The 72,089-nt window shown below is 42.0% G+C and overlaps 1 protein-coding gene across 1 annotated transcript; it reads left to right on the top strand.

Moving 5' to 3' along the window:
• The first annotated feature begins 50,441 nt into the window (after window positions 1-50,441).
• Window positions 50,442-70,999, top strand: Lap3 (leucine aminopeptidase 3). The gene is made up of 13 exons (XM_004656079.2): window positions 50,442-50,576; window positions 53,105-53,220; window positions 54,773-54,827; window positions 55,355-55,460; window positions 56,501-56,660; window positions 57,175-57,339; window positions 60,423-60,581; window positions 61,700-61,824; window positions 63,575-63,663; window positions 64,707-64,809; window positions 67,338-67,417; window positions 69,496-69,605; window positions 70,477-70,999. Exons 1-13 carry the CDS (start codon window positions 50,475-50,477, stop codon window positions 70,664-70,666), a joined length of 1,560 nt encoding a protein of 519 aa, XP_004656136.2. The 5' UTR covers window positions 50,442-50,474; the 3' UTR covers window positions 70,667-70,999.
• Window positions 71,000-72,089: the final 1,090 nt, after the last annotated feature.

The following is a 72,089-nucleotide window of genomic DNA, read 5'->3' as shown; positions in this document are numbered from 1 at the left end:
GTTCCATGCCAAGGCAGGACACAGGTCGCATGGGAGAGAGGTTCTGGGGGGTTCTCTACAAGGACAGTTATGAGTTCCCAGAAGCAGGGGCCATGGTGGTACACATTTGTAATCCCAGCACTTAGGAGGCAGAGGCAGAAACATCACAAGTTCCAAACTAGTCTGAGAAAGGGAAAGAACCACTAGAGAGTGCAAGTCTCCATCAGCCACTAAAGGCCCAAGAGGCACAAAAGAGGGCGCTGGGCATTGCCATCTTCCACGGCTCAGGAGATGCACAGATCTGAGTTCCACATCCAGGTTCTCCAAGAAAAGAATCTGCTGAATTAACACATTCACAGTTGAGACTAATCAAGTACACAAAGGAGATCCTTATCACACCCAGCAGCCTCCAAACAACCCCGTTAGGGACTATCAAAAACAGGAATGACAGCCATTCCCAGGATGGGTCTTCAAAGGCCTCTGCTCCACCTCCAGCCCAGTGACTGCATAATCTCAGAAAAGCTTCTAAGGCAGGAGGAATGGCAACAAAAATGATCTTTTAAAAGTAAGGCCTCCTCACAACGTGTTCCTTCATCAGCAGTTGCAACAACAGCAGCACCACCAGTTTGGCAAAAACTGCAGAAAATTTGATAGAAATGGAGTCTTAGCCCACCCCAGTCCTACCTAATCAGAAAGTGCAGGTTTAGGAGACCTGTGGGCCTTTCCACACACCTAAGGCTAGATGTTCTCCATATGGGTCCGAAGGACAGTCCTAGTGTTGAGGGCAGTGGTCAGTAAATAACACCAAAGATGACTAAGGCAGGCTTTTTAGTTCATGAGCTTAGGAGGCTCCTCTGCCTGTATGTTCCCATATAGGTGCAGAACTTGCTGATAATCTATAGACCTCTCCAGCCAGATCAGCCAAGCAAGTACATAGATCCTAGCATGCTGGACAGAGAATGTGGAGTTCTACCTTCTTCTGCACAGGGAGAATTAATCAAGGTGGAATATATTGATTTTCTGAGTCACTCCCTTCTTGGCAACAAGTCCATATGCGCCCTTTGCCAGAACTGCCCCTTCAGAGGTACATGGTGTACAGGATGCTCCTCTGTGTGCTCCACATGTGCCCCCTTTCAGACTCAACTGGCCTTTTCTATCACCATTGTTTTCTTTTCAGTTTGCTGGGCACTGATTCTTGTGACTAGACAGAGATTCTAAAGATTCCAGGAACACAAACACAGCTCTCCAGCATTAGCCTGGTGTGTACAATGTTCTCAAGAAGAATACTTCCAGCTTATTATTTCCAGAGGTGCAGTAGAATGGGCTAGGGTGAGGCATGGAAAACAGTAACTTTAGTAACCCACACTGATTTTATTCATGAAACCACATCAGACTTGGAGAAACATGTTTCTGTCCATTAATGATCACTCCATACACAAACCTGGAGCCACTTCCCAAGGAGTAAAGACAGATTAATTAACAGCCCCAGAGACCTGTTGGCACTGTAAGCAGCTTTGTTGTAAAGCATTGTCAAGGAAACCTGACTGAGCTAGAGCAGAATGTGGAGGAAATTGCCTATTGGACTGTGGCCAAGAAAATGCTTCCCTTGTGTGGGCTCCTTGAACTTGACTCTCTGCCAGTGACAGTGCAGACAGTGACTCACAGGACCACCAGTATGGAAAGCGAAACTGTTCCAAAGGCAAAGAAACAGCTACTAACACAAACTCCAAACCTAACTAATGAACTGTATTAGTGAACTGTATGTCCTCCCACCATCCTCTCTTCTCCTCCCCTCACTCTTCCTAATTGAGCTGGAACCTACAGCCTCATGCTTGTTGGCTAGCTCTCTATCACTGAGCTACATACATCTCCTACATATTGGCTTTAGGGTTTACCTTACTCTATAGGATTTACATCAGCTTACTTAATGAAATCAGCTCTCCTCTTCGACACTATTTTCAGGTGAGTCAAGTTCCAGCTTGTCTCTAGCTGAGACTACAGTCTGACTTTTTCTCCCTACTCTTCTCACTTTTTTTTTTTTTTTCCGAGTGTCACTCTAGCTCAGGCTGACCTGGAATTCACTGTGTAGTCTTAGGGTGGCCTTGAAGTCATGATGATCCTTCTACCTCTGCCTCCCAAGTGCTGGGATTAAAGGCATATGCCACCACACCTTGCTCTCACTTTTTTTTGAAGGCAGAACCTACCCAAATACTCAAATCAATTTTCATCTCATCAATGGGCACACAATACTTACTGTATTATAGGGGGAGATCAGGTTGAGGATTTTACACTGGAGAAGAGTTGGTCCAATATTGGCCACTACATAAGATCAGTTATTTGGTTGGCTTTCTATTTATTTATTTTGGGGGTTCTGGGGATGCTAGATAAGCCCTGTAATGAGCTACATTCACAATACCAAGAGACTATTTTCTTTTCATTGTCTACCCACCTTTTGTTTTGTTTTGTTTTGCGGTAGGGTCTCACTTTTGTCCAGGCTGACCTGGAATTCACTATGTAGTCTCAGGGTGGCCTCAAACTCACAGCAGTCCTCCTACCTATGCCTCTGGAGTACTGGAATAAAAGGCATGTGCCACCACTCCTAGCACTGTCTACATGCTTTCTACATAGATTAGAATAATTCTGGTTGGAGTTTTATCATGTCCACAAATGACTCAAAACTATTCCACTGATAATGTAAAGTAATATAAATTAGGATTTTCAAGAATCTGAAGTAATCGTCTAGAGAGCTTATTAAGCAATTTTCTTTTCACTTCTGCTGGATTTTAGTTATACAAGAAGAAAAATTCAACATATATATATATATATATATATATATATATATATATATATATATATACATGTATATGTATATTTTAAACAGAATATGGGGACCACTAAGAGGGAAGAAAGGGGAAAGAGAATGAAGGGGTTGAATTATCAACAAAGTATAATAAAGTTTATGTCTGAAAGTGAAACACTATGTTTACTAAAAAATAAATTTAGGGCTAGGCAGATGACTTAGCAGTTAAGTTGCTTTCCTGCAAAGCTTAAGGACCCAGGTTGTTCGATTCCCCAGTACTACATAAGCCAGATGCACAAGCTGGTGGCTAAAGGTGTTGGCACACCTGTTTTCTCTCTCCCTCTCTCTCTCTCTCTCTCTCTCTCTCTCTCTCTCTCTCTCAAATAAACAAATATACTTAAAAATAAATTAATAAATTTAGGACTGGAGATTGCTTAGTGGTTAAGGTGCTTTCCTGCAATGCCAAAAGTCCAGGCTGTTCCCCAGTATCCATGTAATGCCAGATGGAGAAGGTGGTGCATGCATTTGAAGCTTGCTTGCAGTGGCTGGAGGCCCTGGTGTGCCTATTCTCTCTGTCTGTCCTTACTCCCTCTCTCTCTCTCTCTCTCTCTGTCAAATAAATATAAATAATAAATTTAAAAGCTAAGAAATTTAAAAATCTTACCTTGGGAAATTAAGTGAAAATTGTATATAAAACAATTATAGCAAAATGCAATATCATAACTTTTCCATCTTAACCATCCTGAGTGTACAATGTGGCAGCATTCACTACATTCACATTGCTTTGCTCTGCCCTGACCTCCACCTCCAATACTCTTTTCTCCTTACATAACTAAGACTCTATAAATATACTAAATTCTGATTCACCTTAGCCTGGCCCTGGCAATCAACATTTGTAGCAGTTAGCTTCTCATTGCTGAAACAAAACACCTGACCACAAGCAGCAGGATGAAAGGATTTATTTAAGGCTTACTGTTTCCTGGGGATGCTTCATCATGTACCAGCTCACAACTTTACACATCTGCACCTTCAGAGAACAGCAAGAGTGAACAGAATATCCAGCAGGGCTAGACTGCCCCAATGACCCACATCCTCCAGCAAGACTGCACCTATCAAATGTTCTACCAGTCTGGGAGTAAGTAGGCAGTTTGATCAAAAATACCAGAGACCATAGGGGACATTTATATTCAAATCACCACAATGTGTACTTCCTGTTTTTTAATATAATTTTGACTATTTAGGTACCACCTAACATAATATCTGTCTCTTGTGACTGGCTTATTGCACTTAGCATAATGCCTCACAATTTATCTGTGTGGTAGCATGTGTCAGAATTTTTATCCTTTTAAAGAGTAGATACTATTCCATTGTGTGTATAGTTCATATTTTGCTTATCTATTCATTGGTCAGTGGACCCTTGAGCTGCTTCTGTGTTTTACCTACTATAAATGCTGCTGCTGTGAACATGAAAGTACAAATATCTCTCTCTGACCCTGCTTCTAAATCTTCTGGATATAGACCCACAAATAGGATTACTGGTTCATACAGTAGTTGTATTTGTAACTTATTTTTAAAAATTTGGTGGGGGGTTGAGGTAGGGTCTCGCTCTAGCCTAGGCTGACCTGGAATTCAGTCTGTAGTCTCAGGCTGACTTCAACTCACAGTGATCCTCCTACCTCTGCCTCCTGAGTGCTGAGATTAAAGGTATGCACTGCCACACCCAGCAAATATTTTTATTTACTTATTTGCAAGCAGAGAGAGATAGAAGAGAGACAGACAGGGCTGGAGAGATGGCATAGGGATTAAGGCGCTTGCCTGCAAAGCTAAAGGATCCATGTTTGACTTTCCAGGTCCCATATAAGCCAGATACACAAAGGTAAGGCAAGTACAAGGTCACACATGTCCACTAGGTGCCTCAAGAATCTGGAGTTCAATTGCAGTGGGTGAGGCCCTGGCAGGCCCATTCTCTCTGTCTCTCTGTCCCTCTCCCTCTCTCTCTCTCAGTCTCTCTCTCTCTCTCTCTCTCTCTCTCTCTCTCTCTCCTCTTTCTCTTTCTCTCTAAAATAAAAAATAAATAAAAGTTTTAAAAAAGAGAGAGACACAGAGAGAATGGGCATACCAGGCCTCTAGCTGCTACAAAGAAACTCCAGATGCATGCATCATTTTGGGCACATGGCTTTATGTGGGTACTAGGGAATTGAACTAAGGTCTTTAGGTTCTGCAAGTGCCTTAACCACTGAGCAATCACTCTACCCAACCCCTTAACTTTTTTAAATAGCTACTGTAGTGTTTTCCATAAGGGTAATATCATTTACTCTCTACTAAGAATTCACCAGGGTTCTAATTTCTCCACATCCTTATTATTATGACTCTTATTATTATATAACAATTCTTCTTATTATTATTTTTAGTTTAGTTTAAAAATTCATCCAACTAGCTGTGAAGTGGTATTTCACTGCAATTTTTTTTACGTTTCCTTACTTATTGGCAATAGTGACCCTCTTATGTGCTTCTTGACCATTTGTATATCTTCTTTGGATAAATATTTATGTAGATCCTTTGCCCATTTATAAATTATGCTGGTTTTTTGGTTACTTTTGAGATATACAAATTCTCTTGACAGATGTGGTGGTATTCACATGTAATTCCAATACTTAGGGGTTAGAAGCAGGAAGAGCAGGAATTCAAGGTCATCTTCAGTTACATGAGTTCAAGGCCACCTGGGCACATCACAGACCTTGTCTCAAATCAAAATATAATAGCCAACCTCCTTAGCCATCAGGGACATGCAAGTTGCAACTATTGCTATAATTTGAATGTGAAATTGCTCCCTGCTACACACTGCTTATGCCCTTAAATACTTATTTGATGTTCAGTTGCTGGGATGTTCACAGGGATTATGAAGAACTTTAGGAAGTAGATACATGCTGAGAAAATGGGTCACTGGGAGCCACTTTAAGTTTTGTAAGACAACTCCATTTGCTGTTTCTCTCTCTGATTCCTCCTTGCCAATGTGAGGATGTGATGAGCTCCTGCCATGCCTTCACCACCATGATAGACTCTGCTCATAGGAACTGTAAGCCAAAGTAAACTCTTTCCTTCCTCAAGCTGCTTTGGGTCTGGTATTTTGTCCTAACAATGAAAAAGACTGACGGAAAGTTGGCATTGAGAAATGGGGCCATTGTTGCCATAAACCTGACTGTGTGGTTAGTTTTTAGGCTTTTGAAATGCATTTGCAGGAGGAATAGGGAAGAATTTGGAACTTTGGACTACAGAAGCCTTAAATATTATAAGCACAGCTTAATGGGCCATTCTGGTGGGAGTTCAGAAGACCTGAAGGCCAAGAGAAATGTCGACTGGTCAGCTCATGAGGCTTCAGAAAAAAGCAAGGACTCTATCAGGAACTGTGCTACAGGCAGTTCATGTGACATTCTGGCAAAGAAACTGGCTGCATTCTGCCTGAGTCATGAGAACTTCAGTAAAGGTAATGACTAATGTGCTGGATGAAGGAAATTTCAAGGCAAAACAAAATTGAGTCAGTGGTTCACTTTTTCTCCTCTTTCTAAAGACATGAAGACAGAAACCAATCCCTTTTAGTGGCCTTACAAAAGGTAATAACATTCATTTGATACATGTAACTCTCTCCTTTCCCAAGAAGAACCTGGGAGTTTAGCATTTTCACCCACTCATTCCACATGATGGCAGATGTGACCTTGGTAAGTTACTACATGCTAACCTAAGCTTCTCTTGTTCTCAGTAGCCTGAAATATTATGTGCCAGTGCTTTGATCAAGGCAACACAAAACCTAGTCTTTTGAGAGGCCCCAGAAATGTCTGGGAACTGTGTCTTGTCTTCCCCTCTCCAAAGTTCCTACTCAGTCATTTTGCACTGAGCTGAAGATAGGGATTTTGGCAGGGAAGGGTTACATATACTCCTACAGGCATCAGTGAGGCTGGTTTTCTATTCAATTGCAAGGCAGGGTCCCTCTAACTGGTTTCTCAAACTTTCACAAGGGAATTGATCAATACATTGAATTAGCATGTCTGAGGGAGAAAGGAAGGTCTCAGAATTCCCATTGCCTTCTTCTTGCTGTTACTATTTTCCCAAGAATATTCTATCTTTACTTAACTTCTCATGTATGTTAACTTTTAAAATATATTTTATTTTTATTTATTTGAGAGAGAGAAAGACACAAGGGAAGAGAGAGAGAAAATGGCCTCCAGCCACTGCAAACTAACTCCAAATGCATGTGTCACCTTAGGCATCTGGTTTACGTGGATCCTGGGGAATGGAACCTAGATCCTTTGGCTTTGCAGGCAAGTGCCTTAACCACTAAGCCACCTCTCCAGCCTGAGATATGTTAACTTTATGAGAGTGCTAAAGAGACTTTCTGAAAGTTACTCAGCCTAAAATGTAGAGCATATACTAACCTGAACCTTTGATTCCCAAGCTATTTTTCAAGCCATCCTCACTTACCACCACCATACATATGAATGTATTAGAGAAACTGTTATGATTATAGGTGATTAAGAAAATAAAAATTCAAATCCCATAAGATGTCTCTAATTCTCTCCATGGCTTATTGACTTTTGCCTATATTTACCAGTTACCAACTTACTGGCTCATCTTTGAAGCACCTACCTGGGAACTATAACATCAAGAAAAATGACTTTAATGTTAAATATGAGGCCAAAGTTATCTCAAACATGCTGTTACTCCACATTCTTATGAAAGTTTGTTTCTTTGAAAATTACACCTAGAAAACACAAACAAAAACATGGCCAGCATATGTTATTGCAAAAAAAAAAAAAGAAGAAGAAAAGAAAGAAAGAAAAGATAGAACCGCATGTCTTTTTTTTCTCTGAAGAGTATGCCTGACAGGAAGCTCTATTGTCTGTGTACCGCAACTTGGATCCACCTTTTGGAGACTGCCTGATGAGCCATTAGGAACATAAGAAAAACCTGGTACTTTCTGAGACAGATCATTAGATGAAGACTGGTCTCTATTGTTTTATTTTTTAAAACCTTTTATTGACAGTTTCTGTAAGTGTAGACAATAAACCATGACAATTCCCTTCTTCCACTCCCATTCTCACCCTTCACAGATCCACCCTCCATTGAATTTCCTCCCCCTTCCAATTAGTCTCTATTTTATTTTGCTGTCATCATCTTTTCCTCCTATTAAAAAGGTCTTGTGTAAGTAGTGTCAGGCACTGCGAGGTCATATCTATCAAGGTCATTTTGTGTCTAGGAGATTGCATTATAAGCAGTCCTACCCTTCCTTTGTCTCTCACATTCTTTCTGCCACCTCCTTGGCAATGGACCCTGAGCCTTGAAAGATGTGATAGAGATATCTCAGTGCTGAACACACCTCTGTCATTACTTGTCAGCACTATGGTTATTTTTGAGTCACCCCAATGGTCACCATCATCTGAAAAGAGCAGCATCTCTAACCAAAAAAATGAAAGTAGCATTAATATGTAGATATAAACATTTAAAAAGTGCTTACAGGGCAGTTTGTGGGCATAATATATGCATTTAGCCAATCAACAGCAGGTGTTACTCTCCTAGGACTCATGAACTCCCCAACCATAGGCTTTTGACTAGTTTTCAGTATCAGACATATATTCCCTCCCATGGAGCCAGCATCCAAGCCAATTTGAGAGTAATTGGTTTCCCCAACAACGGACATTCCACTATTGTAAAACTGGCACATTTGGTGTGGCTGGTCAGTATTAGAGCTTGCAGGGTCCACTGCTGCTTAACATTATTGATGACTTCTCTCTCCCAAAAGGCTACATGCAGCATAGCTTTATTGAGCTTTCTGTCAGCTGATCCACAGAGAAGAGATTTTTAGCTCAGCTCCAGCTGGATTTCTCAGTGACCCTCATCCCAAACATGTGGAGTCTTCAGCAATAGGGTCTTAGCATCTAGTTCTGGTGGGAAACAAAGAGCCTTGACAATGGCCAATAATGTTTTGGTTACATCAGGGGCCACTGGAAGGTATCCCATCTCTGGCACTGAAATTTTTCTAGTAACAAGCTGTGGCTTCTGGGTGAACCATTATCCAAAGAAATAGGTTTTCATATGGGTTATTCGTAACAGCTTAAAGTTTGATTAGCCCTCCTCCCACCCCTCCTTTACTCAATCCCTTCCTCTGACCTCACTTAGACCATTCCACCCTCAGTAATATGTCCATATATACAATAGCATCTCCTTAAGTCCTCCCCTCTCCCACATCCCTTATAGCTAGCCCATTTGTAGCTTACTGGACTCTACTACTGGCATTTAGTCCAACTCACATACAAATCTAAACATTTGTACTTAGGATCTACATATGAGAGAGAACATGTGGCATTTGGCTTTCTGGGCCTGGATTACTTCACTTAGTATAATCTTTTCCAAATCTATCCATTTCCCTGCAAATTTCATATTTTCATTTTTCTTGACTGCTGAATAAAACTCTGTGGAACAAATATACCATATCTTCATATCTATTTATCAGTTGAGGGACATCCAGAATGGTTCCATTTCCTAGCTATTGTGAATACAGCAGCAATAAACATGAATGAGCAAGTATCTCTAAGGTAGTTAGAAGAGTTTTTAGGATATATGCCAACAAGTTGGATATCTGGGTCATATGTGAAATCCATTTTTACTCTCTCAGGAACCTCTCCACTGATTTCCACTTTGGCCATACCAGTTTACATGCCCACTAACAATGTAGAAGGATTCCTCTTTTCCACATCCTCATCAGCATTTATTGTCATTTTCTTGATGATAACTATTCTTACAGGAGTGAGATGAAATTTTAAAGTAGTTTTAATTTGTATTTCCCTTATGGCTAAAAATGTAAGACATGTTTTAGATGTTTATAGGCCATCTGTAGTTTTTTCTTTTCAGAATTTTCTGTTCACAGCCCATCTTTGGATTGGATTGTTTGAGTTCTTATTATTAAGTTTTTTGAATTCTTTGTATCTAGGATATTAATCTCCTGACAGATTAATAGCTGGGAAAGATTTTATCCCATCCTGTAGCTTACCTCTTTACTCTATTATTGACTGTCCTTTACTGTACAACAGCTTTTAATTTCATAAGGTCCCAATGGTTCATTGGTGGTTTTACTTCCTGAGCAACTGGAGTTATATTCAGAAAGTTGTTGCCTATGCCAATATGGTGAAGGGGTTCCCTTATTTTTCCTCTAGCACTTTTAGAGTATAGATCTGATACCAAAGTTTTTGATCCATTTGAACTTAATTCTTGGGCATGAAGAGAGATAAGGATATATTTCCATCCTTCTACATACAGATATTCAATTTTCCCAGCCACATTTTATTAAAGGAGGCTGTCTTTTCTACAATGAATATTTTTGGCATTTTTTGTAAAAAAAGAAAAATCAGATGTCTATAGCCGCCTAGGCTTACATATGGGTCCTTTGTCCTGTTCCATTGATCTGTCTATTTTCATAGGAGTGTCATGCTGTTTTTGTAACTGTGGCTCTGCAATATATCTTAAAATCATGTATGGTGCTACCATAAGCTTTATTTTTTTAAATAATTTTAAAATATTTTATTTATTTCTTTATTTGAGACACAGAGATAGGAAGAGGCAGATAGAGAGAATGCATGCACCAGGGCCTCCAGCCATTGCAAATGAATTCCAGATGCATGAGCCACCTTTGTCATCTGGCTTATTTGGGTACTGGGGAATCAATTGTGGGTCCTTATGCTTCATAGGTAAGCACCTTAACTGCTGAGCCATTTCTCCAGCCCTACCAGCCTTATTTTTGTTGCTCAGCATTGATTTAGCTAATCAAGGTTTTTTTGTGTTTCCAAATGAATTTCAGGATTGTTGTTTCTATTTCAATGAAGAATGCTGCTTGAATTTTGATGGGGATTACATTAAATGTATAGATTACTTTTGGTAAAATTGATGCTTTCACAATATTGATTCTTCCAATCCAAGAACATGGGATATCTTTCCATTTCCTAGTGTCTTCTATAATTTCTCTCTCAAATGCTTTAAAGTTTTCATTATAGAGATTCTTCACTTCCTTGGAAAGGTTTTTGTTTTGTTTTGTTTTGTTTTTTGAAACAATTGTGGGTGGGAATTTTTCTCCAATTTCATCCTTGGCATGTTTGTTGTTGGTATACAGGAAAGGTGCTGATCTTCTGTGTGTTAATTTTGTATCCTGCTATGTTACTAAAAGTGTTTATCAGTTCTTCTAGTTTGCTGGTAGAGTCTTTAGGGTCCCTTATGTACAGAATCACATCAATAATGATAATTTGACTTCTTCCTTTCCAATTTGTATTCATTTTATTTTTGTCTCTTCTTTTATTGCTATAGCTAAGACTTCCAGTACTATGTTAAATAATAGTGGGGATAGTGGGCACCCTTGTCTTGCCCCTAATTTTAGTGTAAATGTTGCAAGATTTCCCCCAATTAGAATAATATTGTTGTATACTTGTCACAGATAGTCCTTTTTTAATATTTTATTTTTATTTATTTATTTATTTGACAGAGAAAGAGGGAGATAGAGAAGGGTCACTCCGGGGCCTCCAGCTGCTGCAAACAAACTCCAGATGTGAGTGCCCCCTTCTGCATCTTGCTAATGTGGGTCCTGGGGAATTGAACCTGGGTCCTTTGGCTTTGCAGGCAAACACCTTAACCACTAAGCCATCCCTCCAGCCCCACAGATAGTCTTTATTATGTTCAGAGATGTTCCTTCTATTCTGTTCTTTAGGACTTTTATCATGTGGGGATGATGAATTTTGTCAAATGCCTATTCTGCATCTATGAGACGATCATGTGATTTTGTGTGTGTGTGTGTATGTTTTGGTCCATTTATTTATGTTGAACCATCCCTGCATCTCTGGAATAAAACCTACCTGGTCAGGGTGAATGATCTTTTTGATATATTCTTGTATTCTGTTTGCTCATATTTTGTTGAGACTTTTTGCATCTATGTTCATGAGGAGGATTGGGCTGTAAGTTTTTTGTTATTATTGTGTCTTTGTCTGGTTTTGGTGTCAGGGTAATGCTGACTTCATAAAAGGAGTTTGGCAGTATTCTTTCCTTTTCTATTTCATGGAAAATTTTGAGAAGCATTAATGTTAGTTCTTTCATGATGTTCTGGTAGAATTCACCAGAAAATCTATCTGGTCCAGGACTTTTTTAGTTGGGAGATTTTGTTTTGAGGCTGATCCCTTTTAGTTATTATTATTATTAGATATAAACTATTTTTATTATATATATATTTTTTTCTATTGACAACTTCTATGCTTACAGACAACAATCCAAGGTATTTCCCTCCCCTCCCCCAGGGAAATTTTTTATAATTGCTTTGATGTCAGTGCATGTTATAAATCTGTTTCAGTGGCTTATCTTATTTTAATTTTGGTTAAGCCCTATATATTTAGAAAATCATCCATGTCTTTCAGGTTTTCAAACTTAGTGGTATATATTTTCTTAAGGTATATCCTTTTTCATCTTTAATTTGTGTCTCTTTTGGTCAGTTTTGCTAAGGGTTTATCAATCTTTTTTATCCTTTCAAAGAACACACTTCATTTCATTTATTCTTTGTAATGGTTTTTGAGGTTTCTTTTCCACTAATTCATGCCCTGATCTTTATTATTTCTTTCTGTCTACTGGTTTTTGGTTTGCTTTGTTCTTCTTTTTCCAAGGACTAAGGTGAGGCATTAAATTGCTTACTTGCATCCTCTCTAATTTCTTAATATAGGCACTTTAAAATCTATCAATTTCCTTCTTAGGACTACTTTCATTTCACCCCATAGATTTTGATATGCTGTGCTTTCATTCATTATCATTTGATTCTATGAATTTATTATTATGTTCTTTATTTCTTCAATGACCCATTCAGCCTTCAGTGGTGTGCTGTTTAGTTTCCATGAGTATGTTCTGTAGTCTTTTTATTTATTTATTTATTTATTTATTTATTTACTTACTTACTTACTTACTTGGTTTTTTTGGGGGAGGATTGACAAGGTAGGGTCTCACTAGCTGCCCAGGCTGATGTAGAATTCACTATGTAGTCTCAGGCTGGCCTCAAACTCACAGCAATCCCAATCCTCATACCTCAGCATCCCAAGTACTAACTCATGTTGGCTTGAAGTCTAACCTGCAAGACATTAGAATAGCAACACTTAGTTTTTCAGCCTTTCACCTTAGGTAGTGCCTGTCTTTTATGGAAAGGCAAGCTTCTTGGAGGCAACAACAGAAGGTTCTTGCCTTTTAATCCAGTCTGCAAATCTGTGTCTTTTAACTGGGACATTGGGGCCATTGATGTTAAGAATTATTGTTGAAAGGTACATATTTATTCTTGCTTTTATAGTGCTTCCTGTTTTTTTCCTTTACTCTCTGGCATTAACTATTATTTGAATATGGTTTAGTTTTTCATATTTTCTCATGCATCTGCTTTTCTTTCTCTTCAGCATCAAGGATGCCTGCAAGTATTTTCTGCAGATATTCCTTTAGCCTGTTTTGTTGTGGAAAGTCCTTATTTCTACTTCAATTATAATGGGTAGCTTTGCTTCATGTAGTAATCTTGGTTGACAGTTGTTATCATTAAGAATGTGAAATGCACATGTTGCAGTCCGGTTCACATTGCTGGTAGAAATCACCCAACCAAGAGCAGCTTCTGGGAAAAAGAGTTCTATTTTGGCTTACAGGCTCGAGGGGAAGCTCCAGGATGGCAGGGGAAATCGATGGCATGAGCAGAGGGTGGACATCACCCCCTGGCCAACATAAGGTGGACTACAGCAACAGGAGGGTGTGTCAAACACTGGCATGGGGAAACTGGCTATAAAGCCCATAAGCCCGCCCCCAAAAATACACTCCCTCCAGGAGGCATTAATTCCCAAATATCCATCAGCTGGGAACCTAGCATTCAGAACACCTAAGTTTATGGGGGACACCTGAATCAAACCACAACATTCCGCCCCTGGCCCCCATAAACTGATATCCATGCATGATGTAAAATGCAATGCATTCATCTCATTTTAAAAGTGCCCATAGTTTTTATCAATCCCAATGAGGTTCATACATCCCCATAGTCCAAGATCTTTTAACTGAGCCATAATACCAAAACAACCTCAAAAAACCCATAATGGCACAGAACAAATATTCACACTGCAATAGATGGCATTGGGCATAGCAAAGAAACATTCAACCAATACAAGATTTAAAACAACCAGGGCAAATATCAAACTCTGTAGCTTCAAGTCCAGCAACTCTAGCCAGTGACAAATCTTCAAGTCCGATAATTCTAACCAGTAACATGTCTCTGGCATTCCAATTCCGCCCCTCCAGCTAGGCTACTCACAGTCCTGGGAACTTCATCGGGGCCGGCAGCTCCTCGGCCGCCATCTCATGGTCCCGGCATCTCCACTGAGTCTCCACTGCAAGCCACAGTTCATCCTCATGGCCCCATGGGGTCTCTATGCAGGCAACCAGCAAACCCGCTTCACACTGCCCATGGCCATTTCCAAAACACAAGACCGTGTTGCAAACTCAATGGCCCTCTTTCCAGCATTTCTTATACTCCACGATACCAGGTAGGGTGCCAATTTGTTAATCCAGGGGGGAATAAAGCAGACTTTGAAGAACAGGACACTCCTTGAGCACTGAGGCCCCTTCAAAAGAGTCGACATTCTTTCTGTTGCCCCAGCGCAGGTCAGCTAGCCCAGTCTCAAAGGCTGTAATCTCAGTTGCAGCTGAATGGGCAACAGTTCACCCAAAGATTTTTCTTTCTGTGCCATATCCCTCTGCACACACTAGTTCATTTCTACGCAAAGCAACCCTGCACAACTCTCAGGACATGGGCACAAGAGCAAGCTTCTCACACAGACTGCTAGCCCAGTTCAAGCAAAGCTTTTTCTCACCCTCATAAGCCAAACCTCACAGTCCATAATTCTTACTGCCTTCAGGTCTTTCAGCTCTGACCAGGATAGACCATCAAGCTGTACTTACAGCACTGCAAGGCATCTCTTAGGCCAAGGTTTCAACTCCTTCCACATTCTTCTTGAAAATCAGCTCCAAAAGTTCAAACCCACACAGTCGGGTGTCTAGCAGCAATCCCACTCCTCGGTACCACTTTACTGTTGCAGTCCGGTTCGCATTGCTGGTAGAAATCACCCAACCAAGAGCAGCTTCTGGGAAAAAGAGTTTTATTTTGGCTTACAGGCTCGAGGGGAAGCTCCAGGATGGCAGGGGAAATCGATGGCATGAGCAGAGGGTGGACATCACCCCCTGGCCAACATAAGGTGGGACACAGCAACAGGAGGGTGTGCCAAACACTGGCAAGGGGAAACTGGCTATAAAGCTCATAAGCCCGCCCCCAACAATACACTCCCTCCAGGAGGCATTAATTCCCAAATATCCATCAGCTGGGAACCTAGCATTCAGAACACCTAAGTTTATGGGGGACACCTGAATCAAACCACAACAGCACCTTTCCAAGACCTTCAGGCTATTGAAGTTTGTGTTGAGTAGTCTACTGTTATCCTGATGGGATTCACTTTATAGGTGACTTGATGCTTCTCTCTTACTGATTTCAATATATTTTCTTTGGTCTATGTGTTTAGTAGTTTAATTATAATATAGTGAGAAGAAGTTCTTTATTGGTCATGTCTATTTGGTTCTAAAAATGCCTCCTATATCTGTATTGGCATCTCTTTCCCTATTTTGGGAAAACTTTCTTGTATGATTTTGTTGAAAATATCTAATATGCCTTTAGAGTGAAAATTTTCTCCTACTATATTCTGAATTCTTACATTTGATCTTGTCATAGTGTCCTAAAAGTCTTGAAATTCCCACTCATACCTTCCTATTAGTTTTTCTCTTTATTGGAATGTCATAGATCTGCCACCTTATCTTCTAGCTCAGATATTTTGCCTCTGCTTGATCCATTCTATTAGTGATACTTTCTACATAGTTTTGTTTGATTGTTGTTGTTGATTGCTTAGTTTGTTTTTTGAGGTAGGGTCTCACTCGAGCCCAGGCTGACCTGAAATTCACTATGTAGTCTCAGGGTGACCTTGAACTCATGGTGATCCTCCTACCTCTGCCTCCTGAGTGCTGGGATTAAAGGCATGTGACACAATACCTGGCCCTCTACAGTTTTTTAGTTGACTTATTGTGTGTTTCATTTCCAATGCTTTTTTTTTTTTTTTAAGAGAAAGAGAGAGAGAATTGGCATACCAGGGCCTCAGCCACTGAAACTGAATTCCAGATGCTTGGGCCATCTAGTGGGCATGTGTGACCTTGCACTTGCCTCACATTTGTGTATCTGGTTTATGTGGGATTTGGAGAGTCAAACATGGGTCCTTAAGTTTCACAGGCAAGCACCCCAACTGCTAAACCATCTCTCCAGCCCTATTTCTATTATTCCTGATTGGTATTTCTTTGTTCCTTACTCATATTTGGTATTGACTTCCTTACTTCATTTAGTTTTCTGTATGCTCCATCAGGAGTTTGTTTTTTTCAATTCCTTTGATTTCTTCAAACATATTTATAATCATTCATATGCGTGTGTGTGTGTGTGTGTGTGTATTTGCAAGCTGAGAGACTAAGAAGAGACAGATAGAGAGAAGGCATACACCAGGACCTCCAGCCATAGCAAAAGAACTCCAAGCCGGGTATGGTGTCGCATGCCTTTAATCCCAGTACTAGGGAAGCAGATGTAGGAGGATCACCGTGAGCTCAAGGTCACCCTGAGACTACAGAGTGAATTTCAGGTCAGCCTGAGCCAGAGTGAGACCCTACCTCAAAAAAAAGAAAGAAAAAAAAAAACTTCAGACACATGTGCCACTTTGTACATCTGGCTTTACATGGGTACTGAGAAATCGAACCTGGGTTGTTAGGGTTTGCAGGTAAATGCTTTAACCACTGGGCAACCTTTCCTGACTATTAGTTTGAATTTTTTGCCTGGCATTTCAACTAAATTAGTCTCACTGGGGGTCATTTCTGTTGGATTTATAACTTTTGGTGAATTATATTAAATTGATATTTTATGTTTCCTGTATTATAATATAAAGATTTTTTTTCATCTTGAGTTAATTTAGTGCTTGGGTTTTCTAATTATCTGCTGTATTCTTTTTTTTTTAAATTATTTATTTATTTATTTGAGAGTGACAGACACAGAGAGAAAGACAGATAGAGGGAGAGAGAGAGAATGGGCGCGCCAGGGCTTCCAGCCACTGCACATGAACTCCAGACGCGTGCGCCCCCTTGTGCATCTGGCTAACGTGGGACCTGAGGAACCGAGCCTCGAACCAGGGTCCTTAGGCTTCACAGGGAAGCGCTTAACCGCTAAGCCATCTCTCCAGCCCTGCTGTATTCTTATATATGAAAATCAGAAGTTATATCTTCAGGGTAGGAGCTTAACATGCCAAATGTACCTCTTATATTACTCCCAGAGTAATAGAAGGAGTGACACAAGCTATTGAATATGCATGATATGCAAATATTCTAGTATCAGATTAACAACTATGTTTCTCTTGATTTCAATAATTGCTGGTAGGTAAAGAACAAGGTTGGTAGAGATATGCCAGGGTTTACTTAGTATTAACAGTTTAAGGAAAATTAGTGTGAAGGCTAGTATTACTTTTGAGAAAAAGTAGATGTGGCTCAGATATCTGGGAGAGGGAAGTTGGGTTGGTTAGTGATACAGGACTTTGAGGTTCAGGAGGGGTCTCCCAGAATTATGAATCCTAAGTTTTGGGATCTGTCCTACCTTTAATATTTTTAAAGATGGACTCAAGGAGGATGAATTATGAATTACTAAGTTTATTGAGGGAAAAATCACAAATTGTGGGGTTTATTGAAGAGAAATTGAGGTTTTGAAGGAAAAATTGGAGTAGAGCTGAAAGCATGTAAATATAGGAGAAACTGAGGCTTTTAAAGAGAAATTACAGAAATTTTCCATATGCTGGCATGTGGACAGTAGATTCTAGGAGCTTGTGTAGGGAGAACTTAAAAAGAATCCACATGGCATCTGCCATGTGTTTTTAGAGAAGTTAAAAGGACAGATGGTGAAGCTAAACTTAAAGACGAGAAAGCAGGGCTAGAGAGATTTCTCAGTAGTTAAGGTGCTACCTGCAAAGCCAAATGAACCAAGTTCCATTGCCCAGTACCCACATAAAGCCAGATGGCCAAAGTGGTTCATGCATTTGGAGTTCACTTGCAGCAGCTGGAGGCCCTAGTGTGCCTATTCTCTCTCTCTCTCCCCTTGCAAATAATTAAATAAAATGTTTAAAAAATAAGAAGGCAAGCCAGGCATGGCAGTACACACCTTAATCCCAGCACTCAGGAGGCAGAGGTAGGAGGATACCTGTGAGTTCAAGGCCACCCTGAGACTACATACTTAATTCCAGGTCAGTCTGGGACTGAGTGAGACCCTACCTTGAAAAAAAAAAAAAATGAGAAGGCAGATATCAACGTAAAGACCAAGAGATTCAGGGTTAAAATGAATAATGAAGAAAGTCACATTCATGGTTATCCTGAGTTTAAAGAAATTCCACAGGTAGCAAGCCGAGAGTTAATAAGATCACCCACATGGTAGATCTGGAATATAAGAAAAATATGAGCTTATATTTTCAGATGGTGGTGACCTTTGGGATGATTCAAAAGGCACCATAGTGCTAAGAAGTGACAGAGGAGTGCTTAGTACTGAAACATCTCTATCACACCTTCCAAGCCTCAGCATCCACTGTGAAAGAGGTGGTAGAAAGAATGTAAGAGCCAAGGGAAGGATAGGACTCCTTACAATGTACTCTTTCAGACATAAAATGACCTGGATATCCATGACCTCACAGTGCCTGACACTACCTACTCGAGACCATCATAATAGGAGGAAAAGATCATGACATAACAATAGAGACTGATTGAGGGGGGAGGTAATATGATGGAGACTGGAGTTGTGAAGGGGAACTTGGAGGTGAGAGGGAATTATCATGGTTTATTGTCTATAACTTTGGATGTTGTCAATAATTAACAATTAAAAATAAATAAATAAATATTTAAGAGAAGTTATGGAACTGGGCATCTAGTATGCACAGGATCCCCCTAAGCCAGGGGGAGGATTTGGGTTCTATGCGACCCTGAGCCTGCTCCTGCTTCTCATCTCCCTCATCCAGCCAGGAGCTTATCTCGCTATTCATGAAGTTTTTAGCCTGGAACTCCTGTCTCAATGTCCTACTCAGACCTGAGATCCTTGTCTCAACTTTAGCTTCAGACCTCTTGGTCCTTGCTTTCCTCTTCACCTGCAGGAAACAGCAAGACCTGCAGGCAAAGCTGCTGCTACCCTACTAGGAGATCACCAAGCGGACCCAGCTGCCTCCTCGGCTCCCTGTGGGCCCCAGCCACAAGCTCTCCAACAATGATGTTGCACTCGTGATGGCTGCCAGGAAACTGTGCCCCCTTCCATCATCATGTCCTCACAAATGGTGCTGGTGTCAGGCAAGACAGCAGTGGCAGCCACTGAGAAGAGAGCAGTAACACCTGCTCCTCCCATAAATAAGTGGAAGCTGTCCAAGTACCAGCCTTACCTGCCCTAAGCCACCTGGTCATATCCCCAGGGCCACCTCACCGCTTTTACTCCTTGGATTCTGTCTGGAGAGAATGTGGCCTGATTTATAACAAATACATGGAGCTCTATTATTCTCCTTCTCCATTTCCTTTTCCTTTTCTTTTTTTTAAGATGTGGTTTTTGCTGGGTATAGTCTTATATGCCTGTAATACCCACTTGGGAAGCTATAGTAGGTGGATATCATGGCTGCTCCATGGGATGACCCTATTGTAACCTTTCAGTAGGTGCATAGAAGAGTGGCAAGAAAGCGTTAAATCCATGCACCTTTGGAAGCTTAGAGCAAGGGGGAAAAGGTCACAGTCCTGGGCCAAAGTATAAGTGCCCCAGAGCGAGTGTTACAGATTTCACAAACTGTAGGCTTCCTGCAGGAAGGTGGAGTTTGGTTGTAGCAAAGTGACAAAAAGATTCAGAAATCTCAAAAGGAATAGATACACCAGTCATGGTGTGGTGTGCAGAGGCTACTGGAAAGTCAACCAGAGTGCTTTGAGAGGCCCCAAGCAAGATGTGATTCAAGCTGGCCTTGAACTTGCTGTGTAGAAGAGAATGACCTTGAAATTCTGATCCTCCTGCTTCTACCTCCCAAATGCTGGGTTTACAGGCATGTATGTTACTATACATGGTTTGTGCAGTGCTGGAGATAAAATTCAGGGCCTCATGCACACTGGGTATGCCCTTTGCTAACTGAGCTTCAGCCTCAGCCCTCTAATAAAGTTTTATGAACCTGACTTGAAAAAAATAATATATTTAAAAAGAAAAAAAATGTACATAGTAGATTCAAAAACCAGAGGAAAATCATGCATGTAATCAAAGTGAGAAATTACCCCAAATTATAAGGCAGAGGTAAACAGAAAAGTTCCCCCAGACCAAGAAATTGTTTATGCCCTGGGGGAAGCCAGATTCAAGTGTATCCCACGTGTGTCCCAAACAAAGAGAGACAGAGCTGAGCAGAAGAGTCAGAAAAACAAAACAGAGCTCAGTGAAGCAGGGTGGAATTAGTGACAGGAAGAAGATAGGAGCCTTTGAAGGCAAGAGGAAGACCCAATTGGTTGGTAGTTTTGGAAGACAAATCCCAAAGCCAGCCCACCTGGGATTTCTATCTAAGTAACTAGACTGTGAGTAGCAACAGGCACTGTAGATCAGTCTCAACCAGACATGAGTTCCATTTCTGCAAGAGTCCTGGTCTTGTGCCTTATTAGCAAGGTCATATGTGGGGGGGTATATCCTGGTTCTCTTTGGGCCTCAACCTCTAACTAAAACTGCCTTAAAAATAAAAGAAAGCTAGCCGGGCATGATGGTGCACACCTTTAATCCCAGCACTTGGGAGGCAGAGGTAGGTGGATCACTATGAATTCAAGGCCACGCTGAGACTACATAGTTCCAGGTCAGCCTGGACTAGAGTGAGACCCTACCTCGAAGAAAGAAAAAAAAAAAGGAAAACGAAAACTAGCTTTCTCTATTCTTCTTCATCAGTTTCTACAGATATTAGAAGTTGTTGAGTCTATGGAACATTGTAGTTATGGAGAATAAGGAGGCAGAAAGGAAGACAGGATGTGGAAAAGGGGTTGGTAGAAGAAGGCAAGAAAAGTTGTAGAAAGATTACAATAGTAAGTTGAGTGGCAAAAAATATAGAATGATTCTAAAATCCAACTGAGCAATACACACACACACACACGGAAAGAAAAACAAACAAAAAACTAGCATGGAGTTTTATGCATAAGAGAGGATTAAAATAAACAGGTAAACCAACAAAGCCAAATTCCCTAAACTGTCTGGATTGTTGATTCAAACTCTTAATCCTGTCAGCTGGGAGGCTGAGATTCCTGGTCTGTAATGGTTTTTTTTTTTTGTTTTGTTTTGTTTTGTTTTGGTTTGGTTTTTTGAGGTAGGGTCTCACTCTGGTCCAGGCTGACCTGGAATTAACTCTGTCATCTCAGGGTGGCCTTGAACTCATGGCAATCCTCCTACCTCTGCCTCCCGAGTGCTGGGATTAAAGGCGTGCACCACCACGCCCGGCTATAATGGGTTTCTTGTACTGGCAGTTGGGGGAGGGAAACTGTGGAAACTGCCTGAAGTTGTTCCAGAACTGCTCACCTGGATTGGTTTTTGATTTTGCAAGGCTGATGTAAGTGGAGAATCCATTCACTGTAGTTCTGCTCAGGATGGCTCAGGCAAAATGCCAGTGGGCTAGAGCTCATTCTGGCTGGTTGTGGTTGCTATCAGCTCAGGGTCTCTTCTGTTTCTATGTTGGAGTTAATAATTCCTTTCACAGCTTCAATTTTTGGTAGAAGACTGCATTGTGCATTTTTCTTTTTTTTGTTTATTTAATTTTTATTAACATTTTCCATGCTTATAAAACATATCCCATGGTAATACCCTCCCTCTCCCCCCCACACTTTCCCCTTTGAAATTCCATTCTCCATCCAATTACCTCCCCATCTCAATCATTGTACTTACATATATACAATACCAACCTATTAAGTATTCTCCTCCCTTCCTTTTTCTTCCCTTTACATCTCCTTTTTAACTTACTGGCCTCTGCTACTAAGTATTTTCCTTCTCACGCAGAAGCCTAATCATCTGTAGCTAGGATCCACATATGAGGGAGAACAAGTGGCGCTTGGCTTTCTGGGCCTGGTTTACCTCACTTAGTATAATCTTTTCAAGATCCATTCATTTTTCTGAAAATTTCATAACTTTATTTTTCTTTACCGCTGAATAGAACTCCATTGTATAAATGTGCCACATCTTCATTATCCACTCATCAGTTGAGGGACATCTAAGCTGCTTCCACTTCCCAGCTATTATAAATTGAGCAGCAATAAACATGGTTGAGCACGTACTTCTAAGGAAATGAGATGAGACCTTTGGATATATGCCTAGGAGTGCTATAGCTGGGTCATATGGTAGATCAATCTTTAGCTGTTTTAGGAACCTCCACACTGATTTCCACAATGGCTGGACCAGATGGCATTCCCACCAGCAGTGTAGAAGGGTTGCTCTTTCTCCACATCCCTGCCAGCATTTATGATCATTTGTTACCATGATGGTAGCCAATCTGACAGGAGTGAGATGGAATCTCAATGTAGTTTGTTTTTTTTTTCTTTTTTTTTGAGGTAGGGTCTCACTCTAGCTCAGGCTGACCTGGAATTCACTATGGATCTTAGGGTGACCTCAAACTCACAGTGATCCTCCTACCTCTGCCTCCCAAGTGCTGGGATTAAAGGCGTGCACCACCACGCCCGGCTTCAATATAGTTTTAATCTGCATTTCCCTGATGAATAGTGACGTATAACATTTTTTAGATGCTTATATGCCATTCGTATTTCTTCCTTTGAGAATGTTATATTTAGCTCCAAAACCATTTTTTGATTGGCTTCTTTGATTCCTTATTATTTAACTTTTTGAGTTCTTTGTATATTCTAGATATTAATCCTCTATCAGATATATAGCTGGCGAAGATTTTTTCCCATTCTGTAGGTGGTCACTTTGCTTTTTTCACTGTGTCCTCTGCAGTGCAAAATCTTTGTAATTTCATGAGGTCCCAGTGATTAATCTGTGGTTTTATTGCCTGAGCAATTGCGGTTGTATTCAGAAAGTCTTTGCCAAGACCAATATGTTGAAGGGTTTCCCCTACTTTTTCCTGTAGCAGTTTCAGAGTTTCAGGTCTGATGTTAAGGTCTTTAATTCTTTTAGACTTAATTCTTGTGCATGGCAAGATAGAAGAATCTATTTTCATCCTTCTGCAGATATATATTCAGTTTTCCCAACACCATTTGCTGAAGAGGATGTCCTTTCTCCAATGAGTTTTTTTGGCATTTTTATCAAATATCAGGCGGCTATAGCTACCTGGGCTTACATCTGGGTCCTCTATTCTATTCCACTGATCTACCTGTCTGTTTTTGTGCCAGTATCATGCTGTTTTTGTTACTATGGCTCTGTAGTATAGGCTAAAATCAGGTGTGGTGATACCACCAGACTTATTTTTGTTGCTCAGTATTATTTTAGATATTCGAGGGTTTTTTGTGATTCCAAATGAATTTTTGGATTGTTTTTTCTATTTCCATGAAAAATGCTTTTGGAATTTTGATAGGGATTGCATAAAATGTGTAGATTGCTTTTGGTAAGAATGCCATTTTCACAATATTGATTCTTCCAATCCAGGAACAAGGGATGTTTCTCCACTTTCTAAAGTCTTCTGCAATTTCTCGCTTGAGGGTTTTAAAGTTCTCATTGTTGAGATTCTTTACTTCCTTGGTTAGGTTTATTCCAATGTACTTTATTTTTTTTGATGCAATTGTGAGTGGGAGTGATTCTCTGATTTCATCCTCTGTGTGTTTGTTGTTAGCATATATGAAGGCTACTGATTTCTGTGTATTTATTTTGTATCCTGCTACATGGATGTAGGTGTTTATCAGCTCTAACAGTTTGCTACTAGAGTCTTTAGGGTCCTTTAGATATAGAATCATGTCATCACCAAATAATGATAATTTGACCCCTTCCTTTCCAATTGGTATCCCTTTTGTGTGTGTCTCTTGCCTTATTGCTATGGTTAAGACTTCCAAAACTATGTTAAATAAAAATGAGGACAGTGGACACCCTTGTCTTGTTCCTGATTTTAGTGGAAAAGCTTCCAATTCTTCCCCATTTAGTAATATGTTGGCTGTAGGCTTGTCATAAATAGCTTTTATTATATTGAGATATGTTCCTTCTACTCCCAGTCTCTGTAGGACTTTTACATGAAGGGATGTTGGATTTTGTCAAATGCTTTCTCTGCAGCTAATGAGATGATCATGTGATTTTTGTCCTTCACCCCATTTATATAATGTATTACATTTATAGATTTGCATATATTGAATGATCCCTGCATCTCTGGGATAAAGCCTACTTGGTCAGGGTGAATGATCTTTCTGATATATTCTTGTATTCTGTTTGCCAATATTTTGTTGAGAATTTTTGCATCTATGTTCATGAGGGAGATTGGTTTGTAATTTTCTTTTTTTGTTCTATCTTTGCCTGGTTTTGGTATCAGGGTGATCCTGGCCTCATAGAAGTAGTTTGGTAGAATTCCTTCTTTTTTCTATTTCCTGGAAAAGCTTAAGAAGCAATGGTGTTATCTCTTCCTTGAAGGTCTGGTAAAATTCAGCAGTGAATCCATCTGGGCCTGGGCTTTTTTCACTTGGGAGATTATTGATAACTGTTCAGATCTCCATGTTTGTTATAGGTCTATTTAAGTGATAATCTCATTTTGATTTAATTTAGGTAGGTCATATAAATCAAGGAAATCATCCATTTCTTTCAGTTTTTCATACTTTGTAGAGTATATGCTTTTATAGTATGTCCCTATAATTTTTTGAATTTCTCTTGAATCTGTTGTGATGTTACCTTTTTTCATCTCTGATTTTATTAATTTGTGTCTCTTCTCTCTTTCTTTTGGTCAGATTTGCTAAGGGTTTATCAGTCTTGTTTATCCTTTCAAAGAACCAAATCTTTGTTTCATTAATTCTTCGAATTGTTTTTTTTGTTTGTTTCTATTTCATTAATTTCTGCCCTAATCTTTATTATTTCTTCCCATCTACTGATTTTTGGTTTGCCTTTTTCTTCTTTTTCCAAGGCTTTAAGGTGAAGCATTAGGTTGTTTACTTGCAACCTTGCTAATTTCTTAATATAGGCACTTAAGGCTATAAATTTACCTCTTAGAACTGCCTTCATTGTGTCCCAGAGATTTTGGTATGTTATGTTCTCATTGTCGTTTGACTCTATAAATATTTTGATTTCCTTCTTGATTTCTTCATTGACCTATTCATCATTTAGTGGTGTATTGTTAAGTTTCCATGATTTTGTGGATGCTCTATAGCCTTTCTTGCTACTGATTTGTAGTTTAATTCCATTGTGGTCAGATAGAATGCAAGGAATTATTTCAATTTTCCTGAACTTGTTAAGGTTTGCTTTGTGTCCTAATATAGGGTCTAGTTTAGAGAATGTTCCATGTGCTGCTGAAAAGAATGTATATTCTGCAGCCTTTGGATGAAATGTCCTGTATATATCTGTTAAGTCCATTCCTTCTATGACCTCATTTAGTCCAGATGCCTCTCTGTTTATTTTTTCCCGGGATGACCTTTCAATTGATGAGAGTGGGGTATTAAAGTCACCCACCACCCCTGTGTTTGGTGTTATCTGTGACCTTAGTTCTAATAGTGTTTGTTTGACGAATTTGGGAGCCCCCATTTTAGGTGCATATATGTTTGGATTGTAATGTCCTCCTGTTGGAGTATACCCTTAATCAATATAAAGTGATCTTCCTTATCTCTCTTAACCAACTTTGGACTGAAGTCTACCATGTAAGATATTAGGATAGCAACCCCTTCTTCTTTTCTAGGTCCATTTGCTTGAAACACCGTTTTCCAACCTTTCATCCTTAGATAATGTCTATCCTTTGGAGAAAGGTGAGTTTCTTGGAGACAACAAATTGTAGGATCCTACTTTTTAACCCAGTCTGCAAACCTATGTCTTTTGTTTGGGGCTTTGAGGCCATTGATATTAAGAGATATTATTGAAAGGCATGTATTTATGTTTGCATTTTTGTGTGTATGTGTGTTGTTCTGGTTCTACCTTTGCTTTCTTGTGTTAACTAGTATTTGAGTATTGCTTGTTTTTTCCAGGTTCCTTATATGTGTGCTTTTCCTCTTTTTCAGCATGGAGGATCCTATCACGTATTTTCTGTAGAGCTGGTTTTGTCTTCAAATACTCCTTTAACCTGCTTTTGTCATAGAATGTCCTCATTTCTCCATTTATTTGAATGAATAGCTTTGCAGGATAAAGTAACCTTGATTGACAGTTGTTATTTTTCAGAACTTGGTATACATCACTCCAGGACCTTCTGGCTTTTAAAGTTTGTATTGAATAATCTGCTGTAACCTGATGGGCTTGCCTTTGTAGGTAACTTGATTTTTCTCTCTAACTGCTTTCAATATCTTTTCCTTGGTTTGTGTGTTTGGTAATTTGATTATAATATGACGAGGAGAGGTTCTTTCCAGGTTTTATCTGGCTGGGGTTCTAAAGGCTTCCTGTATCTGCATTGGCACCTCTTTCCCAATTTGGGGGAAGTTTTCTTCTATGATTTTGTTGAAGACGCCCACTATGCCTTTGGAGTGGAATTCTTCTCCTTCTACTATGCCCTGAATTCTTATATTTAATCTTTTCATAGTGTCCCAAATATCTTGAAATTCCCACTCATACTTTTCTATAAGTTTGTCTTTCTCTTAGTTGGACTGTATTAGATCTGCCAGCTGGTCTTCTAGCTTAGATATTCTGTCCTCTCCATCATCCATTCTACTGGTGAGATTTTTACAGAGTTTTTTTTATTTCATTAACTGTGTTCTTCATTGCTAGTAATTCTGACTCGTTTGTCTTTATTATTTCTATTTCCTTATTTATGTCTTATATTGACTTCTTTATTTCATGAAATTGGTGTCCTGTATCTTCTTTGATTCCGTTGATTTCCTCTTTGAGTTCCTCTTTGATTCCTTTGATTTGTTCTCTGACTTCTTTGAACATATTTGCAATCATTCTTTTGAAATATTTCTCAGGCATTTCCTCTAACTCATTCTCACTAGAGGTCATTTCTGATGCATTGATACTGTTAGGTGGATTTATATTGTCTTGCTTTTTAGTGTTTCTTGTGTTATAATGTATATATTTTTGCATCTTGGATTAAGTTAATGCTTGGATTTTCTAGCTAGCTAGTTATTCTTAGCTTTATCAATTGATTTGATGTTATATATCTTCAGGATAGGAGCTTAAGGTGTTAGGTGTGGCTCTTAAGGCTCTCAGAGTATCTACAAAGATGTTCTTAGGGGTTGAGTTTCCCTGCTATTGGAGTATTCAAGTAGGCTGAGTGGAATAAAATACTGGTAGATTCTATGATTTAACTAAACACTGTACACATTCAATCAAAAACAGCACCGTATATTTATGCAAGAGTAGTTATTATAACAACCAGATCCTCTATCAACAAAGATGTTAAGATTTTTGGTCTGTTGAGGGATCCAAGTCAGCTTGTGACCAAGTGAGACCCTTCCCTGGTGCAATCAATCCCAGTTACCTTTTGGGATGATTTTGGTCTCAGTCAAGTTGCTGGCTGGGTCGTTGGGCTGCTGTTCTGATTTCTGGAGCTGGGCACTGGCTTTTCCTGTGGGGCAAACCAAGCCTGGAAACTGTGGCCCTGTAGAACGGCACCCCTGCTGCCGGAACCATCACTGCTGCTCCTGAAGCTGCCACTGCTGGATATGTCACCTCTGCTGCTAAAGCTGCCACTGCTGGGTCTGTCACCTCTGCTGGGTCCACCGCTGCTGCTGCCGCTGCCATTGCTGGATCCTCTGCTGCTGCTGCTGCTGCTGCTGGATATGCCACTGCTGGGGCCACTGCCGCTGGTGCTGGAGCCGCTGATGTTGCTGCGGGACCCTGCTCCTGCTTGGGTCCCGCAGTAGGTTCAAGTTGGCGTGGCCAGATCTCGGGACCGCTGCTCTGTTCGCTGGAGCTGGGCCCAGGCAGTAGGGGAGGGGAGGGAGCCACAGCTGCTCTGGTTCTCTCGCTGTTCCACATGTCCTTCTACCTTTTGATCTGCTCCTCCATTGCTCACTGCCGCTCTCCCTTCACGTTTCTTGAGTTGCGGAGAGCTCCGGTGTGAGTGGAAGCACCCCTCACCTGGCTTTTCCTGCAGCTGGAGCTGAGCCTGGTGGCTTTCTGTTGCGGTGCCGCCGCCACGGTCAGCACAACTGCCGGGGCCACTTTAGCCAGCCTGTGCGGGCTCTGGATGCTCTGGATCTCTTCTACTTCTCCACTGCCATTTTGATTTCCTATACACCTCACTTTTTAGTAAAAGTGTGTATTTTGCTAAGTTTTTTCGGTCTTTTTCCCCCCTAGGCTGCTTTGGTGTGGTACTTAAGCCACCATCTTAACCAGAAGTCCATTTTTCTGTCTTATCTTATCCACCCCCTCCCAGCTGGCTTTGGCATGGTGACTACTGCTAACTTAGTCCAAAGTCTAGACTGGTCTCTTGATAAAGAGTTTTAGTTCCACTTAAATGCAGGATATCAATTTTACTTAGGTTCCATATTTCATCTATGGAATCAAATATAACAAATTATCTATCATAGTTATTTGAAATATTTCAATATAGCAACACTACCACATTATCCAGAATTATACAAGTAATCACAGGAAATGTTAGGATATACTAGAAAGTATAGACAATATTCTTCTAACATGTAATGTTTAGAACTCATTTCAAATAAAATAAATTACAAATACCAAATATTAGTATCTTAAAAATATTTTTAGGGCTGGATAAATGGTTAAGTGGTTAAAGTGCTTGTATACAAAGGCAAAGGACCCAGGTTCAATTCCCCAGGACCCATGCAAGCCAGATGCATAAGGGGATCACATCTGGAGATCATTTGCAGGGACTAGAGGCCCTGGTATGCCCCTTCTCTCTCTCTCTCTCTCTTTCTCTTTCTCTCTCCCTATTTGTCTTTCTCTCTAAAATAAATAAAAATAAAAAATATTTTTAATATTTAATTATTTGCAAGCAGAGATAGGTAGAGAGAGAGAGGTAGGAGTGGGGGAGAGTGAGGAAGATTATAAATGAATAGGCATGCAAGGGCCTCTTGCCACTGCAAATGAACTCAACATTAATGCACCCCTTACACATCTGGCTTTAGGTAGATACGGGGAAATCAAACCCAGACTGGCAAGGTTTGCATGCGCACCCTTGTGCATCTGGATAATGTGAGTCCTGGGGAATCAAGCCTCGAACCAGGGTCCTTCATAGGCAAGCACTTAACTGCTAAGCCATCTCCCCAGCCCCTAAAAGTATTTTTGACCTGAGATTGTTGTTGTTTTTTTTTTTTTGCAACCATATGTGTATTATATGTGGTGTGGTGTGTGTGGTGTATGCATGTGTGTTTCCAATGTGTGTCCTCCATGTGTGGTAGTAAAGAAGCTAAAAGCTGAACTAATTCACTGAGTTACTATAAGAGTTAATTGGTGAAGAGCTAAAAGTTATCTTTGTCAACAGATAGAAAATTCCCAAAGAAGGAACTGTACAGAAAGAGCCCAAAGGGATGATAAGAAGAAAAGGAGATTTAAGCTAAAACAGAATAAAATGGAGTTCATTGTTAGGGTGGCCTGACTATAGAAATGATTGATATGCAAATTGCTACATCTTGTTTGTTCACTTACCCCTCCCCTTTGGCTATGAAAACTATAAAATGGAAACAAAATCTCAGCTCGGAGCCAGAGCATCTTTGGAGGGCTACCTCAAGCTTTTAGGGCCCCAGGAAATAAACTCCTCTACTTTCACTTGGCATTGGAGTGATCTTTCCAGAGAATTTCTTCATCTCTGGAGGCTCCAGTGAGATTTTCCTTTACCAACACCCCAGTTGCTCAGGAAGGACTGCTGTTCCTGGGCCTCCCAGCCTACCAAAGGTCCCTGGATCTGGGAAGTGTAAGCACCCAACATGAGTATGAGATCCCCTTCCAGATGGCCCAAGGAGACTGTGAAACCCCAGATCAGAGTTCCTTCAGTGGAAGGAAACAAGGCTGAGTCATACATCCACACCAGGTAAGAATTGCCCAAGGAAATTGGGATTATGACTAGTAATGTCTGGAGGAGCCAGTGAAGGTTGATCCCCACAAGAGGAGAAATTTCCAAGCCTTGACGCTGCTCCAAGGTGATGGGCCTCTTTCTGTCAGGTGTACTGATGGTACTCAGGTCTCCATAACAAGCTAGATAAGGATCAATGTTACTCCAGTCTCTGTAACTAACTCAGTCAGGGTTATGAATGGGATAAGAAAAATTGTTTAAACTGTAAATGAATGAATGTGTAAGGGGGAGATGGACATCTGGAGTCTATATGAAAAGTGCACTTGATATGAATGTGTGTACAAGCATGCATGTGGTTCACAGCCTCAAGGCTACAGAATTTCTGTCTTGAGCAGTGCATGTTCAGGAAAGCTTTTTCCTTGTGTCTGTTATGCATCACTAACACAGTGGGAAATAGGCCAAAATAAAACATCAGGTGTCTTTTTTCACTCACCTGCACATTTCCTGAGATGGACTCTCTCACTGAACCTTAACTGCAGATTTTGGTCAGACTGGCTGACCAGAAAGCCTCAGTGATTCTCTGGTCTGGGCTCTCCACAAAACTGGTGTTACAGGTATGTGTGGCCACCCCCAGCTGTTCACGTGGGAACTAACGGATCAAGCTCAATGAAAATCAGGGCCCTTACCTGCTGAGTCATCTCCCCAGTTTTAGGCTCCCTCAGGGCTCTTACCGTGAGCCATCTCTCCAGACCTTAGTGCATTTATTCAACTGTGTTTTTCCTGCAATAAAAAAAAAAAAAAAAAAAAGGCGCATTGAGAAACCAAGATATTTGGCTTGAAGGCAATAATTGTCCATATGTTATGGGAAATTATTTTTGTTGGTGTGACATGAACACGTGTCTTATCCCAAGATAGGTCACAAATGACAGACCAAAGGGTAATTATACCAAAACCAGTTCTGGTGAACCAGTCAAATTATTGAGGTCACTGACAGAGAAGAATGGGTGATTTTTTGTTTGTTATGTTTGTTTGTTCTTTGAGGTAGGGTCTCACTCTAGCCCAGGCTGACCTGGAATTCACTCTGGAGTCTCAGGGTGGGCTTGAACTCATGGCAATCCTCCTACCTCTGCCTCCCAAGTGCTGGGATTAAAGGCGAGCGCCACCACGCCCAGCAAGAATGGGTGATTCTTATAGGAGCAATATATGACTCAAAGACAGCAACACCAGGAGAAGTGTCATCCCATCCTGACGAACTTCCCATAGCTGTTTCAACTCAAAGGCAGCTGCATCAACAGAGAGCCCACCTCAGCATAGGTGAGGACTCACAGAATCTCTGTGTCAGGAGCAGAGTCTCTAGTACAAATAGGCAGCTGAATCCTTTATATAGTCTTAGGACAGAGTCTTGCAATCCTTTCCCAGACTTGTTGACTTCCTTAGTCTCTGGAACTTCCTGCCCCTCCCAGGAAGGAATATTTCTCTTTCTGATTAGCATAACCTTGGGAAGTGTTTGAGTGACTTTTAAGTTTCAGGTCTTCCAGGCTTGACTTCCTGAATCAGAGTCTCCTTCCTGTCTTCTACTCAGAGGTATCTGCTGTGTAAGACCACATGTTGCTAGGAGATATTCATCAAATTCATGCTGTGTCTTGAGTATCATTCAAGAGAGATAGCTTAATGGTTAAGGAGCCTTCCTGCAAAGTTTAAAGACCCAGGTTCAGTTCCTTAGTACCTATGTAAGCCAGATGTGCAAGGTGGTACATATAACTGGAATTCACTTGCAGTGGCCAGAGGCCCTGGCATGCCCATTCTCTATCTGCTTCTTTCTCTCAAATAAATAAATAAAATATTTAAAAAAAAAATATTAAGAGCCAGAGAGATGTTAATGTTCATACGCTTATATTAATGCTACTCTCACTTTTACTTGAGAATCTTCTCTTTTCAGATGGCAGTGACCTTGGGACGACCCAGAAGGTATCACAGTGATGGAAAGAAATGACAGCAGAGTACTGCACTATCTGTGTCACACCTTCCAAGGCTCAGGGTCTAATGCGGAAGAGGTGGTAGAAAGAATATAAGAGGCAAAGGAAGGGCAGGACTCCATACAACATGGTCCCTCCAGACACAAAATGGCCTGTATATTCATGGCCTCACAGTGCCTGTTACTACCTGCATAAGACCATCATAAGAGGAGGAAAAGATCAAGACATCAAAAGTAAAAGAGAGACTGATTGAGATGGGGAGAGGGTGTGATGGAGAGTAGAGTTTCAAAGGGGTAAGTGGGGGGAGGGAGGGTATCACCATGGGGTATTTTTTTTTTTATTTTTTTATTTTTTGGGGGGGTATGTTTTTTTTTATTTTTTAAATTAATTTATTTATTTGAGAGTGACAGACACAGAGAGAAAGACAGATAGAGGGAGAGAAAGAGAATGGGCACGCCAGGGCTTCCAGCTCTGCAAACGAACTCCAGATGCATGTGCCCCTTGTGCATCTGGCTAACGTGGGACCTGGGGAACCGAGCCTCAAACCGGGGTCCTTAGGCTTCACAGGCAAGCGCCTAACCGCTAAGCCATCTCTCCAGCCCACCATGGGGTATTTTTTATAATCATGGAAGTTAACAAAAAAAAAATTTTTAATTAAAAAAAAATAATAAGAGCCAGAGTGTAGGGAGCCAATGCAGACGCCATTACAAGATGATGCTGGCTTCTCGCCAGTCTTGAGGTAAATACTTCCTCAGTTAGGCAGCAACCTCCCTTGAGGTTGTGCATGCACTTGATGCACCTTGTCCTGAGCCTATCCCGTGGCTCCTGTGGGTGGGTGAGCCTATGGCAGCCAATCAGCAGGCGTCCCATAGTATTCTGCCCTATAAAAGCAGCTACACTCCTGCGCCCCTCGCCCCTCGCCATCAACTTTTCTGTTAACCAAGAGGCTCTCCAATAAAGTGTGATCGAGAAGGATCCTTGTTTGCTGGTCGTGCTTTTCCTGTGGGACAGGGGCTCGCCCCAAAGTGGTGCCGAAACCCGGGAATGCTGGGTGTTTTGTGGTCACCGGGCGAGGGGCCGAAGAGGATCCAAAACTTGACACACGGAGAGGAAGACGTCGAAGAGGAAGACGTCGGTAAGTCATCCCCAGTCATAATGTTTTTTCACTTAGATCCCTACCTGATCCTTGTTATTTTCATTCCTGTGTGGTTCATTGTCCTTGTCGTTTGCTGTGAGCGCAACATGGGCAACTCAGAGGACAGAATTGGTAAGGGTACACTGCCGTTTTGGCGGCTGATTCACTCTTGCTTAAGTAAAGAAAACCACATGGAACTTATTAGAAGGGGACGGGAAGTTCTCGCAAGGCATCAGGATAGCCTTTCTGAGTCAGATTCAAATGGGGAGTCAAAAACTAGGCCTAGAAAAAGAAAAAAAATAAAAAAGAAGGGATTAAACAAAGAAAAAAGTTTACAAGATGAGCTCAGAGAAACAGGTAAAATCTATAATTGGCCCCCCCCTGAGGGGGAAAAAGGAGCCTTTGACAGGCTCTCTCCTCCCATTGAGGAGCTTACACATGCAAATGTACTTGACACAGATAAGGAGGCTAGCTCCGATTCCGCAGAGGAGGAAGAAGAAGAATTATTTAAAGGGGAAGAGGAAAGACTAAAGGAGGCCACCGCCTGTTATAAAAGAGAACAGACAAAGGGGCCTAAAGGCCAAGGGTGTAGTCCTTTACAGTCCCTAGAGCCTTCCGCACCCCCACCCTATAACTCCCCTGGGGACACATGCCGCTTCATTAAAACAAAAACCTGGTCGGGGCTGGCCTCCGCTAGGAGGGGCTTCTATTATGGCTTCAAGAAAAAAAAAAAAAAAAGGAAAAAAACTCTTTGGGAGCCCGCACTCTCCAATATTTTCCGCAGCTGGTAGCCCGACAGGCTTGTTTGGGGCTTAAATATTGCTTAATACACTTTGCAAAGCTGCCTGACAAACTCATCATCCCCTATACTAAGGAACAGGTAGAAGTTTTGTCTGGCACTGTGGATGATTGGAGCATTCTCATGTGTGCTTTCCCAAATGTCATAGATAATCATTATCCAAAGAGCCCTATTTTGTCCTTTGTTGAAAATAATCTGGTTTACTTTCCTAAAATCACTGTTCAGAAGCCTATTACATTAGCCCCTGCCATCTTTACTGATGGTTCAAAGTCTGGTCGTGGGGCCTACTTGGTACAGGGCTCGGAGCCTATAGTAAGAATGTTTAGACCTGATTCCCCTCAAATTGTTAAATGCCTAATTGTTTTGGAGGTCTTTCAGACATTCTCTACTTCTTTTAACTTCTGCCTGGCCCCTTATCACAGGCTAATGACCTCGTGGACCGGGCCACTAGGCTCGCCATGATTTCTCTGGAAGATACAAAAGCTTCAGCTACTAAATTCCATAGATTATATCATGTTCCTGCAAACACCTTGAGAAAAAAATTTTCTATTTCCAGAAATAAAGCACGAGACATTGTAAAATCTTGTCAGTCTTGTGTCACTTTTTTACCCTCCCCACATGTGGGCGTTAACCCTCGAGGCCTACGTCCTGGAGACCTTTGGCAAGTGGATGTGACACATCTTTCAGAGTTTGGAAGATTAAAATACCTACATGTCTCAGTGGACACGTGCTCAGGTATTATTTTTGCCTCACCATTGGCAGGTGAGAAGGTCTGTCATGTAAAAACTCACTGCCTAGAGGCCTGGGCTGCTTGGGGAAAGCCACACCGCCTAAAAACTGATAATGGCCCAGCGTACTCATCTGGTGGCTTTCGAGCCTTCTGTGCCCAAATGCAGGTTGCACATACCACTGGCCTTCCTTACAACCCACAAGGTCAAGGTATAGTAGAAAGAGCCAATAAAAGTCTAAAAGCTCTTTTATTTAAACAAAATGGGGGTATAGCGGAAAATGCAACTCCCAAGGAAAGAGTAGCTTTAGCCCTTTTTACCCTTAATTTTTTAATCTTGGATAATAATAATAAAACTGCAGCTGACAGGCACAGTCAACATGTGATTCAATCATCTAGTGAGATGGTGTTGTGGAAGGATGTCTTAGATAATAAATGGAAAGGACCAGATCTTGTTGTGATAAGATCCAGGGGAGCTGTTTGTGTTTTTCCACAGGAACAGGATTCCCCTCATTGGGTTCCAGCCCGGCTGGTGAGGACAGTCAAGCGATCTCCGGAGGAGGGTCCAGGAGACAGTGATGTTCATCAGGGCGGAGATGATGAAGGTCTAGTGAATAATCTTCCTCCTGTGCCTGGAATCCATGAATCAAGTGGAAGAGGAAGGGACACAGGATGAAGGCGCATCTTGGAAGCGCCTCAATACATCTGGGGGTGTTAATGACATTGGACATGGCTGTGGGAGGAATACTTCCTTTGCCCCTGCGCTGGTGTGTGTTCATCCACCGTTTCTGTGCATTCTTAGTAACTTCTCTTTTAGTAATTGCACCAATGCTTCCTGCTATCTGTCATTTTAAGGAAGGGGTAGGAATGGGAATGTTCCTAGTGTGCTGCCTGGGAGGATGCGTACTTTGCCTCTGGTTGATTTGCCGCCTGCGAACCCAAACCAAGAGGGACAAGGTGGTCATTTCTCAAGCGCTCGCTGCCTTGGAAAGTGGTTCCCCCCCCCAAATTTGGCTGTCAGCTTTAAAAGGCATATAGCTCCCCTGGCCCTTGCACCCTCAGGGTCTCAGAGTACCCATTGCATGAGGATGGGCAGGGATCTGGTAGCTTTCGTTTGACTGCCGCCTTTGCACTCTCAGGGGATCTGTCCCATTGCACTGAGGAAGGGGAGGTTGAACTTCTTCCCTTGATCGGTCAACACATCATGAGGTGCGGACCTGATCGGGAAGGTGGCTATTTTTCTGAGCTATGCCATAAGTTAATAAAAAAGGGGGAACTGTAGGGAGCCAATGCAGACGCCATTACAAGATGATGCTGGCTTCTCGCCAGTCTTGAGGTAAATACTTCCTCAGTTAGGCAGCAACCTCCCTTGAGGTTGTGCATGCACTTGATGCACCTTGTCCTGAGCCTATCCCGTGGCTCCTGTGGGTGGGTGAGCCTATGGCAGCCAATCAGCAGGCGTCCCATAGTATTCTGCCCTATAAAAGCAGCTACACTCCTGCGCCCCTCGCCCCTCGCCATCAACTTTTCTGTTAACCAAGAGGCTCTCCAATAAAGTGTGATCGAGAAGGATCCTTGTTTGCTGGTCGTGCTTTTCCTGTGGGACAGGGGCTCGCCGCACCAGAGAGATGGCTTAGGAGTTAAGGCGCTTGTCTGCAAAGCCTAAGTACTCAGGTTTGATTACCCAGTACACACATAAGCCAAATACACAAGGTGACACATGTGTTTGGAGTTCGTTTGCAGTGGCTTTAGATCCTGGAGCACCCATATTCATTCTCTTACTCTCTCTCTCTCTATTTTCCTCTATCCCTTCCTTGCTCTCTCTTAATAAATAAATTTAAAAAAGAAAATAATAATAGAGTGGAAAATGTTTTCTATAAAGTAAAAACTTTGATAAATTTGTTGTTTAACTGGGCTTATTTATTAATTTTGACCTGTAACTGACAGAGAAATAGCAACAAGGTAATTTTGATAGCTGGGGAAAGGCCCAAAGTGAAATATCAAATTTGTGGCTAGAGGCCCTAGTGCACCCATTCTCTTTCTCTCTATAGCTTCATAAATAAAATAAAATTACTGATCAGACAGCTTGCAGCTCCTACTTCCTAACATCCCCTTCATTTTGCTGCTAAAACATCCCTATGCTCTACCTTAAGGCCAATAAAACCTCCCAACCACATGCCACCCAGCATGCCACCTAGTATACTCCCATTCCCAAGGTCATAGTGCCACTGTTGGAACCTACGGTGTGGTCCTTCTCAGGCTCTGAACTCTGAAAAAGCCTGCTACTTGCTGTTGAGATTCCAATTTCTTTCTTCCAAACTCTCAAGGTTTTTTCTTACAGTATCCCTTTAAATCTCTTGGCATGGGCTCTTGAGTACTGCCTTCCATATGTGTAGGCACTAGGCTGACAAACTCACCCTTGCTTCTCCAGGTGTGTGTGTGTCCCTTTAAATTTCCACTTGTGTGCATACCCATTTCAGCTTTTCCCCAGTTACCAATTTTCCCCAAATAAACCACACATTAATTTTACTCTCTGAGAGCCCAGTTTCTCAATTCTTTGATCAAAGTTGGGATTCATAGGCCATTGGAAAAATCCCTGCACTCTAAAAGTCCCATAAAATAACTAATACACATTCTACTGCCAATACATGTACTTCCAACATTTCTTTTTGCATTCTGCTACATATACTTGACTCAGCTTTGCATCTGAACTCTAAAATCTAGAGTAGTGACTCTCAAGCTGAAAAGCCTTTTTTGCAATGCAGGTTACTAAAACTTAAATAAGAACTTGGGTATGCATTTTCATTAACTGAATATGAACATCCTTTAACAAAACTCAGAAATAGGAAATGTGAATCACTACCTTCAGTGGCATTGGTAGTTTCTAGTCTGGGTTTAAGTAGTAGGCTCACAAGTATCTAATTTACTGGTTTGCTTTAGAAGCAACATGTACCTAGTAATTACTCTTCTAATGTATGAAGTAACACATTTCAAAACAGCTTCAAATCATTAACAAGAAGCATTTGCCCTCTGGATATTGTGATCTACCTTTCCATTGGTCTTCTTTATGTAGCTCTCTCAAGTTCCTCATCAGGAAGGATAGGACTGTGGACTTCTCTTGGGTTTTCAGGCCTATAAATTCTTTCTATGTTTAAGGACTGTCCATCTGATGAGCCTGGGGATCATTCTGGAGACTCATTTCCAGCAGGTGTGGTAGGCACATGGCTTGGTTTTGTATTTCAGAGGAACCTGGCAAAGATTTCAACTTAAAGAGCCTGGGGAAGCTCCTGTAGGATCCGGCTCCTTATGTTCAGAAGTGGCTATGGACTTGACATACAACTTGACCCTTTAGTCAGTAAGGGCAGGATCTATAATGATTTATTAGCAAGGCCCAGAATTTAAGGACAAAAAAAGGAAAAGGACTCAATCATTAGCCTTCAGAATGAGGACAATCATTTGGGAGAGTGACCGGACAAGATGACCATGATGTGAGATAAGCCCCTGACTGGGTGAGCAACATACCAGTATTTCACCAGCCTAGGAGAAGGTATGCACAGACACCTCTCAGGTTCTGCCAACTTTTGCAGAAAAAACAACCAATCACAGTAAAGTTTACTTCAGTCCCTATCCAGTTCCGTAAGAGACCAGCAAATTAGGCACTCTAGAGTAGTATCTCTCTCTCAATCTCTCTCTCTCTCTTCTTCCCTCCCTTCCATTCTCTTCCCTCCCCTCCCCCTTCCTCTTTCTCATAATGTACCTCCTGCTTGGAAGTCCTAATTATCTCCGTAATAAATCTACTTTCTCTTCTTTTTTTTTTTTTTATCAAATAGAAACTTTACGTGGATACATCAAGTGTTAGTACCATCATTTCCCTCTTCCCTGTCCCCATTCCACTGAGGGCCCTCCTTAGTGGGATTGCTGGTATTCACCATGGAGTTGTGGGTTGTGGTTGTGAGAGCAGCAGTCAGCCATTGTGAGGTGAGGGAAGGAATGCCTCTGGATATTCCCTCCTTTTTTATTTCCTTACATTTCTTTTCACTTTTATTTGAGAGAGAAGAGAGAGAGAGGGAAAATACACCAGGGCCCCCTGCTGCCACAAATGAACTCCAAACACATGTGCCATTTTGTGCATCTGGTTTTGCAAGGGTACTGGGGAATTGAACAGGGCCATTCAGCTTTGCAAGCAAGTGCCTTTTACCACCAAGTCATCTCTCCAACCCTAAATCTACTTTTTCTTGTTCATCCCTTGTCAGGATCGCTTAGTTCTTCTTTGATGTGAAACACTGAACTTAGAGCCACTGACTTCTGGTGAGGCTTCCCTGGTCATTGCATGCCCTTGTCAGCATTCCTTAGTTACTACTCAGTATACAGCAATGAGCTGAAGCCACAGACAGGAGAGCCATCTCTCCAGCCCTACCTTCTCTTGCTAATTCCTTGTTAGCATCACTTAGTTCCTCTTTGGTGTGCAGCACTGAGCTGGAGCTACTGACTCTGAGTGTGGCTTCATTGTCACTGATTTTTTAGCATCTCAGCCCCCTAAGTTAAGCTCACTGAGAGCTGAGAAAGGCTCCCAAGCATTCTAAAACCCTACATCTGTCTGAAGGTAGTTTTAGTGCAAGAGTGCTGGGGTATCGATGGTGGTAATAAGAGCCAGAAGCAGAAGGAGGACTAGTGTTCTCAATTACATGAGTCCTGAGACAGTCTGGGCATTGTTGCTGGAAGCTCTGCCTCAGATCTTTTCTTTGGCTCTTGTGTCATCCTGTTAATGAACTCCTTCTCTGCTGAATCAGCTAGGGCAGGTGCCAGGTTGGCGTCTGTGGCCCGCATAAAGCCATCCTCAGTGCTTTTGTTGCTCTCCTTTGACAGATCTTGCCTCCCATCTTCACAGGAGTAATGGAGACACCATTTCGCTTTATAATACTCTGTTCACGATTACTTTTACCTTGCAAAATTGTCCTTTGTAGTGTTTCCTTGTTTTCCCCTTTGCCCAGCATTTTAACTTGTCTATTAAAAAGAATTAAATGGCTGAGATATTAATTATTGGTCAACTAGTCCAGGAAAAGAAGAATTTGTTCCCATACATACCTCCTAAGCAGTATTCTTTAGATTTTCAGAACCACCTGTAATGTTAAAACAACATAAAAATGTGGGCCAAAAGCTTACTAATCCTGTTTGCTAACTCAAAGAATAGTCAGCTAGGAGTGGTGGCACACGCAGTTCCAGCACTCAGGAAGCTGAGGCAGGAGAATCAGAGATTCAAAGCAACCCTTAGCTTTACAGAGTTTGAGGCCAACCTGGGCTATATGCTGTCTCAAAAGACCAAAGGAGGAAAAAAGAATGATATTTAATTTGCATGGAAATAATGTATTTACAGGATTAGAGGCAAACCCAGGATATTAAAGTTATTTGTAACTATGGGAATGTTGGAACTATAGAGAAAGGAAAATATCCCTTGAAGGACAAGCAGATAGATGCTACTCAGAATTCAGCCTTCCTATTCATTGACTATCTGTCCTTTTTTCCTCCTCAAACCCCTTTCAGGTACCTGAATACTTTAAAAATGGGCACATGCCTTTAATCCCAGCACTTGGGAGGCCAAAGTAGGAGAATTGCCATGAGGCCGTGGCCAGTTTGAGACTACATGGTGAATTCCAGGTCAGCCTGGACTACAGGAAGACCCTACCTTGAAAATCTAGTTATTTTCCTTATGAACTAGCTGATCAAAATAAAACCTGACTTTTTTTCTGAATATAGGCTGTTATACAGTGAGAACAATTGAACATTGATTGGTAACATCAATATTTTGCACTACATAATTCAACATGTTCTTGGTAGTAGGGGTACAAAATGTAAAATTATGTACATACATGCACACATGTATACTTATGCCTCATGTCCTCAAAGAATGCCAAATCTACTCAGGAAGGTGTCTGTCCTTAATGGAACATCCACTCCCATCTCCACTCTCTTGCTCACTTCTGTTACTGAAGTTAGGAAAGATAAGTGCTTCTTATCACGTACTTGTCTTAAAAAATATAAAACAAAGTGGGGCATGGTTGTTCACACCTTTAATCCTAGCACTTAGGAGGCAGAGGTTTGAGGATTGCCATAAGTTCGAGGCCACCTTGAGACTACATAGTGGATTTTCAAGTCAGCCTGGCCTAGAATGAGACCCTACCTTGAAAAAAACAAAACAAAACAAAAAAATTGAAAACAAGGGTCTGAGTGGATGGCTTAGAGATTGAGGTGCTTGCTGGCAAAGCCAAAGGACCTAGGTTCAATTCCCCAGGACCCACATAAGCCAGATGCACAAGGTGCTACATGTGTCTAGAGTTTGTTTGCAGTAGCTGAAGACCCTGATGCATTCATATTTTCTCTCTCTTTCTCTTTCTCAAGTAAATAAATAAAATAGGAAATAAGGAGGGCTGCCTTAGTAGTTAAGGCACTTGCCTGCGAAGTCAGTGACCCAGGTTTGATTTCCCAGTACCCACTTAAGCCAGATGCAAAAGGTAGTGCGTGTATCTGGAGTTAGTTTGCAGTGGCTAGAGGGCCTAGCACACTATTCTCTCTCCCCTCTCCCTGTTTCTTTCTCAATCTCTTTCTCTCTCTCACAAATACATAAGTAAAATATTTTTTAAAATACAAAACAAGGAGACTATAAATGAAGAATGATTACTGAAGACCTGTATCTAAGTCTGTGACGGTGTAAGGAGCAAGAAAATAGGCCTCACTGAAGGAGACCTAGGGGAGCCTGGCTAAGCATATCACATTAGAATCTTCCCCTGCATTAAAAAACAAACAAGCAAACAGGATGAGACTGTTCATTTTCACTGCAAAGGAATGACAACCACAAGTGCTGATTATAAGACCAGAATTAGCAAACATTTAGACATGAAGATGCACATGTGCCCAAGATCACGCATGTACACAAAATGGTGCATGCACACAAGATGGCTCACACATCTGGAGTTTGGTTTCAGTGGCTACAGGCCCTAGCATGCCATTTTTTTCTCTCTCTCTCTCACATACACACACACACACATTTAAAAAAAAAAAAAAAAGACTAGTTTGTTGGGCTTGCCTCAAAAAAAAAAAAATAGTAGACATGGAGGTGGAGGCTTTGCCACCTTCCTGTGACTGGGCCATGGCTCTAAACCCCAACCAACCGGACAGCAGGCATCAGTGTTAGAAGAACACATACCCAGTGTGTGCTGTTGTATACCAGTTAATGTGGGCAACATAAATAAAATAACTGACACATGCCACCCACTTGACATATTTTGTCTTTGCATCATTATAAAACCTATGATATCAGCCAGGCATCTTGGCACATACCTATAATTTATCACTTTCAGAACTGATGCAGCATGAAGACCTGTCTGGGCCACCCTATCTCCTAATGCAACACACAACTCTATTATCAGTACCCAAATGAAGACATAGAGACTTTGCTCACTCAACTGAAGTTACCCTAAGTGATGAAGACAGGATCGAAACCGAGGCTGACTGGTTGCAAAACCTTTCCTACTGCTCATCTATAGTTAATAACTACCAGGCCATGTAACAGCCACTCCCTTATAACATCCCTTTCCACCTTATAGAAATTATATGGTGTTTTCAAGGTATTTTCTTGTTTTTTTCCTTCAGGTCCTCTGGTTATTACTTTCCATTTCTTTTTTTTTTTTTTTTTTTTTTTTTTTTGGTTTTTCGAGGTAGGGTCTCACTCTAGCCCAGGCTGACCTGGAATTCACTATGGAGTCTCAGGGTGGCCTTGAACTCACAGCGATCCTCCTACCTCTGCCTCCCAAGTGCTGGGATTAAAGGCGTGCGCCACCACGCCCGGCTTACTTTCCATTTCTATGCTGGCTTTTCTTCATGATTCCAGCATCTTAGTGTTGGGGGACCTGGAGCTCAATCCTGGTCCTTTGCTTCTTCCCCTCTTTTATACTCTTTCCTTTCATGGACTCGTGGCTTTAGGTATCATATTCATGCCAGAGACTCCAAATGTATATCTTCAGTCCAGACCCTTCTCTTGCACTCCAGACTGCCACATTTCTTCTTCCATGTCACTACTTTTTTGTTGTTTGGTTTTTGTGTTGTTAATTAAGGTACTTGCCTGAAAAGCCTAAGGACCCAAGTTTGATTCCCCAATACCCACATAAAGACAGATGCACAAAGTGGCACATACGTCTAGAGTTCATTTGCAGTGGGTAGAGGCCCTGGTGTGCCCCATTCTCACTCTCTCTCTGGTTGCTTTTAATCCAAGCACTCAGGAGACAGAGATAGAATGATCTCTGTGAGTTTGAGGGCAGCTTGATACTGCAAGGTAATTCCAGGTTAGCCTGGGCTACAGGGGAACCTCACCTCAAAACAAAACAAAACAAAAGCTGGGTGTGGTGGCACTCGGGAGGCAGAGGTAGGAGGATTGCCATGAGTTCAAGGTCACCCTGAAACTACATAGGAATTCCAGGTCAGCCTGGGCTAGAGCCAGACCCTATCTCAAAATAAAAGAGAAATAAAATTAATAAACTTAAAGGACTTTATTTAATCCATAAAAGAACCTGCTCACTTAATCTTTGATAAAGGAGCCAAAAGTGCACACTGGAAAAAAGCCAACATCTTCTGTAAATGGTGCTGGAGAAATTGGATAACTACCGGCAGAAGAATGAAATCACACACACTTCTCTCACCCTGCACAAAAGTTAACTTTAAATGTCTTAAGGACCTAAATATAAGACCTGAAACTCGAAAACAGCCAGAAGAAAAAGCAGGGAGAACATTCCATGATATAGGCATATGGAAAGACTTCTTGAACAAAACCCCAGAAGCCCAGGAAATTAGATCAACACTCAACCACTAGGACCTCAGGAAACTAAAAAGCTACTGTGCAGACAAGCCATTTACAGAGTTGACAGACATCACACAGAATGGGGGCAAATCTTTACCAGCTATACCTCAAGCAAAGGGCTAATATCAAGAATCTACAAAGGACTCAAAAAACACAAAAATTAAAAGAAAAATCAAGCCATGCATGGTGGTGCATGCCTTTAGTCCCAGCACTCGGGAGGCAGAGGTAGGAGGATCGCTGTGAGTTTGAGGCCACCTTGAGATTACACAGTGAATTCCAGGTCAGCCTGGGCTACAGCAAGAAAAAAAACAAACATTGAAAAGAAAAATCAAACAACCCAGTCAAAAAATGTGGTAGAGGTTTGAACAGAGAAGTCTCAAAGGAAGAAACAGATATGGCCATTACACACATAAAGAGATGTTAAACATCTTTAGTCATCTGAAAAATACAAATCAAAACAACTCTAAGATTTCATCTCACTTCAGTTAGGATGGCGTCCATCAAAAAACTGAATGACAGCCGTGCATGGTGGTGCACGCCTTTAATCCCAGCACTGGGGAGGCAGAGATAGGAGGATTGCCATGAGTTTGAGGCCACCCTGAGACTACTTAGTGAATTCCAGGTCAGCCTGAGCTACAGTGAGACCCTACCTCAAAAAAAAAAAAAAATTGAATGACAACAAATGCTGGTGAGGCTGAGGGGAAAGAGGATCCCGTATCCACTGCTGTTGGAAGTACAGACTTGTACAACCACCATGGAAATCAGTAGGGAGACTCCTGAAAAAGTTAAAAACAGATGTATCATTTGATTCAGCTGTACCTCTCTTGGGGCACAGTCCCTAAACTCCATCCCGTCTTTTCTACAGAGAGACTTGCACAGGTATGTTTGTTGCTGCTCTATTCATAATAGCTAGGAACTGCAATCAGCCCAGATGCTCATTGACTGACTAGTGGATAATGAAAATGAAGATGTGGTACTTATACAAAATGGTATTCTACTCAGTGGTAAGAGAAAAATGAAATTTGCATAAAATTGTGTGGAGTTGGAAGGTCACACAGGCACAGAAGAACAAATGCCATATCTGCTCTCTTCATCTGTGGTTCCTAACTGGGATCAGTAGGAGGTGTGTGCAAATGGTGGTAAGCACCAAAAATATGGCCATAAGACTGGAATGACACTAGGAGAAACAAGAAATGAGGAGGGAGGAGGAGTTACCTGACAGGTTAGGGGTGGGATAGAATATCAGCAGTGGGAGGTACTTGGAGGGATGGAGTTAGGGAGGGTGGGGAAGGAATTACACAAAATGAAGACAATATAAATCAGTTCCATGTAAACCCTGATTCTGGTTAGCATGCTATACTACTAATAAAGGGGACGGGGGTGGTCAGTCTGGACAGAAGGTGGAAAAAGCTTAACCTTAAAACTATGGACTTTGGCCAGTAAATCCTAGGTTCAGAATTAGGTCCCCCACCCCACCTCAGCCACAGTGAACTCTTGGCCAGGGAGGCCCATAAGGTCCCCAAAACAATGAAGGCCATTGCCAAAATACTTGATTACCTGACAGAGGTAAAAGGTAAGACCCTATGGTTGAAAACCCACAGGCTGCAGTCACAAGACATCAGAATACCATGCTGGAACCAAAAGAGAAACTAACTCCTTCCTGGCTAGCCCTCATAGTGCTGGAAAGCCCAAGGCGAACCATTGGACGACAATGGTCACCAACAGCACAAATAACCAGGGAATCCTTTATCTAGACTTATGAAATCAACCAGCCAGTCAAGAAGTACACATTTGTGCAATAGTGTCATATAGCCTCTGTGGTTAACCTGCTGTTTGCTGATTGGACACCTCTATGGGACAGAAATCATATCTGGTACTGGAAACCAAGTCAGAATCCCATGGTCTGGAAACCTAGACTGTAGCAAGAAGCCCCCACTGCTCTCTAGAGGAAAAGAGTGGGTTTGCACAACAAAGAAAAAAATCTCTCAAATGACTTTGCATACCCTATTTAACCCAAGCTGATCTCATTCTTGTTTGGAGAATCTGCTTTATTTTACAGATGGTAGAGTAAATGGAAAAGAACTGAAATCCTTCAATAAGAAGATAGCCACCTGCCCACCATGAGATGTGCCACCTCTACTACATCTGCCAAGGCCCAGGAGAAAATGCAGAGGAAGCTGTGACATGAATACTGCTCTTACTGCTAGCCTGAAAACCAGTTCCAAGGTAATGGTGGCAGACATGGTGATCAATCAAGACCTATAAAAGGCCTCAGGTGGTGGCACACATGTTTAATCCCAGCACTCTGGAGGCATAAGTAGGAGGATAGTTCAAGGCCAGCCTGAGATGACATAGTGAATTCCAGGCCAGCCTGGGATACAGTGAGACCCTATCTTGAGAAACAAAAAACCCAGGGGCTACAGAAAATCCAACATTAAAACAGACTGCCAACAGGCCTGCCATGGCTCAGGGAACATTTTGTTAGAGGGGGCAGAAAGATTGTAAGAGCTACAGAGTGAGTAGGAATATCCTGAGGCAGGGTTCCTTCTCTATCCCACAGGGACTGATTGAGGCCTACATGACCCCACAGTGACTACGATAATCCCACTGAGGAAGGCCCGCAGTGTAATGGGAGCAGGGGTGAGGGGATAAAAGAAAGAGTATAACCTGTATATATATATCTGTCTGTGTATAAATAAACACACACACACACACACACACACACACACACACACACACATATATATATATGCACATATATACACACAGACATATATATATATACACACACATATATATATATATATATATACACACATACACACACACACATTTAAAGAATCAGCTCAATAAGAATTTCTAATAAGGGGGCTGGAGAGATGGCTTAGTGGTTAAGCACTTGCCTGTGAAGCCTAAGGACCCTGGTTCGAGGCTCGATTCACCAGGACCCACATTAGCCAGATGCACAAGGGGGCGCACGTGTCTGGAGTTCGTTTGCAGTGGCTGGGGGCCCTGGTGTGCCCATTCTCTCTTTCTCTATCTGCCTCTTTCTCTCTCAGTCTGTCGCTCTTGCTCTCAAAATTAAATAAATTAAAAGAAAAAAATAAAAGAATTTCTAAGAAGTGACATATTTATGGAACAAGGATATTGGAATGAATGTGTAATGGAGATAAAACTGGTATTTTGCAAAAGTGCCTTTAACTGCTGAGCCATCTGTCCATCCCATCCTGGACACCAGTGCTCATCTGCTATAGTAAAACAAAGCTTCTCTTGCAAGCTTCCACAAAGAACATCATTGGCTCCCTGTTGACTCCCACATTCATAACACACTTAGACTTCCTGCCTTTCAAGATTCTTTTTAATCCAGCGTCACCCTCTTTATATCCACCTTTTATTCCAGGCAAGCCTGATCTCTCCACCCAATGCCAAGCTACTGGTCTCCCACACTCTTCCTGCTCCCCATGTCCCCTTCAATAACCATAGTCTCATTCTTCTGTTTATTGTCCAGAAGCCACAAGTAGTATGTATTCTGTTCTTTAATTATCAAGGCAGACTTGGATCATATGGTCATTCACACATTTTATAAGCACCTTATATACTAGATACAGAAAACACAAGACCTAGACATTGGTACCCTAAGGAGGAAAATAAGCAGAGGAGATTAGCACCTACAGACAGGTTGCTTTGGGAGGAGGGGGAGGCACATGGCTAACATCAGGATGCTCAGAAAACATTTCCAGGAAAGTGGCCTTGAACAAAGAGAAAGGGTTTGAGCATAAAGTGTCACAACTTTACTGTCATTGTGACAAAATACCCAAGACAATCAATTTAGAAGAAAGCTTTTCAAAGGTTTCAGTCCATGATCACTTGGCCCTGTTGTTTGGGGCTAGTAGTAGACATGGGAAAAGCACATGTGGAGCATGTCTGCTCATGTCACAGTGGCCAGGAATCAGAGAAAGACAGGAAGACATCTGGGTCCCAATACTTCCCTCAAGAGCATACTCCCAATGACCCAACTTCCTTCTACTACCACCTAGTAGCACTTGAAGCTGCTACCAAGCCCTCAACATGAGTATTTGGGAGACATGTACCCATATAAATAAACCCTTTTTATAGTAATAGTATTTCTGCCTCTGCCAACAATAACATAAAAAAAGAAGGATGGCAGAATATGCCACTGAAAAATCTGTAACTTGCTGGGCGTGGTGGCACACGCCTTTAATCCCAGCACTTAGAGGCACAGGTAGGAGGATTGCAGGGAGTTTGAGGCCACCCTGAGACTACATAGTTAATTCTAGGTCAGTTGTACTAGAGTGAGACCCTACCTCGAAAAAAATAAAAGAAAGAAAAGAAAAAGAAAAATCTGTAACTTTAGCATGAAGATAATTTTTTGTTTTGTGTTTTGTTTTTCAAGGTAAGGTCTTGCTCTATCCCTGGCTGACCTGGAATTCACTAGTCTCAGGGAGGCCTTGAACTCACCACCCTCCTACCCCTGCCTCCTGAGTGTTGGGATTAAAGGTGTGCTCCACTACGCCTAGGCATTTGGAAAACAGGCTCTCTGTTTTCCCAAAGTGGGTCCTAAGACTCCCATGTAAATAGCACTCTCCTTAGGGAGGAACACAGTTACCAGAGATGAGTTGAGGCACAAAGAAATCTACATCAATGAACTTTGTTAAATTAATTCTCACATTCCCTTATATTTATTTACCTTCTCACAATCAGTACCTTCAACCTAAACGTTTAGTCCTAACCACTTTCAGGATTCTCAGTTCTCTGTGAGGGTTCCCATATACATGCAAACTTACTTAAAATAAAAAAATATTTTTTTTCTTCTGTTAATCTGCCAAGTAATATATCAATTTGCTTCTTAGGCTTAGTTTCTTAGGTTTAGGTAAGAGAGTTAAGTTTTGTCTCCCCAAAGTCTTTGAGGACAGCAATACTTTTTAAAACCCCATAGTTTAAAATACTTAACAATTATGTAAGTTAGCACCTTGCAGACTTAGAGTTTGATGGATAATAAAAGTGGTCACAATATCATTTAGTTATTTGGGGGTTGTGTAACATATTTTTTTTCTTATAATATCTGGCATTAAAATGTAACAGCTGCTGGAGAAGGACCTGAAGGAACCCTGAGAGAATGGATGCAGACAACAAAAGACCAAGGATGCCTTTCACATCTAAGGACAGACACAGGATCAAGGCAAAGGCAACACTCAGACAGGGCTGCTATGGGAGGCCAAGGAGAACACTGAGACCACAAAGAGCCCCAGGAACAAAGGGCTGTCCAGGAACCAGAAACTAAACTGCAAGAGAAGAGAACAGACCCATCACCATGAAGGAAACCAGGCCCAGGAGCAGAGCCTGAGAAATGACAACTCAGGAAGGGATGGAAACAAGATTGTGACTGCATGTGGAGGGGAGAGACCCAACAGGATTACTAACTGTGACAGCCCTCTGAACAGAGACTCAAATAAAAGGGAGAAACGTGGGAACCTGAGGCTGAACCAGGACTTCTTAGAGAACAAAGGAAACAAAACTGGTCAAGGCAAAAGGAAGGAAGTCACTAAATTATTCTCCACCATGGGGATGGGAGACTGGGAGGAGAAAAAAAATTTTTAAAAAGAAAAAAAAATAAATGTGAATAAAAAGAAAATGATACGTCAGAAAGTCTCAGCTGTAACAGCACAGGAATGAAAAGGAAAGGTCAGAGCTGAGGGGAGGGTCTCTGAAATTCACACACCACCGGTGTGGTGAGGTAGGTTTAGCATTCCTTTTTTTGTTTGTTTGTTTTTTGAAATAGGGTTTCGCTCTAACCTACCCTGAGCTGAAAGTCACTATGTAGTCTCAGGGTGGCCTTGAACAGCGTTGCTATCCTCCTATCTCTGCCTCCTGAGTGCTAGGATTAAAGGTGTGTGCCACCATGCTTGAGCTAGCACTCCAATTTTTGTTTGCTAAACCACAGCCTGTCTGTCCTATAGAAAGGGAAGAACTGTGGAGTGAAATAAAGACTGTCTCTGTGAAGCGAATCCAGATGAATTTTGATGAACTTTCGACGTGAAGGATGCACCACAGGTTTAGGTATCAAGGGCTACCTGACCCAGTTGGCTTCGCCTAAATTTAGGAGCATTCAAGTCTCAGCCCTGAGGTGAGCTGCTCTTGAAAGAAGTGACCGTCCAAAGACAGAGACTGCTCCTTTCCGCTGGGGCGGCCTCGCCCTGACCCCTGCGGAGGCCCAAATCAAAGATCCTGCTGAGATTTTGGTCACCAAGCATTTTAATAGTAAAGACAGTTACCACCACCTTCCTCGTGCTACTCCCGCGTTCTCTGAGTAGTGTTCAGCTGTGTTCTATTATAGCAGAAATAAAACACTTTTCAAAAAGTAAAGCTGTATCACAAAGCACTGGGCCTTACTTGCAAAGCCTCCACTTTTAAGAAAGAGTATTGGTTTAACTGCCTTACATGGCACACCTTTGGGCCAGATGAAAGTGTGCAAAGGGAAGGACAGAGTGAAAACATCACAGTGGGTGTGTCCTTTCAATCTGCAACTCCGCAACCACGGCCACATGCCGTAGCCTCCGTTCGCTCGCGAGAAACCGGCGGTTCTTTACTGGACTTCAGGGGACCTGCGGCGTCGCCCCAGGCCACGTGCGCACTGCGGCACGCCCCCGAGCGTCCTCCAGCACTGCGGGCCAACGAGCCAATGCGCGACCCCGCTCGGCCCCCCCAGGCGCGCGCCGGCCCGCTCGCCACAAACCCCGCCCCCGGCGCTCGCCCCGCCCCCAGGCGCGCGCCCGCTCACCCCGCTCCACCGTCCAGACGCCGTAAGCGCTGCCTCCCGGGGCCTGCAGGCTCCGCCCCCGCGCGCGGGACAACCGCGATTCTCCGCCCAGCGGCCTACAGCCCCGCCCCCAGCGGCCCGGAGGTCCCGCCCCCACGCGCGCTCCCGCGCTCCCGGCGCCACGTGCTCGCTGGAGGGCGGTGCCAGGGCCAGCGCCGGAGAGATGTTCTGGCTGCCTCTTCCGGCTGCGGGGCTAGTCGTGGCCCGGCGTGTGCGAGTGAGGCGACTGTGGGGCCGGGGTCTCGCCACCGCCGACATGACGAAGGTGAGAGGCGGCTTTTCGGCCGCTCGGCATCCTGGCTGGCGGGACGGCGGGGCGAGCCCATGCGGAGGTGCGCTGGGCTTGGGCGCCAACTTGCAAAAATCAGTGGTAGAGGAAAAGTCCTGGGATTGCAGGGAGGAGGCCTGGCAGGGCCTGGTCGACTGGTGTCCCCCAACGTTCCCCCAGCCGGCTGTTTCCTTGGGGTGCGCCGTTCCTTCTTGCTGAGACAGTGCGAGGTACTGAATTGTCCATAGGGAATAGTTTTGCTGAGACTTCTCCATCTATCTGAGCTCCAAGATTACATGCACTTATTTCATTCATCGTTTCGTTTCAACCTCGCCGAAACTCCAGAAAGGACGCGAGCAAGATTGTCCCAAATGTCTTCTAAAATTCCGGAGTTAGCTAGTCACAGGACCCGGGCTCCACCCAAGACCCTTCCCCCCACAGAAGCGAAAGGTCAGAAAAGGTCCTGGGGGAGTTGGTTGCTCGAAATGTGTCTCACTGAGCGAAAGGGCTTTACAGAGAGACGCATGATTTCATTAAATTAAGAGCAAAAGCCTTCACCTAATTGGGCTCTGGGAAATTATGAAGGACACCTTCAGATGAGAAAGGACCACAAACGGAGTTGTGCTGGAGGACTAGAAGGAAAGAGCAGTCCTGGTGAGTGGGGAAGGTTCTTCGTGGTTCTTGAGCCCGGGTCCCACGCAGTCCTGAGCCCCGTTCTCTCCCCCCACCCTGTAACAGTGGCCTGTCTCCCGAGTTCTTGCCTTGGTCCATGGACTCCCAGTAATGAAGTCTTAGGAAAGGTAGACTCAATTACCAGTACCAAGGAAGCTGGTTTTCTTTTGTGGAAATGCCACTGTGTCTTGAGTACCTGGAGTTTTGTGGAGGACCAAGGCCAGAAAGACTGCAAGTGAATTCTCATCGCTCTACCACCCAGGGACTAGTGTATCTGTGGTTTCGATTTCCTTATCTGGCAAGTGAGAGAATGACTTAAGATTTGACAATTTTTCCTTACACCCTCCCCCTCACCATAGGCGGGGTGGTATTCTAGCTCTAGCTGATCTGAAACTCACTCTGTAGCCTCAGGCTGGTAGGGAGTCTCCTAACTCAGCCTACCAAGTAGCCTTTAAAACAAATGCCCATACAAAAGTAAATGGTGAACACTGGGTTTACTTATCTATTTTAGTGTTTGGGTTCTGGGGCTTGTGAAGGAGATGGATAATGTAAGGAAGGAAAGAAGACCTCCTCCCCTCCCTACTGTACTTGGGCCTAAGAATGAAACTGACGTAGACAGTAGAAGAAAAGCATTCAAATGTGATATTTTTACAGCCAAATGAAAACTTGAAGAAGCTGTTAGTACCTAAAGCTTATATGCCATTTTGAATATAGAAAGATAAATTGTGGGACTTAGCTAGGGATAGAAACTAGGAAATGTGAAGGGCAGACTTTAGACTATTGTATATTACCAATTGCATTGTTACTATACACACACATTCTGCTTTTACAAAAACAATGTTTTAACATGGAAAACATACTTGAATATTTTCCTACCATCATTCCTTAGTATGTGCCTATCAAATCAGTATATCTTGAGATTGTATTGTTTTAGAAGCTTAATTTTAAAAACTGACTTGTGTTTAATAAATGGTTCAGTAAATTTTTGGTTTGGGATTAAGACAGAATTTCCAGCAATTTCTGAGAAAAACAGTATGTGTTTTATGCAAAATGGCACTCTCAACATTGACAGTTATGAAATCAAAATATTGATCAATTAAAAAAATGTTGAGGGTGTTCTACCTGTTGTACTTTTTAAGTATTCAGCCAAGATTTAATTCTTTATGTAAAAATAAACAAGCACATTTGACTTACTAGTATGTGAATTTTTTCATCTTTAATTAATGGTAAAATTATATTTAGACCAAGTAATTGTTCTAAAATAAATTTCCTTATGATTGGTTATCAGTAAGTATTTGACTTGTAAGCCTATTTTATATTCTTAAATAGCTGGGGTTGTATAAAAGTTTCACAGGGCAAAAAGGAGTGACAAGTGGGAAAAGTTTGAGAAGCCCTTCTCTGCTCTACCTGGTCCAGGAAGTGTACCTTTCCCTTGATTTTTTTTTTTTTTTTTAAGGCCCTGCTTGCATTAGCTGTCAAAGTTCAAATGCTGTTGGCTCCAAGTAGCCCATATACCCTCAGTCATCTTGGGGGTGGCATGTTCTTAAAACCGTTAGAGTCTCACTTAATGACAAATATATTTATTTTCTTAAGGAAACCTCCTTCTGTTCTACTTGGGGTGGGATGCTTTCCAATGAGTGACATTAAAGTCCAAAACAGCAGATTGGGACTGGTAGAAGTTCCCATCAGGGATTTGGATGATTGGGGGTATACGTGGGACATATATATAGCTGGCTGCCTGTCTTTTCACCTTGGGAAAGGCACAGTTTGGGTGAAATTGTTTGCTCTACAGTTGGAGCTACTGTGCCCTCTCAGGGCTGGACTGACTGTGCATTACTTTTAACTGTTTGCAGGGCCTTGTTTTAGGGATCTATGCCAAAGACAAAGAAGAGGATGTGCCACAGTTGACAAGTGCAGGAGAGAGTTTTAATAAGCAGGTGGCTGGCAAGCTGAGAGAAATGTTGAACATGTAAGTTACATGGCGGGTGTCTGGTTCTTGAAGGCCTTCAGAGTGGAAGAGTATTTTTCTCTGTTGGATAGGGTTAGTGGAAGTGAAAGTAGAATATGATCAGGTATTGTGTGCTGCAGGATGGGTGGATCTGCAGTTCTGGGAAACCAGATGGTTTCTAGATCACTATTGTGAAGGATTGGCCAAAAATCCAGAAAGTACCAAATTTCCTCAACCATTCCCAGGCTCAAATTCACTCTCCCTGTTCTTTTCCTGCTGCTGATCAGCCTCAACGTGTGCTGTAAATGAACAGTTTGAAAACATGCAAAGGTTCTGTCCTTTTATTACAAGCTTGGACCTTAAGGGCTTTTCACATGTTCAGGTATAGTTGGATCACTTGCTTATCAAGAATGCAAATTGAAATTTAGGAAGTCTGGGAAGTACCCAATACCTGATTACTCCTGGATGAGCTAGATCCTAGAGGAAGTAGGGAACCTTGGAGCTGCAGGCCATATTTGAAGAGTGGTAATGTGAGACATCAGAGTGCTTATCATTGGGATTATAGATTCTCTATACTACAATACTTGATGCCACCTGGTAATTATAGTAATTCCTATGGGTGCATTACAGAATTCTCATCTCTCAATTACTAGTCCTTAGAAATACTTATCCTTCACAAGTACCTTAAGCCATTAATCCAGAAGCTAACCTGTTAAGAGTCTAGAACACCCTGGTCTTCCTATGGTGTGATTAGACTGTACCTTCAGAGCTCCTGGCCTCTGGCTACCAGGGAGTATGTGTCATGTACCCCTTTTTGGAAATTGCTGGTTTCTCATCTCAATAAATCTATGGAAAACTATGCCAAGCACACTGCTATCAAGTCAGCCCTTTAGGTTACCACCCTGATTTTGCTGTTTCGTCCATCATTCTTTCACTCCTTTTTGAGACAGTCTAATGTAGTCTAGGCCCTCTTTGATCTAAGTAACCAAGGAGGTTCTTGAACTTCTGCCTCTGCCTCTCAAGTGCTGCAATCACAGGTCTGTGGCCCCACACCCTGTTTTATTTGGTTCTGGGGATGGAACCTAGAGCTTTATGGACACTAGGCAAGCACTCTACCAACTAAGCTGTCTCCCTAGCCCCTATGTGTTTTATCTTTTAGTGGAGAGATTTCAGTCAGTCAGTCCAGTCAGAGCTCAGATGCCCTATTAGGATAGGAGCACCTTGCTCATTCATCTAGGGCATTGCTTTCTTATTTTGTAACCCAGACTTGACTGAGCTTTGAGCAATATTCCTCCCTCAGCTTCTTAAGTTCTGAGGTTATAGGTGTGAGCCACTATAGCAAGTTTCATTATTATTTTACGATAAATTCATGTTTAATGTGAAAGTTTGCCAAATAGCTTTTGAGCTAGAAGTGTTGCATTGGAGAAATAGGTCCTGGAAGCATTTTATGAAGCTGCAAGTCAAGCAGACTCTGCAGAAACAGGTAGAACATTGTGCTGATGCTAACTGTGTGGCTTAGCAAGAGAGGAGAACCAACTATCATCTTTAAAACAACCTTTTCCTCCTGCTTTAGATCCGGACCACCTTTGAAGGCAGGCAAAACCCGAACCTTTTATGGTCTGCATAAGGTACGAAATGAAGATCACATTCACTTGGTAAATCCTTGTTGAGGACCAGTCACACCAAAAATTTTGTATTGGATCATGTAGTTCCATTCCAGTTAAACAGAAGTATTGCTTAAGATTATAGAAGCAAAAGTTGGGTGCGGTGGTACACGCCTTTAATCCCAGCACCTGGGAGGCAGAGGTAGGAGTATCACCATGAGTTCAAGGCCACCCTGAGACTACATAATGAATTTCAGGTCAGCCTGGGCTAGAGTGAAACCCTACTTTGAAAAAAAAAAAAAATCAAGATCATAGAGGCAAATGGCTGTTTACTGCCTCTTGTGTACCTCGCTCTGAAGGTGTCCTTGGTTGGGTCAGTGTCTTACACAGAATTATGTGGAGGATTATCCTCGCTCAACTTTTAACACACATTACCACATTTTTACCAAGACACAGCACTTCTGTGCTGTGGTAAAAAGTGACAGTGGGATCCCTCTTGGAAAGGAGCACTTTATAGAAATAGTGGCTGATTTGGTCTATTTGGGAATCAGGACTTCCCCAGCGTAGTGGTCGTTGGTCTCGGCAAAAGATCAGCTGGAGTCGACAACCTGGAGAACTGGCATGAAGGCAAAGAAAACATCAGAGCTGCTGTTGCAGGTAATTTTGCCTTTTATTGTGTAACAATGCACAATATTCTCAGGGCATTTGTAAGACTGTCTTCCCATTTGTCCCTTATAATCACCACCCTTACTTACCCTATTCACACAGAATAACTTGTCTTAACAAATTCATTTTCTCTTCATGAATTTTTTTAGCATTATTTACAGAAGCTAGCTTAGGACATTTTTATTTTTAGTATTTCCATATTTTCTCTTGGGAGGTTTTACTACATTTTATTCTTAGAGCTGTATTCTACCAGGAGTTGTAGTATGCACACTTTTTCCTTTTTTGTAATATAGTCCTGATCTTGCCCAACTTTTAAATAACAGGGAGTCATCATGTATATAAATCTGAGAAAATAGGAACAGAATATGGAGGGTTTGTTTGCTACTTGCAAAAGACATAGGCCTGTCTCAATGTGTTGGATGGGTGGTTTGGAGGAACTGAGGGGTGCCACTGAGGCACATACCACTGAGAAGCAGGGAAAGCCTTTGCCATGGGGAGATACTTTGAGAAGCATTTTGCAGCAGCAGTAATTTGCTTGACTAATGCTTGGTCCTGTGTATATTACAAATGCTTATTAAAGTACTTCCAGAGTTAAAATTGTGCATATGTCTTAACTTTTATTTGGGAGTTTTTGCTGACATGATCATAATTAAATGCTGTGTTAATTATGGACTTTGCTCAGTTTCTTGGCTATACGTTCAGTGTCATTATTTCTTTGTCCCTTTTAATCTGGGCATCTCCTGGTGATTGGGACGCTTCATCAGGAAACTCTGGTGTTCCAGAAATGCTTCTGGTAGTATCTGCCTCTCACTAGTTGCCTCTCCTGATCTTTGAGGAGCTATGCTTTTGATCTGTTCAAGCTGGACACTGCCTGTGAGGCATGGCCCCATCTTCATTTTATGGATGAGAAGGTGACAGTTCAGAAGTCAGGTGTCAGTCTGTTCCCTTAGCTCACCAGCTCCTGCCTCTGCTTTCTGTAGTTCTGGTTTCCTTTGGCTGACTCCAGTTTTCCACTTCCTATCACCCTAAAGCGGGATGCAGGCAGGTTCAAGACCTGGAGCTGCCTGCTGTGGAGGTGGACCCCTGTGGAGATGCTCAGGCTGCTGCAGAAGGGGCCGTGCTTGGTCTGTATGAATATGATGACCTCAAGCAGAAAAAGAAGATGGCTGTGTCTGCAAAGCTCTATGGAAGGTGATGGAAAGAAACCAAGATGTGGGTGGCACTCCCAGACATTTTGACAGTGGGACCTTTTGGAGATGAGCCACCTGTTTTCAGTGTCAGGCATTGTTGGCCCATGGGCAACCTCCGTGTTGCATCAACCATCTTAATAGTATGTGAACTGTTTCCAGGCTCTGTTCCTGACTCTGTCGTATACATGTATATACATGTTTTCCCCATGGCCACTGAGAACCCTCTGTGCATTCTGGTCATGAGGAAACCTTTACCAGGAGAGGAATGGCATGACTGACATATCCTAGTGAGTTTTAACTCAGGTACTTTCTCTGGACTAGCACCTGATGGCATTACGCTAAATGCTAGAGCTACATGGATGAAGGGATTCTTCTTGATTTTGCGGTCTGTGGCAGGAGACTTTTGGCAGACCATTGATCATCCTTGGTCTTTTGTTTTTAAAGACAAGTGCCTTTCCTCACTGTAGATGGTCTGTGTTCTTGAGGTTGTTTGATAGGAACTTTTTCTTCCACAGTGGGGATGAGGAAGCCTGGCAGAAAGGTGTCCTCTTTGCTTCTGGGCAGAATTTGGCTCGCCAGTTGATGGAGTCTCCAGCCAATGAGATGACGCCAACCAGATTTGCTGACATTATTCAGAAGCAACTCAGAAGTGCTAGTGATAAAACAGAGGTCCATATCAGGTAATTCAGTACTATGTCATAGACCCAGTGCATGTTGCAGCCAAAGGGGCCTTCCAGGTCCCTAAGTCCAACTTCATGTCTGTTCAGAGGACTAACGAGCCCTGGGAGGTGAAATGACCGCCAACAGCAAGAAGCACACAAGCTCGGACAGGGTTCTGTTTGAAGTTCTTTTTTCCTTGTCTTTAAGAGACTTTCATGACCTCATACTGTATTGTATACATTTTCTGTCAGCCTTACTGAGACACTCATGTACTGTACCATCCACCCATGTAAAATATGTGACTTAAGGGATTTAGTATTTGTATAGCTTTCTGCTTTGTGACTATAATTTTAAGAACATTTTCTCTTTTTTTATTTTTATTTTTGTCCATTTTTGTTTATTTATTTGAGAGAGAGAGAGAGAATGCGTGCACCAGGGCCTCCAGCCACTGCAAACAAACTCCAGACGTGTGCGCCCCCTGGTGCTTCTGGCTAATGTGGGTCCTGGGGAGTCGAGCCTGAACCAGGGTCCTTAGGCCTCACGGGCAAGCACTTAACCGCTAAGCCATCTCTCTCCGGCCCTTTAAGAACATTTTCATTACTCCATTTGAAGTTACCCCCCAGTGAGTGGGCATTTGGATTGTTACTGTTATCTACTCTCACTGTCCCCCTGCACACACATAGTAGTTGTAGTGTATGAATAATTCTGTGGGGAGTTGTTAGTTTTCAATTTTCCAATATATCTATTTAGGAGTTGAATTCCTGGATCAAATGGTAACTGGTTAACTTTTTGTGGAACTTGCACATTTTATTTTGGTGAATTCTTTCTACCTTTTTGCTTGTAACCCAAGTGAGGAACGCTTAACTGTACATGGAGGACATTTTTCTGATTTTTTTTTCCAAAGATTTACTTTTATTTACTTACTTATTTATGAGAGAGAGAGAGAGAGAGAATATGGGTGCTCCAGGGCCTCCAGCCACCGCAAACTTCAGATGCATGTGCCACCTTGTGCATCTGGTTTACGTGGGACCTGGAGAATTGAACCTGGATCCTTCGGCTTTGCAGGCTAGTGCCTTAACCACTAAGCTATCTCTCCAGCCCCATAAAGGAGAATTTCTGCCTCATGATTCCTTTAGCTAGATTGCAGGACTGCTCTTTCCAGGTCTTCTGAGTGCTGGGTAAGTGTTGGGTGGTGGTGCCAAAAGTCTGGCTCCTTCATTCCATTTCAGTCTTGTATTCTGTCACAGCCCTTTAAGCACTCAAGTTTGAGCCCTTGGAGATCTCTAATCAAAATAAGTTCATAGATACTTACATTCCCTAAAGAATTCTTCATTTTTATAGTTGTTTCTCAAGGGAACATTCATTGAAAGGGAATTCTTCAGTAATTAATTATGATCAGTTAGTGTTTTTTCAGGAAGGCACATATTAGGCAAAGTGAAGAAAAAAAACTTGAATATGTGAAAAACACAGGGCTGAGAGTTTGCTGGAATCCAGAGTGGCTCATATATGTTCAGTTTTGTCAGTGTGAACGACACTATTGTCTTGTATGAGGCAATGCTAGGGCTACACTGTGTCAATGAAAGGTGGTCATATATCAGGGACAGCAGGGACTCAGCAGGCAGGAATACACAGTGGTGGTCCATGCGCTCAAGGTGAGGATCTTAGGGCCAGGTAAGTAAATGGGTCTGTGTAGGGTGCTGCAGGAGCACAAGGAGTATCATGGAGCCTAGCAGAGTCCTAAAGGTCACTTAGAAGTTAACCTACCAAGGATGCCTCAGGTAAGGAAGTAGGTACACAGCAGCTGCTTGGGAAATTGTAAGGTCTGTGTGTGAACCAGGTAGATAAGAGTTCACTTGTTCCAGATGATGCATGGGCTGCACTTCAGCCCCTTTCCCATGTAGGTGGCCCTGTGCAAAGTAATAGAGTTAGTGCTTCAGAAGAGCAGGACATCAAAAAACATCAAGTACTGAGCTTGGTTTAAAAATACCTACAGGGGGCTGGAGAGATGGCTTAGCGGTTAAGCGCTTGCCTGTGAAGCCTAAGGACCCCGGTTTGAGGCTAGGTTCCCTAGGTCCCATGTTAGCCAGATGCACAAGGGGGCGCACGCGTCTGGAGTTCGTTTGCAGAGGCTGGAAGCCCTGGCGCGCCCATTCTCTCTCCCTCTATCTGTCTTTCTCTCTGTGTCTGTCGCTCTCAAATAAATAAATAAATAATAATTTTTAAAAAATTTAAAAAAAATACCTACAGGTTTCAGCCTTACCTTCTGATGTGATTTTTAAAAAGTATGTATGATTTCCCTTTGAAATATGGTGGCAATTGTAATTTAATAGTTTGAACAAACAGGCAAAGACAGGAATTTTTGTATCTAGTTAGATCAGGTCTGTGTGGAAGTACAGGCTTAGTTACCATACCCAGACACCAGTGTAGAGCCCTCTGTACCTTAGCCTGGAGAGAAGAACAGCATGGCAGCCATGTCTTGTGTTGCACTGAGAAGGGGGCTTCCATCACCCCTGCTGAGCTTATGTTTAAAAAGAGCTAAGTTGTTTTCCTACTTCAAAGACATCTCAAATTGCACTTGGAGCTATGAGAAATAGTGTGATAATGTTCAAAAAATAAGCAAAGAAACAGGATATTTTAATCAAGTTAGTAAGGGCAGCTTTGCTGGATTTTTGTTGGCTGGTTAATTTTTCTCTGTGCTATTAAGAATATCAAAAATAAAACAATGCCTTAACTATCTTTAAGCATCCTTTGTGGTCTCTCAGCTATGCTAATTTCATCTTTAAATTAAAACTTCAGAAATATCTAAGGTTGGAAGGAATTGTTATTTATTAGCAGTATTACTGACATTGTATTATATAGAAAGCTAGTAATAGTGATCATTGATGTCTTAACATGTCTAGTGCTCCTCCCTACCCCCATGCTGCAGATGGAATTCAATGCTTCACATTTGTGGAGAAGAGCCCTGCCTCTAAGCTACACAAGCTCTTTGTATAGTATCTTAATAACTTGTATATTACACATTTTTTAACATATTTGAACTTTTTCTAAGTCGTTTTGAAACAAGGGTCACAGTATGTTTCCTTTTATTTTCTTTCTCCTGCAGACCCAAGTCTTGGATTGAGGAGCAGGAAATGGGCTCATTTCTAAGTGTAGCCAAAGGGTCAGATGAGCCACCAGTCTTCTTGGAAATCCACTACACTGGCAGCCCCAATGCGAGTGAAGCGCCCCTGGTGTTTGTAGGGAAGGGAATTACCTTCGACAGGTACTTCCTAGGAGCTGTGCTTTGTGTTGTAAATGCTTCATGAGTAGTGGAGTTTATCAGCATGGTGCTATCTCGAGTCTTATATTAACTGTTAAGATCCAGCTGTGAAATACTTATACATATTAGAGACTATTGTATGTTATTCTCATCCCTATGTGCTAAGTATTGTCATTCTACTGCTAAGAAAGTCTGACTGAGAGAAGTTATGTAATTTGTTCAAGCAAGTACCTTTAACTGCTGAGTCATTTCCCCAGGCTGAGTAATTTATTTGTTCAGTTACATAATCAGTTAGAGTCAGAGGTCAAAATCAAGTTTATCTTTATTATAAAGTCTGTTCACTGTACACTTTGATTTTTCTGCATGGGTAGTGGCAGTGTAGCTACTTGAGCTGTGCTGTCTTCCCTTGGCTTACTGCATTATTTCAACAAGCCTTATTCCACGCTTTTAGAACACCTCCTTAGCAAAGTTGTTCCTCCCAAATTGCCACCAGCTGGGGACCAAGTATTCAAAACACTTTAGTGTATGGGTAACATGATTCAAACCATCACAATAACCCTCTGTCCTTAGTATTTGATAGGAATGCTTTCGTCTTCTGTGAGCTTGTTAGCTTTTCTTAACAGTTCATGGTCTTCTGGTTCCATGGATTAGTCATTCGGAAAATTTGCAGAGAAGACATCTTTGTGGGTGTGAGCAATGAATGAAGAAAACATGGAGTTGATCTAGCACTGATACTAAGATACAGTACTGTTTCCAGTCACGCTGCTGAAGTTTCACTCATGTGGACATAAAATGACTATACCTATCTATGTTTCTGGAATTATTTTGTAATTAACAAAGACGAAAGCATTGAAATAATTGACATTCTAAATTTAGAAATTTCACTTTTGTTTGTCAGGTATATGGTACCTTTATATGGAAGTTAGCCCTCAGTTTGCATGGGATTTTTGTTTTATTTCAGTCTTACTATGTAGCCCAAAACTCAAGATTTTGTCTCAGCCTCTTGAGGTCTGGGACTGCAGACATGCACCACCATTGTCTGTGGCAAATGCTCTTATTAAGAAAGGGGTTTGTGCTCTCACTGTAACTGTTTATAATGTACACTGTCTTTTTTCCCATAGTGGAGGCATCTCCATCAAGCCTTCGGCAAACATGGACCTCATGAGGGCTGACATGGGAGGAGCTGCAACCATATGCTCAGCCATTGTGTCCGCAGCAAAGCTCAGTTTGCCCATCAATATCATAGGTGAGTAGGGCAGCACGGTCTGTCCTTGAGAGTCTAGGATCCAGCCATGTGCCAGAACTGTGACAGCAACCATGGCTCTTGCATTTGAAAAGATCAAGAGACAGTTGGATTATTTTTTGATTTTTTGTTTTTTATTTTTAAATGTTTAATTATAATGTAAATTTTATTTATTTGAGAAGAGAGAGAGACAGAGAGGGAGAAAATGGATACACCAGGATCTTCATCCGCTGCAAACGAAAAGATGCATGCGCCGCCTTATGCATATGGCTTACATGGGTCCTTTGGCTTTGTAGGCAAGCGCCTTAACCACTAGGCAATCTCTCCAGCCCAATTATACTTTAATTTTTTTTTTTTAATGTGAATCTCACTCTAGCCTAGACTGACCTGGAAGTCATTCCGTACCCCCAGGCTAGCCTTCACTGAGGCATATGTCACCATTCCCTGCTCAAGCAGAAAAACTATTGAGCTGAAATGTCTTGTGTCTGAGCTGATGTGAGTTAAATGTGTTTTGCAACCAGCAGGCTGTAAATAGTATTGATTTATTTTACTTAGGCAAAAAGTGGTTAGCAGTCTTGGAACACAGATCACAATTGTGTGTTCCTCTAGTGAAAAATGCTCAGTTGCTAGGGTAGAAAGTAACCCCAGGCTCATTGACAGATTTCCTCATAGGACTGTGGCAGATTAATTGCTTGATACAGGAAAAGTGCTCAGTACATGGCTTCTGTGGTATTACAAGATGTAAACTCTCAGAAGCAGTACATCCTTAGTACTATTTCAGAGGAAGAGGGAGAGAGACTTGTGCTACATGACGTGGCCAGTTCACATCCATTGTGTGGGAAAGGTAGAATGAGAATCTGCCTGGCATGTCCCCCTCCCTTACTTTTGTTGTTCTGTTTTCGTCCTTTTTGTTTTTGTTATACTGTTGAAAAGATGCTGGGTAATGACAATGATCCCTAAGAACTTTTCTCTTGTCTCCTGAGAAAAAGGACATTCCTTGTGATACACCATTACCTTTTCCAAGGATTAATACAATAACCTAATTACAGTTTTCTAATTGTCTTAAACTGTTCATTTTATTTATGTTTAGTTTTTGTACTGTGTGTGGCTAGGTGCACATTTGCCACAGCAAGCATATGGAGGTCAGAGAATCAGCTCGGACTGGCGGTCCTCATTTGTTCACAGCTGCATACTCTAGGCCAGCCGGCCCACACATTTCTGGGGCTCTCCTGGTTCCACCTCCCATCTTACCCAGTAGGCTTGCAGGGATTGTAGGTGTATGTACTGCTGCATCTGACGTTGTGTGGATTCTGGGGATTGAAACAGTAGTCAGGCTTGCACAGCAAGTGCTTCTAACCAGTGGGTCCTCTCCCTGTGCATATATTTTGTTCTTAAATCTAGAAGCCAACCAAGGATTCCAGGTTGCACTTGGTTGCCATGACCCTGTAGTTTTCTTTAGTCAAGAGCCCAATTACTGCCACTTTTTCTTTCATGATATTGGCTGTTTTGAAAGGTCCAAGATAGTCTCCTGATGCTCCAGACTAGCATCAGTTAGCACCCTTGGTAAGATTGCTCCAAATGCTTCCAGCTGCTGATACACAAATCTTAGTTGTGCCTTTGGTCAACTTCTTACACCTGGCTAAGGTGGTGTCTGTGACTGGCATGCTTGTGATGGCTCACCCACAGCTTCCTGTTCAGTAGTGTCATAATGGAACCCAGCATGTCTCAGGGTCCTTTATGTTCTTTCCAATAGGTTTGGCCCCTCTTTGTGAAAATATGCCTAGTGGTAAGGCCAACAAACCTGGGGATGTCGTCAGAGCCAAGAATGGGAAGACCATCCAGGTTTGTGTAGGATCATGATCATTTGGTGTTCCTCTACGAACCTCATCAGAACCATGTAACTAGCATGGATGGCTGCAGGGCCCAGTTCCATGTATGCAAGGAAGGTGTCTTTAGTGATGACTATTGCATGCAAAGCCACAAGTATTTCTTGATGGAAATTTTAAAAAGTATCTTTCCTGTCTTGTTTCTCCCACTAATTTTATTAGGCCTTAAAATTACCATGACTTAAAAAAAAGTTACCATGATTTTACAGCCTGCCCTTCAGAGCATGGCATGCCAGTAAAGCCTAGGCTGTTTTCTGGGAATGCTTGTTCTGTGATAAACATTTTACTTTGTTTTGTTTTCTGAGTTGGGGTCTCACTCTAGCTCAGGCTGGACCTGGAACTTACTATGTAGTCTCAGGGTGGTCTCAAACATATGGCAATCTTCCTGCCTCTGCTTTCCAAGTGCTGGGACTAAAGGCATGTGCTACCATGCTCAGTAAACTTTTCTCTTTTTTTCCATGGTAGATAATTCAGGTGGAAAACACTCTCCTGCATTGTGGCTCTACACTTTGAGGATGCAACAGCTGGCCATCTGGGGGCTGTACATGCATGCATTTGCTCCTCAGATCCATGAGGCCTGTGTTGAAAAGGAATATACTTAGAAAGGGTTGCTATGAACTTGTGAGAGTTTGTGGGCTTGGAATTATAGGCTCTCACTTAGTTTTAACTTTCTTAAAGTCGTGTGTGTGTGTGTGTGTGTGTGTGTGTGTGTGTGTGTGTATGGAGATGGAATCTTTGGTCTTGGGTATGCAGGCAAGCACTGTTATGCGGAGCCACACCCTTAGCCCTATCATTCTGTTAGCTATCCATTCCCATTTCTTCTTGTTAGAACATTTGTCATTACAGCAGACCAGATGTATAACCATGCTTTTCCTACTTGGTGACATACGTTGCCCTAGCCTTTTCCCACTTTTAAGTTGAACACTGTTGTACTGTTGTGTGTAGTGTTCATGTTCATTTCTTGGGTTGTCTTACCCTCTCTTTTTGTTGTCTTTGCAGGTTGATAACACTGATGCTGAGGGGAGGCTCATTCTGGCAGATGCACTCTGCTATGCACACACTTTCAATCCCAAGGTCATCATCAATGCAGCCACCTTAACAGGTCAAGCCCCATGCTTTTCCTCTCTTTGTTTGAAGGAAGTCTTGTTTTGTTTGTTTTTTTAATTTATTAATTTGCATGGAGAGAGAAAAAGCGAGAGAATGGGTGTGCCAGGGCCTCTAGCCTCTGCAAACAAACTCCAGATATTTGTGCATCCAGTTTTATGTAGGTACTGGGGAATAGAACCCAGGTCATTAGGCCCTGTAGGCCTTAACTGCTGAGCCATCTCTCCAGCCCAGAAGTATTGTTTTTTAGGTAGACTGCACATTGTATGTTATTTTGCTGAAGTTTTGCTCACACCAGTCCAAAGATCTTTCATCAAAGGAATAGATCTAGCCGGGTTTGGTGGCACACACCTTTAATCCCAGCACTCAGGAGGCAGAGGTAGCAGGATCACCGAGAGTTTGAGGCCACCCTGAGACTACATAGTGAATTCCAGGTCAGCCTGAACCAGAGTGATACCCTACCTCGAAAAACAAAAACAAAAAACAAAACAAAAAAAAGGAATAGCTCTCCATTTATGAAATGTTTTGAACATTAGATTTGTTGTTTTTAAGTATTCCAGCTGTAACTTTAAAAAGCAGGTCAAAACAACCCATACAGGTTGAAAATAAAAATGATATTAAAAGGTATTTTCTGGCTGATTGTGGTGGTGCATGCCTTTAATCCCAGCACTTGGGAGGCAGAGGTAAGAGGATCGCTGTGAGTTCAAGGTGACCTTGAGACTTCATAGTGAATTCCATGTCAGCCTGGGCTAGAGTGAGACCTTACCTCCAAAAACCAAAGTATTTTCTGGGATGGAGAGATGTCTTAGTGGTTAAGGTGCTTGCCTGCAAAGCCAAAGGAACTAAGTTTGATTCACCAGAGTGCATGCATCGGGAGCTGATTTATAGCAGCTGAAGGCCCTTGCATACCCATATTTTCTCCTTCTCTCAAATAAATTAAAAAAAAATTTGAAGTATTTTCTGTCTGTACTACCCATTGACACAGATCTGAAAAGATTAGTGATGTCAAAATTAATAACTTAATATATGAATCATGATGTATCTGATGTCCATGGAATTTTCTGAACAATCATTCTAGATGTTACAAAATATAGGTTTGTGAAAGTAGCACGATCCTTGTTTAATGAACACAACACAGTGTAATGTATCATGTAAAGACAACTGGCTTTGGGAGGTCCGCTCAAGTGTGACTTGCCCAGCAAGTCAGGCAGCCAGTACAGGTTCCTTGACCGTTTTGAGAATCAGTATTTGGTACCATCTCCAAACATGCCACCGCTCCTAAAGTCTGGGTACTGACCTGCCTACTAAATGACAGTGGTATCTGTTCAATATCTGTGATGCACCTGGGTCACATACTACAGCTTATACTATCGCACTGATTTTGTAAGAAAGCTGTGTTGTCAACAGAGCGGCATAGGCATGCCATTTGCAAAGGAGACAGCTGAAGCCAAGTAGAGTTACATGCTGTGACGTGTACATATCTTCTGCGATTTCTCTTTATAGTTAAGTGGTATTGCCATATACCTTACCACCACTATCTAGGACACCTTTCAGCTTCAAATATTTAGGAACTGAATAGGGAGACCAAAAGCCAAGGAAATAAGATACCTACTTCAAAACTTTTGAAACAGAAGGTGTGCTTCTCCTGTTGTATATCTGAAACCACTGTTAATAGTTATGTGTTTAGAAAACAAGTTATTTTAAAATATGTGTTGTGAAATCCCCTAAGTAAATGAACTCAGTATTACATTAAATACTTATCAAGTGAAAAATTTTTGTTTGAAGTTAATTTTTACCCTTTTTATAAGAAATTTAAAAACTGATGGAAAACTTCATGGGTTTGGCTAAAGGATGTTTAATGTATGTCAAAAACCATTAACCTGCCGGGTGTGGTGGTGTACACCTTTAATCCCAGCACTCAGGAGGCAGAGGTAGGAGGATTGCTTGCTGTGAGTTTGAGGTCAGCCTTGGACTACAGAGTGAGTTCCAGGTCAGCCTGGGCTACAGTGAGGCCCTACCTTGAAACAAACAAACAAAACATTAACTTAGAAAGTAAAGCATTGATGACCATAATATAAATTTTCCCCCACTGCCAATCATGTAGCTGGATTGCAGGCATGAAATAATCACTACCTATTATAGGACTGATGTAGTTGGTGCCAAATGAATGACAGTTGGTGGTATTTAACATCCTGCTGTATGCCAGGGGCTGTGTTGATGGCTGAGGAGTCAGGTGGGGTGGAGCTGAAATGGGCCTGCAGTCTAGAGAGTGGCAATAATCAGGAAATATCAAAAACAGTTATTCTGGGCTGAGACTGTTATTAATTCTGCATTTTCTATAACAAAGGTGAATTATAGCTCAAGAGATAAAAGATACAAAATAAAGAAGTAAAGATTTCCTGAGCTTATCTACTTTTGACAATGAGAGAGCCCTTAAATTGTAGATGCTACAGTTGTGGTCTGAGCAGCAGAGCAGGTCATGTGCCTAGAGAGACTGGCATTGACCTGAGGGACTGTGTCTTATAGGTGCCATGGACATAGCTCTGGGATCAGGTGCCACTGGAGTCTTTACTAACTGTGATGGGCTATGGAAGCAGCTATTTGAGGTAGGACTAAGATAAAATTAGAGATTATGAGTAAGTTACTGTGGTCTTCAAATGATAAGCTTGCTTAACCCTGTGCTAAGTGATTTTTTTTATGATATCATTTTGCTTTTTGACTTGAAAATGGACGATAAACATGAATCAGTGGCTTTGGGTTTTCTACAAATGCTCCTAAATTATGGGTATAGTACCACATCCCTGTCCTCTAGTAGCCTCAGAAGGATGTGAAAATACCTTACATATAACATGGCCATTGTTGGGAATCCCTTAGGTATGTACTAAAGGACATGAGGAGAGTTTTGTGCAAGGGTGGCCTTCTAATGAATGCGTGTGAGTAGAGCTCCCATGGTGGATGGGAGCAGTGGGGAAGACATCCCCTCATGGCTGTGCTCTTGTGAGTCCCTCTATGTCCTTTCTCAGCCAACCCCTTCTAGTCATCCTTCTACATCCCATTACACACACACTTCACTGCTGTTAGCCTGACCTTGCCTGTTTCAAGGCAGCAGGTAACTGTGACCTCTGGGTGACCTTAGCTCTTGGCTTCTGTGATCATCTTCTCTTCTGGTTCGTGTCTCTGACCATCCTGTGTTTTGCTGGCTATTGCTCTGTTCACTGTTTCCAGTGGTGTTCAGTCCTTGGCCACAGGCACTGTGCTTCATGGTGAAGCACATCTATCCCATGACTTTCAGGAACACCTCTGCTGATGGCCACCGTCGTTCCAGTGCTCCACTTGGCTGTCCAAAGTGCCATCTGTCAGCTCACTTGTCCTCTCAGTAAACAAATGGTCTATGGGAGCTTACCATGAAATAGAGACACAAAGCCCCTGAATGCGTTTATGAGGTTTATTTAAGGTCGTATGTTTATGTTTCACTCTACATTGTTTTGTCTTCATCTCTGTCTTATCATTTGTTAAGCCTACCCTCAAACTCGAATATTCAAGTTATCTTCTTGTAGGCTGATCCAGGAATGTCCTCTTACCCTCCAACATACCTGGTATGTGTCTCTTATCATGACACCCACAACTTTATTTTGGCTTTTTGTTTTGTTTTGATTTTTCAAGGTAGGGTTTCACTCTAGCCCATCATGACCTGGAATTCACTATGTTGTCTCAAGGCAGCCTTGAACTCATAGCAATCCTCCTACCTCTGCCTCCCAAGTGCTGGGATTAAAGGTGTGTGCCACCACGCCCAGCTTATTTTGGCTTTTTAAAAAAGTTGTTATGGGGGCTGGGGAGATGGTTTAGCCATTAAGCACTTGCTTGTGAAGCCTAAGGACCCCTGTTTGAGGCTCGATTCCCCAGGACTCACGTAAGCCAGGTGCACAAGGTGGCACATGCATGTGGAGTTCATTTGCAGTGTCTGGAGGCCCTGGTGCGCCCATTCTCTGTCTTTCTCCGTCTGTCACTCTGAAATAAATTAATAATAAAACTAAATTTAAAAACTTTTTTTTTCTGGCCACAATGATCCACATAACCATACTTAAGTGAACAGCCAGGGCCCTTTTCCTGGAGCAGCTCTTTGCATCCTCTGGCTACAGCATCTCGTGTGTGTGTATGCCCTAAAGTAGCAGCGTTTCACTTGGAGCCTCGTCTTCAACTTCTTGTGACAGCAAGTGGCCCAATCTGCCAATCTTTCCTACTTACACACAGGCCTTCTGATAGCTCAATATTTAGTACTCTAGTACACCTGGTGGTGCTCAGAAGCTAAAATAAATGAGTGAATGAGAGAAGCCATCACATTTCAAGGGTCTTTAGTGCTGCAGGGCTAACATACATCTCTCCAGCACACCGAGGTGGCTAGCCTTGGGGACACTCCCCCCGACCCTCAGTCAAGTGTGTATCCATTATATGACACCACCTGGTCAATTTAAACTGAGACTTTAGCAAATGTCCTACAGATCTATGGAATTGTTTACAACATTACTGTTTTCTAGTTCTGAAATAAATCCTTAATGACCTGAAAAAATCCTAGACATGTTTCACTTCTTCCTGCTTTACAGTTACAGGTTAAAACAGCTTTTTCCCTCAGGCATCAAGCATATTGCTTCACCCATCCTCACACTTGTCATATGCATGTCTTTAGGCCAGCATTGAAACAGGAGACCGTGTATGGAGGATGCCTCTCTTTGAGCATTATACAAGACAAGTTTTAGATTGCCAGCTTGCTGATGTTAATAACCTTGGAAAATATAGGTATGTACAGTGAGCTAAATGTGTGTCTTGGTTGCCAAAATTAGCCGTCAGACTCATTTTCTTTAAGAGGTTTCACTAATCCACTTCCTTTGATGAAGCCTGATGATGTGTTAAGTTTTGAAAATATTTCTTTAGCAAATTTCCATAATGTTGCATCTTGTGAAATCTAAATGTTATTTTAAGCAAATAAGGGAAAGAGATGGAAACTAGGAATTCTTTTTTTTTTCTTTTTTGTTTGGTTTTCTAAGGTAGGGTCTCACTCTAGCTCAGGCTGACCTGGAATTCACTATGTATTCTCAAGGGTGGCTTTGAACTCTCGGTGATCCTCCTACCTCTGCCTCCCAAGTGCTGGGATTAAAGGCGTGTACCACCATGCCCGGCTGGAAACTAGGAATTCTTGATAGTCCCCATGTTGCAGTCCGGTTCGCATTGCTGGTAGAAATCACCCAACCAAGAGTAGCTTCTGGGAAAAAGAGATTTATTTTGGCTTACAGGCTTGAGGGGAAGCTCCACGATGGCAGGGGAAAACAATGGCATGAGCAGAAGGTGGACATCACCCCCTGGCCAACATAAGATGGACCACAGCAACAGGAGGGTGTGCCAAACACTGGCATGGGGAACCTGGCTATAAAGCCCTTAAGCCCGCCCCCAACAATACACTCCCTCCAGGAGGCATTAATTCCCAAATATCCATCAGCTGGGAACCTAGCATTCAGAACACTTAAGTTTATGGGGGACACCTGAATCAAACCACCACACCCCATAAACATGAAATTTGCTCTTTGATCATGGGCCTTAGCTAGGATGCATGTCACATCTTAATGACATGCTCAGTGCAAGATGACACATAACACCCTTTGCCTGTTTGCAGATCTGCAGGAGCATGTACAGCAGCAGCATTCCTGAAGGAGTTTGTGACTCATTCTAAGTGGGCACACTTAGACATCGCAGGTGTGATGACCAACAAAGATGAGGTTCCATACCTGAGGAAGGGCATGAGCGGCCGGCCCACGAGGACTCTGATAGAGTTCTTACTTCGCTTCAGTCAAAACAGTGCTTAACTCACACTCAGAAATTCAGCTGTCTTAAATTGAACATTTGAGCTTTAAAACATTTTTGAACGAATGAAACTCTTTTAAGACAGCAAAGGATGGTATTTGAAAATGTAGAGCAAAATGAAAATTTGTATGACTTGATTTTTTTTTTTTCATTTTCTGCAATGATTTCTAAAGGCAAAGCCAATATCTTGCTTGGCAAGATTTTTAAGATGTTCTCTACATGGTGATTAATTATTTTTAGCTTCCTGATCACTTTTTAGAATATATATTTTAACTAAAAAGAAAAATTGTATTTTAGATTTGTGGTGCTAAGAATATAAACAAAATTAAAAATTATTATGCAGTTTTTGTATTTTTTTTTTGAGATAGGGTCTCTTCTTGCCCAGGCTCACCTCAAACTCACTGGGTAGCTATGTATGACCTTGAACTTGTGATCCTCCTGCTTGTACCTCACAAGTGCTGCTGGGATTACCAGATACGGGTCAACGGGCTCAGCTTGTCAGAAAGAATGCACCCTTGTGCTGTCTAGTCTTCTTGTGATACTTATCTATGTGTCACTACAAACCCAGTGATGTCATAACAACTTGCCTCTCAACCTTGCTACGTAAATTAGTCATTAAATCGAGGAACAGTGATAAAGTTATTTTCTCAGTAGTAGCAATCACTTTAGTACACTCAGATCATTGGCTTATCGACATGGTTTCCAAACAATGCAGAATTAGTCTACATAGCAGTATTACATAACTTACAAAGATGGGGAGATGGCTCAGCAATTAAGAGTGCTTGCCAGTCTGGCATGACGGCCTCTTTGGCAGGAGATTGCCGAGTTCACCACAGGACCCACCTAAAAAGCTGGTCATTGTCATGCACATCTGTAATACCAGTCCATAGGGGAAGAGACCACAGAATTGCTTGAGCTTGCTAGCAGCAGCTCCTGCATAGGTTGAGAGACAGACGCCAGCCATAAGGAAAAAGGATAAACAATAAAAGAAGGAACCTGATGTTCTCTGGTCTTTGCACATAATATACTACTTATCAACACAAGCACAAAAAGAAAAAAAATTGCAATTTTAACCATGTGCCAATGTGGAATATTCACAATAACCAAATAAGGTAAGTACTATTATAACCCCTATAAGACAGATTTGGAAAATGAGGTATAAGACAGGTTTAGTAACATGCCAGTGATGCCCCAAAGTTACTAACCAGTAAGGAACTAAACCAAAGTGGTCTCAAGAGCTGACATGTTTACTAGTAAATTGTAATACTTTCAGTTCAATGACCTAATGGATATAGAATTTATTTGAAATACCAAGTAGGAAATGAGACCATAGAAAGGACTGTTTTGGTCAACCATTTGCTAACCTCAGGTCCTGAACCAGTCAAAGGGAAGACTTTAAAAATGTTTGACAGAAAAAAGTTGCTT

The sequence above is a fragment of the Jaculus jaculus genome, chromosome 11, assembly GCF_020740685.1.
Source record: "Jaculus jaculus isolate mJacJac1 chromosome 11, mJacJac1.mat.Y.cur, whole genome shotgun sequence".
NCBI classification, from domain to species: Eukaryota; Metazoa; Chordata; class Mammalia; order Rodentia; family Dipodidae; genus Jaculus; species Jaculus jaculus.
Note: the sequence above shows the minus strand (reverse complement) of the source record. Positions and strands in the feature narration are given on the sequence as shown.

Bases quoted from the DNA above. Each gene is read 5' to 3' on its own strand.
- Lap3 (XM_004656079.2), top strand. From the start codon at position 50,475: ATGTTCTGGCTGCCTCTTCCGGCTGCGGGGCTAGTCGTGGCCCGGCGT. The intron at 53,221-54,772 runs GTAAGTTACATG...CTCCTGCTTTAG, and splicing joins CTGAGAGAAATGTTGAACAT to ATCCGGACCACCTTTGAAGG. The intron at 63,664-64,706 runs GTTTGTGTAGGA...TTGTCTTTGCAG, and splicing joins AGAATGGGAAGACCATCCAG to GTTGATAACACTGATGCTGA.